Raw genomic sequence first — 72,089 nt, forward strand, 5'->3', positions numbered from 1 at the left:
GTGTATAGTAGATAGGTAAGAATATATTGATGTGACCTTTGGTAGGAATGAATGTTAGTGAGGATATAGAGATGCTAGGGTACACACGAAAATCATTAACTGACGTTGACTTCAAGGAAGACATAAAGTGGTTAGAATGGTAAGCTTGAATGTGTGGTTGTAGATATGTGAATGATTGTGGTAGTCTATTGATGACTTCTTGTTAAGTGTTTCAAATAAGTGTATTAAAATAATTATAGAACTAGGCTTGCATGTAGTGTTGATAGAATATGGGTGAATGTATGATGTATTGTGTGTTTCTTTATTAGGTCTCGAGATTTGTTGAATAAGGGTAGTAAGGAGTAGTACTCTAGATATGAGCATTTGCCATTGATTGAGTTCGCTTGTAATAATAGTAATCATCCTAGCATCCAAATGGCTCCCTTTGAAGCCTTGTATGGGAGAAGATGTAGGTCCCTAATGGGGTGGTTTGAAGTTGGTGAGATGGCGTTGATTGATACATATTTGGTAATTGATGCAATGGAGAAAGTAAGGCTCATAAGAGAAAGATTGAAAACAACTCAAAGTCGTCAAAAGTCCTATTCGGACACTAGGAGGAGAGAGCTTGAATTTGATGTAGATGACATGGTGTATTTAAAGATTTCACCTATAAAAGGGTTAATGCGGTTTGGTAAGAAAGGGAAGTTGATCCCTAGATATATAGGATTGTATAGGATATTGAAGCGCATTGGCAAAGTAGCATATGAGTTACACTTGCCATTTGAGTTGGCTTTGGTTCATCCGGTATTTCATGTGTTGATGTTGAGGAAGTTTGTGGGTGATTCAAATTCTATTATGCTAATAGAGAATATGAGTATTGAAGAGAGTTTGAATTATGAGGAGATCCCGATTGAGATTTTCGACTGGCAAGTGAAGAGGTTAAGAAAAAAAGACGTATCCTTCAAAGTGTTATTGAGGAATCAACAAGGAAAGAGTGCTACGTGGGAAGCGAGATCGGATATGATGAAGCGATATCCTTATCTCCTTTCTTTCACTCAAGCCTAAAGGTACTAAGTTGCTCATGATCAAATCGATTAAACTTTTATGTTTCAGTTCCATATGTCATTCATATGCATGCATAATTCATGAAAATGATTTCTCTCAAGGACTGTTTTATTTTAAGTACGAAGTTTACATATTCTATGCATTTTTCAACGTGTCCTCATATCCATGTTGGGTTTCTAAATCCTTTTTTCATGTCAATTATATATTAGTTGAATCTTATTCGAGGACGAGTGTTCCCAAGGGGGAGATATTGTAACACCCCTCAAAAATTCCCATAAAATACCTTAAGAATGCCTCAGAAATAGGCCACTAATGTAACACATTATCCTTAATCTTTTTGGAAAATCGGAATTTGAAATATCGATCAGGGGTCAAAACCTGCGAGAGAATGGTCTCGGTAGATTTTTAGGACCCGTAGATTGGAAGAAAGATTTTTGAAGAAACCACAAAATAGTGTGGTCCGCGACAGGACTACGTCGCGGACCTAGGACAGTTTATCGGCCAAGTAGACCGCGACAGGTCCGCATCGCAGACCTTGGAAGGTTTCTTGGCCGAATTTAATTTCTTTTTTAGGGGCGTTTTAGACTTTTTCAAAATTATTGGTTAATGAACCTAGATGTTTCTGGACCTAATTCAACTCTATAAATTAACCTAAACATCTAATTCTATTCATTCTTCTACAATTCATATATAAAATATTTCTCTCTCTACAAAAAGGCTCTCAAGGGTATCCATTGAAGACTTCAAGCAAATTCACTCAATTTCTCCATAACAATTCTCAAGTTCTTCCAAATTAATTGGTGTTCTCACTCAAGGTATGTGGTTATTGATTCATGGATCCTTTCATCCATGAAGTCCAATCAATTTCTCAAAGTTTTCTATCAAATTAAAGTATGGTGTTTTATGGATATTGTGATATCTATTCCAATTGCATGAATTTTGATTTAAAGTATGATCATGAGTCTATTTTGATATAAATTGATTGTTATTGAATTAAATTAAGGAACTTTTTCACAAATTCTTCTATTTTGATTTCTAAGGTTCATGATGTAAATTATGAGTATTTTGATTTATATTTCTAAAGGATATTATCTATATGAATTATGTATGGGCTAATATAAAGTTTATGATCATGCATATTTTCAAGTCAATTTCATGATTTTCAAGTAAATTGATCATGCATTCATGTCATACCCTAATTTCAAGTATAAGCTATGATCATGAATATTCAAGTTATATTCTATGAGAAGTTTTATTTAATGATTTCAAAGGTATTATTATGAATATAACTCAAATTGATTATGCATCCAAGTTTTTACCCTAATTTCCAAGTATGAATTATGTCTATGTATGTATGATTTGTAATGTGGAAGGACAATACCCGCATTTCATTTATGTTATAAAAATGAGCTACTATATGATTTTAAGCCTATGATCATGACTATGATATATGAGATTATGATTTTACGTTATGTATGTGTCACGACCCAGCCCCGTAGGCCGTGACTGCAGTCCAGCCTGGACCCCCGTATGCATATAAATCAGGTGTAGTCAAAACCGGTTTACAAATAATATAATCATGTATAGGAGAATCCCAATGGGTCATAGCATTTTATGTACCTGTAGCCTCTTCCATTTGTGTCATAACACGAAAGGGCACACAAGCCGACACGGCTGCCATAACACATACCTGTAATACATCATGCAGACCCAGCTAAACAAAACTTACACATACAACCCACATATATGTCTACAGACCTCTAAGAGTAGTGACGATATCATATGGCGGGACAAGGCCCCCACCATACCTTTGAATAAATAAATATTTACATCAGAGGTTTGCTACCAAAACTCAGCTCCGAATCAATGGAGCTTCTTTTAACTTGATGGGTGGAATCCTGAGCTAGTGGACTCCCAAAACCTTTGTCTGCACTTGCGGGCATGAAACGCAGCCCCCCGAAGAAAGGGGGGTCAGTACGATACATGTATTGAGTATATAAAGCATACAACATCATAATTCAGACAACACTGAAATTGGGATGCAGGATACAAGTATAACAGTTAATAAAGCACTATACCTGCGTCTTACAAAATAGAGTCATGTCTACCCTCATCAACCCTGTACCCGGCTCGCTAGGGGCTCGATGGTACAAAAACATCATCTATCATGATAGGCATTTGTATGCTTTTAGCGCTGTGGAACGTACAATCCAATCCATGTATAACGCAAGTACCTGCCGAAGAACGATGGCCCGATTCATATATCATGTTATAATAATGATAATGCTAAGGTACGATGGCCCGATCCGTATATCATAATGATGTCGAGGAACGACGGACCGATTCGTGTCTCATATAACAGTGCCGAGGTACGACGACCTGATCCATATACATGCATATCATATAACAACGCCGAGGAACAACGGCCCGATCCATATATAATGTAATATGCATATACATACATGTAGGAATCATCAGCATATCAAATATCCCTCATACATTATCATAAAGTATGCCCAAGAAACCCCAGGTGTGGGAGCTTACACATCCCATCACTATTCAGCCTATAGAAGGCTTGAGAGTTATAGTTCAACTACCTTCAGACCTTTGATGTTCAATCGTGACCACAAGTCATGAATTATACCCAGAACTTATGAATGGAGTCACCTCCAGATCCATGCCCTAGATTACCCATGATCCAGTCTCTTTGGAGGTAGGAAAAGACAAGCTTTACATGTACTACCTTTTTATCAATTAAGTAGGTAGTGGACAAAACTCTTAACTCATACTTAGATTTTTAGAATGGAACAGTTACTAATTTCACATACATAATTCTTACTTCTAAGACATGCCAAAAAGAAGAAAGGGTAGCTTCACATACCTCTTCTGAGTTACTCTTTATCCCGTTCGTCTCATCGTCCTCTGAACCTTACCCGAAATTGGCCAAAACTCGCCAAAGTTGTCAAAACGTGAATTCTGGGCAGCTTACTGTCTTGTATTGTCTCTTAGTTTCGAAGGGGTAATTGATGGAAACAGGATTTGTGTTATCAATGAAAGTTATAGACATGTGTCTCAAGGTCTCATACCATTTCGAATCAGCCCTACAGCAATTTTGTACAAAGAGATATGCCCAAAATACCAACAGCAGTCTGTGTAGGATTTCCAGAACGAAATCTGGGCAGCACCTCCCCCATACTTCATCACCCTTTTTCGAGCTGATAAAAGAAAAACTGGGTTTTAGAGGCTAAAAGAAAGTTATATCCCTATCAAATATCTTTCCAAAACATCTTGAATAACTCGAAACAAAGCTTTACACAAGGAGTTATGATAGTATTAGTAACAGCAGTCCCCTTTAAAAACGGGTTCTTCAATCCGTGGCTGCCTAGCTTTCTCTCTTTCTCTCACGTTTTCTCTCAACTTCGTTGGCTGATTTTTAGATAATGAACAAGTTAAGAGTCACATAATACATATATATACACCTCTTTAGAAGGTGTCACGTGGCAGCCCCCTAGGGTGACACGTGGCAGCCTGCTAGGGTGCCACCTCAACTTATTCGGCTAGTCACATGCTGCCATGTGGCAGTGTGGGTCCCATCTAGATGTGTCACCTACCTGCTTGTCACCTGCTTGCTTTGCTTTCATATGTTCGGAAACTAGTTTTTGCTCCCTTTCGTAGGTTTGTCATCTCACTTTATTCTATGTAATCCGTGCTACGTAGGCTTGGTATGTCCTCCAGTAGCTCAAGTACATAAGACTTTTACATTAATAACTTACGTAGGTAAATCGAGTCCTACAACTCGTTACTTGGGCTCCAATTCCTTCCGGATTCTTATGACTCCATCTCCAACCTTCTCTAATATGAGGTATCACATTCTCCCTCCCTTAGAGTCGTTTGATAGTGTCGTAGTATATCCGCGCATGATAACTTTTAAGAAACTTAGTAGCCTTCCCTGGAACTTAAAAAGCTTAAGAAGCATTCTAAGGTACCAAAGTACGGGGTGTAACAGTATGTATTCCGTGGACTTGAGGTGGGGGCTTGAAGCAAGGGGTCCTTATATAAAGTCTCTTGTCTCATAACTACATGCCACTGTAGGATTTCCTTTATATCCAAGCTAGTGGATCCAAATCTCGCTAGAAAACTAGAAATATCTATAAATAGACCATGTTCATGATTAGGAGTCTACCTTGGCAAAGTAGTCTCCTCCTTCTCGATATGGGGATCATCGGATTCCATTTTATAGCTCGCATTGTCTTATTATTTGTTATGGTTCTTATCCCACATATGTATGATCTTTTAAGTATGTTTTGATTTTGAATTTATGCTTTTAAATACTTTGGTCAATATGATTTTTTCTTGAATTTACGTATTCCATCTTATCATGTGTTTTACTGGACCTTTGCCTTCCATGATTTACGTTGCATGTCACGCCATCATACTTAGTATATTCCAATGTACTAATATATACTTTTTAGCTACATTATATCATAATGTAGGGGTTGAGGTTGAAGATCCTAATCATCCACGTAACTAGTAGGCGTTCCTATCCAAAGGTGTATGGTGAGTCCTCATTGACCGGAGACTAGTTTCAAGTTAGTGACTATTTCCTTTTCAAAAGACTTTTGTTTGCATTTTATGTTAAGGGTGCGCTAAGGACTTGTCTTATTCCCCGCCCATACTCATGTTTAGAGGCATCTAGTTGGACATATGTTTGAGTCTACATTGTCATAAGATATTTTCAGATTTCTATTCATGATTTAGACTCTCTAATGATATTTCCTCTTTTATATTTCACCTTATGTATGCTTATGATATGTACAAGAGGCTTGGTTGGAGTCCTTCGGGAATTTGATCGTCGTGCGACTAGGACCTAGGTCGGGTCGTGATATATTCATTCCTATTTCTTAGAGATTACCATAAATCTGACCTTCGCCATTCCATCAATGTTCCATTCTTGTATTCTTGTCTTATCAGCAGTGGCTATAGGGTGAAGACTATTTTATTCGAATTGGACATCAGGAAAAGAGGGTCTGAGATAATAGTTTCTTTTATTGGGATAGCGGCCTCCCATCACTGTTTCTCCTATCAAGGTTCTAAGTTTATTTCCTTTAGTGATGTTGATATTAGAGAGCTAGTCATTGATTCTTTCTAGAAGATCATTAGAGTGACTAAATTGATCATCTAGTTTGGGGAATTCTTCTTTAGAGAACTCAAGGATTTTGAAGATGGGGTTAGTCTTAATTAGGGGGCTAGATTTGGAAGTACTAGGTTTGTTTCCAATCTAGCTTATACCTTTATAACTTCTCTTAGCTTCTTCTATTTGTTGAGAAACTTCATGAAGAACCTGGTTGGTGTAGTTATTCTGCTTAATGATTTTGTTGACATCTATAGCAGTAATCAAAGATGTATCTTTCTCAAGTGGCTTTTAAAAAGGTTAAGCTTTCAGAATTTCTTTTCTATAAGGAATGCAAAGGCCTTCTATAGTGGGTGTGACACTTTCAACCACCTGTTCTCTGGTGTACCATTTATTATTAAGTACTTGAAGGGATGATTTGGTGACATCGCTTTGTCTAGAATATTCAAACCATTTCAAAAATTCATTTCAGTTTTGAATCTTTCCATATCTTTAAACCATTTATTTCCAAAAGTGGTTCTTTGCTCTAAAGAATAAGTGGCATTATACCAATCAACCTTTAATTGATTTTGTGGAAGTTTCCACCATCTATGTAACTTTCTTTTGTCAGGGATAAATTCCTCATCTGAAGTAAGAACTCTGATAAAATCTTTTCTATTATGCTCAAGTTTCATGTCACTGAGTGTGGGGCTTCCAGGGGTTGTAGCCTCGTAATAAACCTTGGGGATGTTTTTGGAAAAATCTAGTCCTTGAATTTTTCCATGCTCAAGGTTTTCAATAGAGTCATCATCCTCCCAGTAATTAAAAGAACAAGGTCTAGCTGAAGACATGCTTCTACTTAAAGAAGTTTGACTATAAGAGTTAGATCTTAAAAACTTAAGGTTAATAGACTCATCTAGAAATTAAATAACCCTATCGATATGAGATCGATTAGGATGTCCTATAACTCCAACGCGCGTGTGAGCCATCCTGTAAAAGAGTCGAACAAGAGAGATTTCCAGAAAACAATAAGACACAAACTGCACTAGAGCGATACAAAAGAGACACATTCCTAAAATCTTATAGCCTCTTGAGGATAAGTCACAGACAACTCCGTGATGATCTGCGGGATCTAATAGAGGTAGATCTGTACAAGTGAGAGTGGTGTACCAGGGCTCAGAGACCAACTTATCACAATTTGATTTCTCAGGTCATGATGGTGCCTACTGTTACACCCCATCTTGAGCTCGTAGTGTCTCTTAAACTTCTTAGAAGTTATCATGTGAGTCGAATAATCTACGACACTATAAAACAATTCTAAGGAAGGGAGAATGTGATACCCATAGTAGGGAAGGTTGGAAATAGGGTCATGAGAAGTCGGAAAAAGTTGGAGGCCATGTAATGAGTCTTAGGACTCGACTTACCTACGTAAGCTATTAACTTAGATGTTTTATATACTTGAGCTACATGTGTATATACTAAGCTTGCGTAGCCGGTATTACACTCGTTCTTCAGGTAAGATCAGATTATGAACCCACTAGAGAGAGAAGAGGATGACATATGGCAGAAAGAAGAGAGTATCACACGGAAGTCAGAGGAAGTGCCATGTGGCAGTGGCTGAAGCAAGGAGGTGACCCATCTGCCTACTTGGGGGGTGGACCCCACTGCCACACGACAGCCTAGGGTGGTTGCATAATTGAGGTAGCCCAATTAGGGCTTAACATATGTCACCCTTAGGGGCAGACACTTTTCACCTCCTAAGGCAACATATATATGTATTTTATATAACTCTTAGAGTCATTCTTTATCCAAAACAAGGAATAAAAAAAAGAAAAGAGAACTTAGAGACTAGAGAGAGAGACTTGCGGGTTTGAGGGGCTACTAAGGTATGGCCCGATTTCATTCCATGAATTAGTTATATAAGGTATCCTATGGTGATATAGAGTTTTTTGATAACATAAAATTTTATTTTGGGGCAGCAAGGAAGTGATACAAGCAGTCCGCTAAATTTCAACATGTTAAGAGAACTTCCGAGACAAGTTTTAGCAAGATATGGCTTGTTATCTTCTCCCACATTTTGGTAAGGATTTTGACATGTTATTAGGTGTTAATAATTTATATTTAAGATTTGTATCAGCACGAAGTGGACAACAAATAGCCACGACGTTTCAGGCATGCTAGAAGAACTTCCAAGGTGAATTTCGGCAAGCTTTGGCCAATTTCGGGTAAGGTAAGGGTTTTCCTTTCAATTTGGAGTTTATGGTGTAGATATGGAGTGTATTACACGCCTTATGTGTGTCTTGAAGTATAAAAATTTCACAAGGATGCTTGGTGTTAGAAAAAAACTAAACTAAGGCCGTCATAGTTAAATCGAAGACGAGTAGGGTTTTGTGGTTGTTGTGCTGTACTTGCAGGTGTTTTATTGTGTGTTTCAGGGCTGGAACATGGTCTAAATAAGGCATGGGTGCTTCTAGTTTCAGCCACATGACCCTCCATTCCGTACGGTTAAAGGTTTTATGAAATAGCGACTAAAAACCCTATTTTGGTATCGTAGTTTTAAGCGAGTTGTTGGAAGCTTGTATTGCGTAATGTTGCCATATTTTAATTGTATATGATCTTCTGATTGTTGTTGTTGGTTTTCTGCTAAGATTTTGGGGTTAAATTGAAAGTTTGGATAGGGAAAGTTATAGAGGAGATGCTGCCCGAATTCCATTAACTTCTAACTAATTAATAGACTAGTCGAGAAAGGAGAATAAGGAATTGGTTCCTATGGGTAGTTGGTGGCAGAATTGCAAGTTGGAAAGTCTAAGGTCACTAACGCTAGTATTACTTCCGTGTTAAATAGGTTAAAGAAGTAACGAAGTGAGCTTGGATGCGAGTAACTCATAACAGGTATCTAGAGCTATTCTTCTGTTCTTTTGGCATATCTTAGGTATAAGTTATGAATGATTTGTATATGAAATATGGGGATAATTCCACTCATGAAACTCCAAGTGTAATTCATAGACTTTATTCACTTTGTGATGTTAAGACTCCTGTAATAGTTGAATTATTGTCTGTTTCTTTTTCTTTTTGAAATGTCTTAAGTATAAATGAAATGGTATATAATATGAGGTGGAGGTAGTTCCAGTTATAAGATCCAAATACGACTCGTGACTTTTATTCACTACTTGATTTTAGAATTCTTAAAGTAGTTACACTACTATCCTCGAGTCTCCTATCTGATGAATAATAATTGAATGCATCAGCTTCTATTCCTAAGGTCTCTGTGATGACAAACGTCTCTAATTCTATAAGTTGATTAACCTTATCTCGATACATAACTACGATTCCTGAAACTCCAATTGATATGATCCTTAACGATATTTAGAAGGTGCTTAAGACGATTACTACTCTGGTCTTTAGGTGACAGTTCACTTGACTATTTCATTTAATCTCAAATGATGACTTAGTTGTATATGGTTTCTCACTACTCTACTCATGCACACTGTAACCCATCTTCCTCTAAGTCCAATAGGGGGGCCGAGAATGCGGTCGTACCTAGCTTTACTAATCATTCACCGAGTCCTGGGCCGGCTATATATATATGTATGGAGTATATAAGGATGAAATGCCATATATGATGAAGTGAAGCATACGATAACGCCGTATGGATCAGGCCATACGTTCCTCGGCATTGTTTTAAAATATGGATCGGGCCATATGTTCCTTGACATTATTTTAAATTATAGATTAGGTCGAATGTTCATTTTTATATTTTACTTTATGATAATGGCCCCGAGTCCCATAGTGGGTCGGGTGCAGTACGACATGTACACCACTCTTTTATCAAGACCCTCACTAAAGGGCCGAATATGATAGATAGGCATACATATGAAAACATAGTGATGTACTTTTAATATATGAAATGATATCGTATACAATGGTATAATGCCGTATACTGTAATAACGAGTCCCACAGCGGGCTAGGAGTGATATGTGAGGATGATATACATTCCCTCTTTTTATAAGATGCAGGTATAGTGAACTAATAACTGTCATACTTGTTTCCTGCACCCTTATTTCAGTTGTTATCTTAGTTGTGTTATGTTATGCTTTATATACTCAATGCATATATCGTAATGACCCTCCATTCTCTAGGGGGATACATTTCATGCCTGCAGGTACAGGTGTTTATTTTAGAGATCTGCCAGCTTCGGGTTTCCACAAAGCGATGTTGGAAGCACTCCACTGTTCCGGAGCCTAACTTTTGATACTGGTCATTTGATATATGTTTATTTATTCAGGGGTACGGCGGGGGCCCTGTCCTGCCATATGATACAATTAATACTCTTAGAGGTCTGTAGACATGTGTATGTAGGTTGTTTGTAAGTTTGGTTCAGTTTTGCTCATACGACGTATTGCAAATGTTTTTGTATTATGGAAGCCTTGTCGGCTTGCTTGTCCTTTCATGTTATAATACAGGTGAAGGAGGCTATAGTTATATGAAGAAGTTTTTGACCCATTCGGGTCTGTTTGTATCGTATAACATCATACATGGTTTAACTTGACTATAGTTGATAGATACGTATATGGGGGTCCAGGTCGGACCCCAGTCATGGCCTACAGGGTTGGGTCATGATAGAAGTGGTATCAGAGTAGTTTGTCCTTGGAATATCTATAGACTGTGTCTAGTAGAGTCTTATCTATCGATGTGTTGTGCACCACATCTATAGACAAGAGGATACATGTCATTTAGGATGTCACTTTCTTTCAGATCTAAGATCGTGCGATAGAGCTAAGTCATAAGGGGTGAAATTCCTCATACTAACCTATCCTTTCAGCAGAAGGGAAACATTAATAGAAAAAAGTAACTGACGATATTAGAAGTACAAAGCACGCGGTAAGCAAAGGCACGAAAGACATATGTCAGGTAAGGTGTTGAAATATGATTGACATATAAAGTTAAAAAGTGAAAGGAAAGGTAAACAGGAAAATGTAATAGGTGCAGTTCGAGTGGACATACGAGGTATGTCCATTTTTGTACTGTTGTTAATATTGGGTGCCCTGTGTGGCTGCGATATGAGATAATATGACTATATATATGTGTGCCCTGTGAGGCCCAGTTGGCATTTTCTGTGTGCAAGTGTTGAGATAGTAAGAAATACAGAGGAAACTCTGCCAAATTTTTCCTAGAAATAAGAAGATAATCTCGGAAACAGCCGTCCTACCTTGGTAGGAGTAAGGTCTGCATACACTCTACCCTCCCCAGACCCCACGTTGTGGGATTTTACTGGGTTGTTGTTGTTGTAAGAAGATAATGAGATATAGGGCTGTAGTAAGTCTTGGAAGGTCATGCCCACAACAATGATGAGATTCGGTTAAACCACGAGTATGGCTGACCTCGACAAATGAGTTAATTATATAATTGATAGCAATAGAAACTAAGAGGTCGATACTGGTATGGTAGAACAAAGTTGGAAAAGACTTATGATCCAAAGAAAATGATTTAGAGAAAACTGATAGATCTGGATAGAACGATATATTAAGGCACCGACTAAATTGATACACAATGATAAACTATGATGAGTTATAGTTAAAAGAAGTAACAATATGATTAAGTCAAGAGTACAAGGGAAAAAGAATTGTGATGGATATGAAGTGTTAATAAGACAGCTTGTGAGACATTAAGGATAAGACTAACTAAGAAAGGTAAGTAACCCATAATAAGAATTGGGAAGAAAGCCAAGCAGTGTTATACTATAGGACTGAATGCGAACACAATACCATATGAATATAACAAAGATCGTTGTGAGAATAAGTAAAACTTAGTAAGGGAGTAACTAAAAGGTATGATGTGGTCCATGTGATTGGAATATAAAGATAGGTATGAAATGGAAAAGTGAGCTATGAAACAAATAAGGAAGACTTATCAAGTTCTGTAAGGAAAGTTTCAAATAAAGGTTATATAACGACGGAAAGGATAGGTAGTGCAAAGAAATAAAGAGTAATATGGAATTCTTTATGCACAACCAAAAAAATGGACATGAGCTGGAGAAATAATAAGGAAGTTCTAACAGAGGCACCCAAGATAGACATAAGTAACTGAATACGAGGGCAGAATGAAAGGAGAATGTATAGTTCTAAATTTAAAGGGGTAGTACAACAACCTAGGGTCAAGGTAGACCTATTATTGAGGCAAGCTCGATATGCTGTTGGGAAAATGAGTATCGGGCGCACGACAAGGATGAAAGCTCATGAGGCATAAAAAAGTATTATGTATACGCGACTCGAGTACTAACAATTAGACTGGATCAGCACCTCACGATTATGTTAAGATGTCGTACATGGGAAAACAAAGGTATGGATGATATAAAGGAAGGCATAGATACGGCATAGTATACCAAATGTGTTGGAAAAAATCATACGCATTTGAAAATTTGAAATAAGGGCGTAGGGTAGAACACAAAAAAATAGTGACATGGGTACACCCTAAAGGGGGGAAGTGGCTTCAAGTGAGATCTCATACTGGCATGAGTTAACAAGACCTAAAAGCCAGTAATGAATGGATAGAAGCCATAATACCGGAGACAGTGTTGAAAATTATTAGAAAGGACCTTGAATAGTGTGACATTAAAGGATGGGTGCATGCAAATGGGATGAATACGACAAGAGAATCACAATGAGAAGTTAAAGATATTATAAGGGATAGATAAGCTACACTTGACTTTAGGATGGGATGTTGATAACAAAGTTACTAGCTACTGGCATTGTGATATCCAAGCAGCAAAAGAGAAAGGATAAGAAATCTCTCCTATATTGGAATATAAAAAAACTTAAAAGTAAGTGAAGGGAGCGAAACAAGTATGACAAAAGAGACTTTGAGTGCGTGTTAGTACAATCACACATATAGAGTAGAGTAGGCTAAGAGAAGGAAAGACTATGACTAAAATGGAATGCACTTCGTGCAAATTGCACAAGGATGTTGTGCAGCCTACGAACATTGGTATACTAAGAGTAAGATCAAGTGATTACTTGATAAAAAGAAGTCGGTAATAGCAATGCAATTGCCATATTTAGAATCTATTAAAGAAAATGGTAAGATGGTTCATGGCAAAACTATTAAGATATAATCAATATTAAGGATAAAAGCCATAGTGGAGCCCTGACCTTGACTGAAGGAGGTAAGACACTAGTATAACGATGCTAAGGCATTTTCTGGTCTGCTCTAAGCACCTACACAGGTTTGTGTAAAGATTATGATTAGATGTGTGATAAAAGAACCAGAAAGAAGATCTGAGTAAAAGAGTAGTATAATATGCCTAAAGTGTTGCAAGCTGGATTAAGAGGAATTGTACAATAACTTAAACAAAATTGAGCATCAGAGGCTTGATAGCCTATTACAGGGGATGGAAATCCCGACTCGGAAATGAAAGGCAATTAATATAAGTTATAGTATAGGTTGCCCTTGCATTCTATGGAAGTATGAGTTCATATGAGTTATGGTAGATAGGCTGACAGAGTCAACCCATTTTCTTCCAGTTAGGAAAGCATATTCAGCTGAGAGTTATGCGAGATGACATAGCAAGGAAGAAATAAGATTTTACGGAGTTCTCATATCTATTATCTTAGATAGGGAAGTTCAATTTACAACTAACCGTTGGAGATCATTCCGGAAGAGATTGAGAACACAGGTGAATCTTAGTACGACATTTCGCCTTTTAATTAATGGATAGGCCCAGAGGGGATCCACCAAGTTATTGATGAAGTAAAGTTTATTGAGGAAAAACTATTAACAGCCCAAGGTCAACAAAAGTCATGCGCAGATAGTCGAGGTCGACCTTTTGAGTTGGAGTGGATGAATGAGTATTTTTGAAAGCGTTACCAAGGAAAGGTTTAGTAAAATTTGGCAAGAAGGGGATACATTAGTCCTTATTGGGTCATTCATAAAATAGACAAAGTTGCCTATGAGTTGGACCAACCATCCAATTGGAAGCAATACATTTAATTTTTATGGATCAATGCTCCACAAATATATAAGCAACCCTCTGAGAATATTCTCTGTGGATGAGGTCCACATAACAGAGAAGTTACCCTACGAGGAGCGACCTATCTCCATCTTGGGTCAATAAATTAGAAGGTTGCAAACTAAGGACGTGGCTCCCATCAAAGTGTGTGATGAGACAAAGATAGAGAAGAAATATCTGTATGGGTTCCCTACGTCTACAGGTAATCTAAACTCCTAAATCAATGGTGTTGATGAGTAGGAGGCCTATGGATGACAACTGGTATAGAGAGTTCCCAAAGTCCTGGTAAGACCTCATAAGATTAATTAACATTCGAGGATGAATGTTTTAAAGGGGGGAAGGATGTTACACCCTACACTCTTGAGCTCAGAGTGTCACTTAAGCTTCTTAGAAGTAATCATGTGATCCATATAATCTACGACACTATCAAACTCTAAGGAAGGGAGAATATGATACCCTATAGTAGGGAAGATGGGATATAGGGTCATGAGAAGTCGAAAAGAGTTGGAGGACAAGTAATGAGTCGTAGGACTCAACTTACCTACGTATGCTATTAACTTAGAAGTTTTACATACTTGAGCTACTTGAGTATATACTAAGCTTGCGTAGCCGGGATTACATGGGTTCTTAAGGTAAGACGAGATTACAATCCCATGAGGGAGAGAAAATGATGACATGTTGCAGCAAGAAGAGAGTGCCACATGGAAGCAGGAGGAAGTGCCACGTGGTAGCAGCTGAATCAAGGAGGTGACCCACCTGCCTGCTTGAGGGTGGACCCCACTACCACGTGGCAGCCTAGGGATGGTTGCATGATTGAGGTGGTCCAATGAGGGCTTGACACATGTCACCCCTTAAGGGATGACATGTGTCACCTCTTAAGGAAACATATATATGTATGTAATATGACTCTTAAAGTCATTCTTTATCCAAAACAAGGAACAATAAAAGAAAATAGAACTTAGAGACTAGAGATAGACTTGCAAGTTTGAGGGTCTACCAAGGTAAGTCCCAATTTCATTACATGAATTAGTTATTTAAGGTATCCTATGGTGATATAGCGGTGTTTGATAACATAAAATTTTATTTTGGGGCAGCAAGAAAGTGATACAAGCAGTCCGCTAAATTTCAGCATGTTAAGAGAACTTCTGAGACAAGTTTTTGCAAGGTATGGCTTGGTTCTCTTCTCCCACATTTTGGTAAGGATTTGGAAATTTTATGAGGGTGTTAATAATGTAAATTTAAGGTTTTTATCAGCACCAAGCAGACAACAAATAGCCACGATATTTCAGCCGCACTAGAAGAACTTCTGAGGCAAATTTTGGCAAGCTTTGGCCAATTTCGGATAAGTTAAGGGTTTTCCTTTAAATTTGGAGTTTATGGTATGGATATGGAGTTTATTACACGTTTTATATGTGGATGGATGTATAAAAATTGCACAAGGATGCTTGGCGTTAGAAAAAAACTAAACTAAGGTCCTCATAGTTAAATCGAAGTCGAGTAGGGTTTTGTGGTTGTTGTGCTGTACTTGCAGGTGCTTTTATTGTGTGTTTCAGGGCTGGAACATGGTCTAAATAAGGCGTGGTTGCTTCTAGTTTCAGCCACATGACCCTTCATTCCGCACGGTTAAAGGTTTTATGAAATAGCGACTAAAAACCCTATTTTGGTATCGTAGTTTTAAGCGAGTTGTTGGAAGCTTGTATTGCGTAATGTTGCCATATTTTAATTTTATATGAGCTGCTGATTGTTGTTGTTGGTTTTCTGCTAAAAGTTTGGGGTTAAATTGAAAGTTTGGATAGGGAAAGTTATAGAGGAGATGCTGCCCGAATTCCATTAACTTCTAACTAATTAATAGACTAGTCGAGAAAGGAGAATAAGGAATTGGTTCCTATGGGTAGTTGGTGGCAGAATTGCAAGTTGGAAAGTCAAAGGTCACTAACCCTAGTATTACTTCCGTGTTAAATAGGTTAAAGAAGTAACGAAGTGAGTTTGGATGCGAGTAACTCATAACAGGTATGTAGAGCTATTCTTCTGTTCTTTTGGTATGTCTTAGGTATAAGTTAGGAATGATTTGTATATGAAATGTGGGGATCATTCCATTCATGAAACTCCAAGTGTAATTCATAGACTTTATTCACTTTGTGATGTTAAGACTCTTGTAATAGTTGAATTCTTGCCTGTTAAGGCTCTTAGATCATGAACAGTAGTATATGTAAAACCTGTTTCTTCTTCTTTTTGGAATGTCTTAAGTATAAATTAAATGGTATATGATATGAGGTGGAGGTATTTCCAGTTATAAGATCCAAATATGACTCGTGACTTTTATTCACTACTTGATGTTAGAATTCTTAAAGTAGTTACACTACTACCGTCGAGTCTCTTATTTGATGAATAATAATTGAATGCATCAGCTCCTATTCCTAAGGTCTCTGTGATGACAAATGTCTCTAATTCTGTAAACTGATTAAACGTGTCTCGATACATGTCTACAATTCCTGAAACTCTAGTTGATATGATCCTTAACGATATTTTGAAGGTGCTTAAGACGATTACTACTCTTAAGGTGTTGGTTCACTTGACTCTTTCATTGAGTCTCAAATGATGACTTAGTTGCATATGGTTTCTCACTATTCTACTCATGCACACTGTAACCCATCTTCCTTCGAGTCCCATAAGGGGGCCGATAACGTAGTCGTACCTAGCTTTATTATTCGTTCACCGAGTCCCAGGCTGGCTATATATATATATATGAAGTATACGAGGATGAAATGTTGTATATGATAAAGTAATGCATACGATGATGTTATATGTGATGATGCTCATCACCGTATCATGATAATATTGTCATGACCTATCCCCATAGGCCGTGACTGAGGTTCAACTGGGACTCCCGTGTATATAACTATCAACTATAACAACAAATATACGAATCATACATGGGGACCCTAATGGGTCATACATTTTTACATACACGTAGCTGCTTTTATTTGTCTCCTGAGGAGTTACATTACTCAAATTATGAAAGAGCCTGCAAGCCGACAAGGTTTCTATAGCATAATAACGTTACAACACGCCGTATAGGCACAACTGGAACAGCTTACAAATGACCAACTTACATATGTCTACAGACCTCTAAGAATAGAAACTATATCATATGGTGGGACAGGCCCCCACTGTACCCCTGAATAAGCCAATATATACATCAAATACTGAGTACCAAAAACTTGGCTCCGATACAATAGAGCATCTTCCAAACTGGCTGAGCGGAATCCTAAGTTGGCGGACTCCCAAACCTGTGTCTAGACCTGTGGGCATGAAACACAGCCCCCCCAAAGAAAGAGGGGTCAGTAGATATACGTACTGAGTATGTAAAGTACAAAACATCATAAAGAAATTACAGTTGCCATAGGGATGCAGGGGACAAGTATAACTTTTAACAGAGTACTATACGTGCATCTTACAAAATAAGGTCATATATACCATTATCACATACCGTATTCGGCCCGCTTGGGGACTCAATATTACAAATCCATCATTTTATCATCGTCGGCATATGCATACTATTAGCATTGTAGAACATACAACCCAATCTATATATATAACAAGTTAGTGCCGAGAAACATTCGGCCCGATCCATATATATAACAGGTTAGTGCCGAGGAACGTATGGCCCGATCCATATACATATAATATGTTAGTGCAGAGGAATGTATGGCCTGATCCCTGTACATATAATACGTTAGTGTCGAGGAACGTACGACCCGATTCCTATATATACAATAATGCATATACGTGCATGTAAAACTTGACAACATATAAAACATCTCTCAACATATTATAATAAAGTATGCCAAGAGCCTCTAGGTATAGAGGCTTACACATCTAATCATTATCCAGTATGAAAAAGGCTCGAGGGTCGTATCTCAACTACTTTAAGACCCTTACAACTCAAAAGTGAGTACAAGTCATGAGTTATGCCCGGAACCTATAAATGGAATCACCTCTAACTCATATCATATATCGGTTCACTTATATTAAACTGTTTTAAGAGAAGGAAGGGATAGGTTTCACGTGTACTACTTTTCGTCATGTAGAAGACTTATAAGTCCATAACTCCCCTATCGCAGGAGTTCTAACATCGCGAAGTGAATAAGAGTCTTAACTCATACTCAAAGCTTTAAGAATGGAATAACTCCCAATCTCACATACATAACACTTACATTTGAGACATGCCAAAAGAAAGGAAGAGATAAACTCTACATACACTATTTTTCAGCATATAGAAGACTTGAAAACAATACTCAACTATTGCAGGAGTTCTAACATCAACCAATGGATAAGAATTATGAACTGTACTTGGAGCTTTATGAATGTAATTATCCCCATATTTCATATACAAACCATTCATAAATTATATCTAAGACATGCCAAAAGAAAAAAGAATAACTTTACATACCTGTAGTAGCTCGATTGTAGTCCAGCTTGTTTTGTTTATCCTTCAAACTATTTAACATTAGAGTAATACCAAGATTACTAACTTTCAAATTTCCATCTTCCAAATCTATACTCAAGTATCTATAAGCACCATTTCCTTACTCACCTTCCTCGACTAGTCTATTGGCTAGCTCCGAAGTTAATGGAAATTGGGCAGCATCGCCCCTATTACTTGCCCTATCCGAACTTCCAATTTTAACCTCTAACCTTAGAATCCATATCAAAAACAACAAGAAGCATCCATACACCATCAAATCACTACCATATCATGCAACACAAGTTCCACAAAACTCACCCAAAACTATGACGCCAAAGTAGGGTTTTAGCTCTTTATTTTGCAAAATCTTAACCATACAAAATAGAGTATTACGAGGCTTCAACCAGCAGTATATATACTCATATTTAACCATGTTGCATCCCTGAAACATATATAAACCACCTCCAAATGCAACACCATGCTAACGACAACACTAGCCAAACTTTAACTTGCTAGAATAGTGTCAAAAAAGTCCCTACATGGCCTGCAATATCCTTCAGTCGTAATGTGCAAATTTTCACATTTCCAACTCATATTTATACACCCATAAGATTTCTAAACACTTTTCCAAATGTGGGAGAAGATAATTGAGCCATACCTTAACAAACGACTTCCCCAAACTTACTGGGTTGGGTCGTGACACCTACTATGACCCAAAATGCTGAAGAACAAAGTGTACACAGCATGTAACACATATATATTGACCTCCTTAAGAGGTGACCCGTGGCATCCACCTCATCCATGCAGCAACTCATATGCTACCACATGGCAGCGTGGGGCTCACCTTGAGTAGGTGTGTCACCTACTTACCCTAAGTAGGTGCATCACCTACTTTTCACCTACTTGCTTCTTTTCATAAGTTCGGAATCTAGTTTTTACTCCTTTTCGTAGATTTCTAATCTCGTCTCACTTTAAGAATCTATATAATCTTTGCTACTTAAACTCGACGTATAATCAAGTAGCTTAATTTTGTAAAACATCCAAGTTGGTAGCTTACGCGAGTAAGTCAGGTTCCACAACTATTTACTTAGCCTCCAACTCCTTTCACATCCTTATAAATATATTTCCAATAATTTGGGATGGCCTCATCCTTCCTTCCTTTGGATTGTTTAGTCACATTGTAGCCAGTAGGGGTCACATGACCACTTTCAAGAAGCTTAAGAACACGTCTCAAGGTACCAAAGTGTGGGGTATAACAAATATGATGGGAAATTATGGATCGGGCCATACGTTCCTGGGCATTGTTTTAAAATATGGATCAGGCCGTATGTTCCTCGGCATTGTTTTAATATATAGATTGGGTCGTACGTTCCTCGGCATTATTTCAAATTATGGATTGGGCCGAACGTTCCTCGGAATATTTTACTTTATGATAATGGCCCCGAGTCCCATAGTGGGTCAGGTGCGGTATGACATGTACACCACTTTATCACCGAGACCCTCACTAAAGGGCCGGATATGATAGATAGGCATACATATAAAAACATAGTAATGTACTTGTAATGTATAAAATGATGTCGTATATGATGGTATGATACCGTATACGATGATATGGTAACAACGAGTCCCACTGTTACACCCCACGCTTTTAAAACTCGGAATGTCTCATAAGTTCCTTAGACATTATCATGTGAGCCGGATATGCTACGACACTATCAAACGACTCTAAGGAAGGTAGAATGTGATACCCCATAGTAGAGAAGGTTGGAAATGGAGTCATAAGAATCCGAAAAGAATTGGAGGCCAAGTAATGAGTCGAAGGACTCGATTTACCTACGTAATCTACTAATTTGGAATTTTTACATACTTAAGCTATTGGAGTACGTACCAAGCTTGCGTAGCACGGATTACATAGACTCTTAAAATAAGACGAGATTACAAACCTACGAGAGAGAGCAAAAACTAGTTTCCAAACTTACGAAAGTAAAGCAAGCAGGTGACAAGCAAGCACCTCAAACAAGCAGGTGACAAGCAAGCAGGTGACTCACCTACTTGTGGTGGAACCCACTGCCATATGGCAGCATGTGATTGGCCACTGGGATTGAGATGGCACCCTAGGAGGCTGCCACGTGGCACCCTAGGGGGCTGCCATGTGGCATTTTATAAAGAGGGGTATATATGTGTGTTAAGTGACTCTGTCACATTTTTCATCAAAATCTCCAGCCAAAATAAAGAGAAAAAAACGTGAAGAACACATGGAACAAGGCAGCCATAATTTTGAGTAATTAAAGGTAAGTTCTTCAATTTTTCTCCGTGAATTAATTATCTACGGTGTTTCTCAACCACATGGAGATGTATATATGTGTCTTACGATGTCTATGGAATTAATTCTTCAGCTTGGAACTTGAGAGAAAATTGAAAGAACAAAGAGAGAAAACGTTAAAAACTAGTTAATAAATCCATTTTTGGAGGGGACAGTTGTTAGTAATATTGGTATAACCTCTTGTGTATAGCTTCGTTTCGGGTGATTCAATATGTTTTGGAAAGTTATTTCATATTTCTATAACTTTCATGATACTTTCAAATCCAGTTTTGCTTTTTGCTTCTCGAAAATGGGTGATGAAGTGTAGAGGAGGTACTGCCCAGATTTTGGGTTTGGAAATCTTACACGGATTGCTGTTGGTGTTTTGGGCATATCATTTTGTAAAATATTTATGTAGGGGTGATTCGAAATTGTATGCGACCCTAAGACATATTTCTAGAACTTTTATGAAGGACGTAAATCCTATTTCCCTCCATTACCCCTTAGAAACGAAGCGACAAGGTAAAATAGTAAGCTGTCCAGAATTCACGTTTTGTTAGTTTTGAGTGAGTTGTTGCTGCAGGGGTGTAATGTATTGTTGCAGGGCCTAAATGCATTTTAAAAGGGATGTGGATGCTGCTGGTTGCATCCACACGACTCCTCATTGCGTATAATGAAAGCCGTTACAAAATAAAGGCTAGACGCCCTATTTGTGATATCGTATTTTTGAATAAGTCGTTTGGAGTTTATGTTGTATATTGTTGGTGTGGATTACTTAAACATATGCTGCAGGTTGTTGTTGTTGGTTGGCTGTAGGTCTTATGTACCTAATTGGAAATTTGGATAGGGCATATTATAGGGGAGGTGCTGCAATTATTGTTAACGCCTTAATAAACTAAAGAATTAGTCGAGGAAACGACTAAGGAAATAGATTCCATTAATACTAAGGTTTAACCTAAGATGCTGGAAAGCTAAGAGTAGTTGATATTCATATTACTTTCATGTTGAATAGGTTCAAAGGATGGTGAGGCAAACAGGATAAGAAATAATTTAGACAAGGTATGTGAAGCTTCTCTTGGTATGTTTTTGGTATAGGTATGTAAAGCCTATCTTTTCTCTTTTGGCATGTCTTAGATGTAAGAAGGATATTATATGAGCTTTGGGGGTAATTCCATTCCCAGGTTCTGAATATGACTTCAGGACCCTCACTCACTTTTGAATGTTAAACTTTAAAGTAGTAAGCTGCTATCTTTGAGTCTTCTATATGACTGTATAACAATTGATTTGACTAAACTCTTGTTTGTAAAAAAAGAAAGACTCTGAGTTAATCAATGCTCGGACTGCTATAAGATATTTCACATTGGCATACGTCTAAGATTTCTAAAAACTCCTTTTTACATAGTCCTTAGTGACAGTTAGAGAGTATACGTCAGATACCTTCTTCCTTGCTCCCCTGGTGATGGTTCACTTGATGACCTCATTGAGTCTCAGATAATGATTTAAACTGTGTTTTGTTTCTCACTACTCTACTCTTGTATACTGTAACACTTCTTTCACCGAGTTTTGGGCTGGGTCCGTTATCATGCACAACTCACTTCATTATCTACCGAGCCCTTCACTAGAGGGTTGGGTACGTATGTATATATATGTGATGATAATGTGTTGTAATAAGGTGACGATGGCATGTGGCCTGATAGTGATACTACAAATATGATTTACCAGATCCCTGAAAAGGCCGGCTATATTGTATAATTTGAGCATGCATGCTTTTATGAATCACAGAGTACAGGTACAGGTTTCAAATTTTGATAGTTTATCCCCTGTTTCTCTACTTCAGATATGCTTCTAGTTGTATTATGATATGTTTTACATACTCAGTACATATTTCGTACTGGCCCCTTTTCTTCGGGGGCTGCATTTGATATCCGCAGGTACAGGTTTGGGTTTTGGGAGTCCGTTAGCTTAAGATTCTGCTTAGCTCAGCTGGAAGAGGCTCCATTGTATCGGAGCCTAGTTTTGGCACTAGCCACTGATGTATATCATCGTTTTATTTATTCAAAGGTACGATGGGGGCCCTGTCCCACCATATATTTTCATTATTATTTTTAGAGGTCTGCAGACATGTATATGTGGGTTTTGTATGTCAGTTTGATTCAGCTGGGTTTACATGATATATGATATATGTTATTACATTATGGCAGCCTTGTCGTCTTGTGTTCCCTTTCATGTTGTGACACAAATGAAAAAGTGCTACAGGTTTATGAAAATGTTGTCGCCTAGTGGGGCTTTATTACATGATATTACCTTATTTGCAGTTCAATGTGACAACATCTGATAGATATGTGTACGGGGGGGTCCAGGTCGAACCCTAGTCGCGGCCTACGGAGTTGGGTCGTGACACCCACAGCGGGCCGAGAGTGATATGTGAGGATGATATACATGCCCTCTTTTCATAAGATGTAGGTAAAGTGAACTATTAACTGTCATACTTGTTTCCTGCACCCCTATTTCAGTTGTTAACTCAGTTGTGTTATGTTATGCTTTATATACTCAGTACATATATCGTACTGACCCCCCATTCTTCGGGGGGGCTGCATTTCATGCCCGCTGGTACAGATGTTTATTTTGGAGATCTGCCATCTTTGGGTTTCCACTCAACGATGTTGGAAGCGCTCCACTGTTCCGGAGCCTAACTTTTGACACTGGTCATTTGATATATGTTTGTTTATTCAGGGGTACAACGGGGGACTTATCCCGCCATATGATACAGTTAATACTTTTAGAGGACTGTAGACATGTGTATGTGGTTTGTTCGTAAGTTTGGTTCAGTTGTGCTCATACGACGTATTGCAAATGTTTTTGTGTTATGGAAGCCTTGTCGGCCTTCGTGCTTTTTTATGTTATAATACAAGTGAAAGAGACTACAGGTATATGAAAAAGTTTTTGACCGACTACGGTTTCTATGTATAGTATCACATCACATACGATTCAACTTGACTATAGCTTATAGATACATATATGGGGGTATAAGTTGGACTCCATTTGCGGCCTACGGGGTTGGGTCGTGACACCTACTATGACCTAAAATGCTGAAGAACAAAGTGTACACAGCATGTAACACATATATATTGACCTCCTTAGGAGGTGACCCATGGCATCCACCTCATCCATGCAGCTACTCATATGCTACCACATGGCAGCGTGGGGCTCACCTTGAGTAGGTGTGTCACCTACTTACCCTAAGTAGGTGCATCACCTACTTTTCACCTACTTGCTTCTTTTCATAAGTTCGGAATCTAGTTTTTACTCCTTTTCGTAGATTTCTAATCTCGTCTCACTTTAAGAATTTATATAATCTTTGCTACTTAAACTCGACGTATAATCAAGTAGCTTAATTTTGTAAAACATCCAAGTTGGTAGCTTACGCGAGTAAGTCAGGTTCCACAACTATTTACTTAGCCTCCAACTCCTTTCACATCCTTATAAATATATTTCCAATAATTTGGGATGGCCTCATCCTTCCTTCCTTTGGATTGTTTAGTCACATTGTAGCCAGTAGGGGTCACATGACCACTTTCAAGAAGCTTAAGAACACGTCTCAAGGTACCAAAGTGTGGGGTATAACAAATATGATGGGAAATTATGGATCGGGCCATACGTTCCTGGGCATTGTTTTAAAATATGGATCAGGCCGTATGTTCCTCGGCATTGTTTTAATATATAGATTGGGTCGTACGTTCCTCGGCATTATTTCAAATTATGGATTGGGCCGAACGTTCCTCGGAATATTTTACTTTATGATAATGGCCCCGAGTCCCATAGTGGGTCAGGTGCGGTATGACATGTACACCACTTTATCACCGAGACCCTCACTAAAGGGCCGGATATGATAGATAGGCATACATATAAAAACATAGTAATGTACTTGTAATGTATAAAATGATGTCGTATATGATGGTATGATACCGTATACGATGATATGGTAACAACGAGTCCCACTGTTACACCCCACGCTTTTAAAACTCGGAATGTCTCATAAGTTCCTTAGACATTATCATGTGAGCCGGATATGCTACGACACTATCAAACGACTCTAAGGAAGGTAGAATGTGATACCCCATAGTAGAGAAGGTTGGAAATGGAGTCATAAGAATCCGAAAAGAATTGGAGGCCAAGTAATGAGTCGAAGGACTCGATTTACCTACGTAATCTACTAATTTGGAATTTTTACATACTTAAGCTATTGGAGTACGTACCAAGCTTGCGTAGCACGGATTACATAGACTCTTAAAATAAGACGAGATTACAAACCTACGAGAGAGAACAAAAACTAGTTTCCAAACTTACGAAAGTAAAGCAAGCAGGTGACAAGCAAGCACCTCAAACAAGCGGGTGACAAGCAAGCAGGTGACTCACCTACTTGGGGTGGAACCCACTGCCATATGACAGCATGTGATTGGCCACTGGGATTGAGATGGCACCCTAGGAGGCTGCCACGTGGCACCCTAGGGGGCTGCCATGTGGCATTTTATAAAGAGGGGTATATATGTGTGTTAAGTGACTCTGTCACATTTTTCATCAAAATCTACAGCCAAAATAAAGAGAAAAAAACGTGAAGAACACAAGGAACAAGGCAGCCATAATTTTGAGTAATTAAAGGTAAGTTCTTCAATTTTTCTCCGTGAATTAATTATCTATGGTGTTTCTCAACCACATGGAGATGTATATATGTGTCTTACGATGTCTATGGAATTAATTCTTCAGCTTGGAACTTGAGAGAAAATTGAAAGAACAAAGAGAGAAAACGTTAAAAACTAGTTAACAAATCCATTTTTGGAGGGGACAGTTGTTAGTAATATTGGTATAACCTCTTGTGTATAGCTTCGTTTCGGGTGATTCAATATGTTTTGGAAAGTTATTTCATATTTCTATAACTTTCATGATACTTTCAAATCCAGTTTTGCTATTTGCTTCTCGAAAATGGGTGATGAAGTGTAGAGGAGGTACTGCCCAGATTTTGGGTTTGGAAATCTTACACGGATTGCTGTTGGTGTTTTGGGCATATCATTTTGTAAAAAATTTATGTAGGGGTGATTCGAAATTGTATGCGACCCTAAGACATATTTCTAGAACTTTTATGAAGGACGTAAATCCTATTTCCCTCCATTACCCCTTAGAAACGAAGCGACAAGGTAAAATAGTAAGCTGTCCAGAATTCACGTTTTGTTAGTTTTGAGTGAGTTGTTGCTGCAGGGGTGTAATGTATTGTTGCAGGGCCTAAATGCATTTTAAAAGGGATGTGGATGCTGCTGGTTGCATCCACACGACTCCTCATTGCGTATAATGAAAGCCGTTACAAAATAAAGGCTAGACGCCCTATTTGTGATATCGTATTTTTGAATAAGTCGTTTGGAGTTTATGTTGTATATTGTTGGTATGGATTACTTAAACATATGCTGCAGGTTGTTGTTGTTGGTTGGCTGTAGGTCTTATGGACCTAATTGGAAATTTGGATAGGGCTTATTATAGGGGAGGTGCTGCAATTATTGTTAACGCCTTAATAAACTAAAGAATTAGTCGAGGAAATGACTAAGGAAATAGATTCCATTAATACTAAGGTGTAACCTAAGATGCTGGAAAGCTAAGAGTAGTTGATATTCATATTACTTTCATGTTGAATAGGTTCAAAGGATGGTGAGGCAAACAGGATAAGAAATAATTTAGACAAGGTATGTGAAGCTTCTCTTGGTATGTTTTTGGTATAGGTATGTAAAGCCTATCTTTTCTCTTTTGGCATGTCTTAGATGTAAGAAGGATATTATATGAGCTTTGGGGGTAATTCCATTCCCAGGTTCTGAATATGACTTCAGGACCCTCACTCACTTTTGAATGTTAAACTTTAAAGTAGTAAGCTGCTATCTTTGAGTCTTCTATATGACTGTATAACAATTGATTTGACTAAACTCTTGTTTGTAAAAAAAGAAAGACTCTGAGTTAATCAATGCTCGGACTGCTATAAGATATTTCACATTGGCATACGTCTAAGATTTCTAAAAACTCCTTTTTACATAGTCCTTAGTGACAGTTAGAGAGTATACGTCAGATACCTTCTTCCTTGCTCCCCTGGTGATGGTTCACTTGATGACCTCATTGAGTCTCAGATAATGATTTAAACTGTGTTTTGTTTCTCACTACTCTACTCTTGTATACTGTAACACTTCTTTCACCGAGTTTTGGGCTGGGTCCGTTATCATGCACAACTCACTTCATTATCTACCGAGCCCTTCACTAGAGGGTTGGGTACGTATGTATATATATGTGATGATAATGTGTTGTAATAAGGTGACGATGGCATGTGGCCTGATAGTGATACTACAAATATGATTTACCAGATCCCTGAAAAGGCCGGCTATATTGTATAATTTGAGCATGCATGCTTTTATGAATCACAGAGTACAGGTACAGGTTTCAAATTTTGATAGTTTATCCCCTGTTTCTCTACTTCAGATATGCTTCTAGTTGTATTATGATATGTTTTACATACTCAGTACATATTTCGTACTGGCCCCTTTTCTTCGGGGGCTGCATTTGATATCCGCAGGTACAGGTTTGGGTTTTGGGAGTCCGTTAGCTTAAGATTCTGCTTAGCTCAGCTGGAAGAGGCTCCATTGTATCGGAGCCTAGTTTTGGCACTAGCCACTGATGTATATCATCGTTTTATTTATTCAAAGGTACGATGGGGGCCCTGTCCCACCATATATTTTCATTATTATTTTTAGAGGTCTGCAGACATGTATATGTGGGTTTTGTATGTCAGTTTGATTCAGCTGGGTTTACATGATATATGATATATGTTATTACATTATGGCAGCCTTGTCGTCTTGTGTTCCCTTTCATGTTGTGACACAAATGAAAAAGTGCTACAGGTTTATGAAAATGTTGTCGCCTAGTGGGGCTTTATTACATGATATTACCTTATTTGCAGTTCAATGTGACAACATCTGATAGATATGTGTACGGGGGGGTCCAGGTCGAACCCTAGTCGCGGCCTACGGAGTTGGGTCGTGACACCCACAGCGGGCCGAGAGTGATATGTGAGGATGATATACATGCCCTCTTTTCATAAGATGTAGGTAAAGTGAACTATTAACTGTCATACTTGTTTCCTGCACCCCTATTTCAGTTGTTAACTCAGTTGTGTTATGTTATGCTTTATATACTCAGTACATATATCGTACTGACCCCCCATTCTTCGGGGGGGCTGCATTTCATGCCCGCTGGTACAGATGTTTATTTTGGAGATCTGCCATCTTTGGGTTTCCACTCAACGATGTTGGAAGCGCTCCACTGTTCCGGAGCCTAACTTTTGACACTGGTCATTTGATATATGTTTGTTTATTCAGGGGTACAACGGGGGACTTATCCCGCCATATGATACAGTTAATACTCTTAGAGGACTGTAGACATGTGTATGTGGTTTGTTCGTAAGTTTGGTTCAGTTGTGCTCATACGACGTATTGCAAATGTTTTTGTGTTATGGAAGCCTTGTCGGCCTTCGTGCTTTTTTATGTTATAATACAAGTGAAAGAGACTACAGGTATATGAAAAAGTTTTTGACCGACTACGGTTTCTATGTATAGTATCACATCACATACGATTCAACTTGACTATAGCTTATAGATACATATATGGGGGTATAAGTTGGACTCCATTTGCGGCCTACGGGGTTGGGTCGTGACACCTACTATGACCTAAAATGCTGAAGAACAAAGTGTACACAGCATGTAACACATATATATTGACCTCCTTAGGAGGTGACCCATGGCATCCACCTCATCCATGCAGCTACTCATATGCTACCACATGGCAGCGTGGGGCTCACCTTGAGTAGGTGTGTCACCTACTTACCCTAAGTAGGTGCATCACCTACTTTTCACCTACTTGCTTCTTTTCATAAGTTCGGAATCTAGTTTTTACTCCTTTTCGTAGATTTCTAATCTCGTCTCACTTTAAGAATCTATATAATCTTTGCTACTTAAACTCGACGTATAATCAAGTAGCTTAATTTTGTAAAACATCCAAGTTGGTAGCTTACGCGAGTAAGTCAGGTTCCACAACTATTTACTTAGCCTCCAACTCCTTTCACATCCTTATAAATATATTTCCAATAATTTGGAATGGCCTCATCCTTCCTTCCTTTGGATTGTTTAGTCACATTGTAGCCAGTAGGGGTCACATGACCACTTTCAAGAAGCTTAAGAACACGTCTCAAGGTACCAAAGTGTGGGGTATAACAAATATGATGGGAAATTATGGATCGGGCCATACGTTCCTGGGCATTGTTTTAAAATATGGATCAGGCCGTATGTTCCTCGGCATTGTTTTAATATATAGATTGGGTCGTACGTTCCTCGGCATTATTTCAAATTATGGATTGGGCCGAACGTTCCTCGGAATATTTTACTTTATGATAATGGCCCCGAGTCCCATAGTGGGTCAGGTGCGGTATGACATGTACACCACTTTATCACCGAGACCCTCACTAAAGGGCCGGATATGATAGATAGGCATACATATAAAAACATAGTAATGTACTTGTAATGTATAAAATGATGTCGTATATGATGGTATGATACCGTATACGATGATATGGTAACAACGAGTCCCACTGTTACACCCCACGCTTTTAAAACTCGGAATGTCTCATAAGTTCCTTAGACATTATCATGTGAGCCGGATATGCTACGACACTATCAAACGACTCTAAGGAAGGTAGAATGTGATACCCCATAGTAGAGAAGGTTGGAAATGGAGTCATAAGAATCCGAAAAGAATTGGAGGCCAAGTAATGAGTCGAAGGACTCGATTTACCTACGTAATCTACTAATTTGGAATTTTTACATACTTAAGCTATTGGAGTACGTACCCAGCTTGCGTAGCACGGATTACATAGACTCTTAAAATAAGACGAGATTACAAACCTACGAGAGAGAGCAAAAACTAGTTTCCAAACTTACGAAAGTAAAGCAAGCAGGTGACAAGCAAGCACCTCAAACAAGCAGGTGACAAGCAAGCAGGTGACTCACCTACTTGGGGTGGAACCCACTGCCATATGGCAGCATGTGATTGGCCACTGGGATTGAGATGGCACCCTAAGAGGCTGCCATGTGGCACCCTAGGGGGCTGCCATGTGGCATTTTCTAAAGAGGGGTATATATGTGTGTTAAGTGACTCTGTCACATTTTTCATCAAAATCTACAGCCAAAATAAAGAGAAAAAAACGTGAAGAACACAAGGAACAAGGCAGCCATAATTTTGAGTAATTAAAGGTAAGTTCTTCAATTTTTCTCCGTGAATTAATTATCTACAGTGTTTCTCAACCACATGGAGATGTATATATGTGTCTTACGATGTCTATGGAATTAATTCTTCAGCTTGGAACTTGAGAGAAAATTGAAAGAACAAAGAGAGAAAACGTTAAAAACTAGTTAACAAATCCATTTTTGGAGGGGACATTTGTTAGTAATATTGGTATAACCTCTTGTGTATAGCTTCGTTTCGGGTGATTCAATATGTTTTGGAAAGTTATTTCATATTTCTATAACTTTCATGATACTTTTGTCACGACCCAACCCCGTAGGCCGCGACTGGGGTCCGACCTGGACCCCCCGTACACATATCTATTAGCTGAGGTCACATTGAATTGTAAACAAGACAATATCATGTAATAGAGCCCCACTGGGCGATAACATTTTCATAAACTGTAGCCCTTTTCGTTTGTATCACAACATGACAGGGCACGCAAGCCGACAAGGCTGCCATAACATAATAACATATATCATATATCATGTAGACCCAGCTGAATCAAACTGACATACACAACCCACATATACATGTCTGCAGACCTCTAAACATATAAATGACAACATATGGCGGGACAGGGCCCCCGCCGTACCCCTGAATGGATAAAACAATTTCTATACATCCGTGGACAGTATCAAAAACTAGGCCCCGATACAATGGAGCCTCTTCCTGCTGAGCTGCATGGAATCCTAAGCTGACGGACTCCCAAAATCTGTATCTGTACCTGCGGGTATGAACGCAGCCCCCCGAGAAAGGGGGTCAGTACGATATATGTACTGAGTATGCAAAACATAATATAATACAACTGGAAACATATCTGAGATAGAGAATCAGGGGATAAGATATCAATTCAGAAACCTGTACCTGTATTTTATGAATTACAAAAACATGCATGTTCGAGTCATATCATATAGCCGGCCCTTTCGGGGGTCCGGTGAATCATCTCTGTAAAATCATCACGGCCCCAGTGCCATCACCACCTTATTACAACACATCATCATATATTTATACACGTATCCTGGCCCTCTATTGAGGGACTCAGTGAGTAATGCAGTGAACTGTGCACGAGAACATATCCTGGCCCGGGACTCAGGGAAAGAAGTGTTACAATATACACGAGTAGAGTAGTGAGTAACTATATGCAATTTAAATCATTATCAGAGACTCGACAAAATAAGAAAGTTAAGCTTTTGTTTGAGGACCCGAGTAACGGTGTAGTAATCTCGAGTGTCCTATAAATGCCATTATGGGTTGTCTCAATTATAATCTCAGGGCTCCTAGACATGTACTAAAGTAAATCCAAATCGCTTATGGAACCAGAAACATTTGTTAACATATAGTCAGTAAGACTTGGAGCCTGTACATTTGTTACCTTTTTAACATATAAAAGTTTCCAGGGAAATAGTTTGATTATTATAAAAGTTCGATATTCAGACGTAAATAAGAGATGCTAAGAATGGAGTTACCCCGGAACTCATATCATGTTTAACCTACAACCAAGACATGCCAGAAGAAGAAAGAGAATAAACTATATATGGTCTGTACTTTCCTTTATGGGATCTGCATACACATATTTCATACCCGGCCCATCATGGGGCTCGGTGAATCATTATGGCATCATAATCTCACTTTCGTACCAAATACGTATCAAAGGAAATGAGAGATAGCTTTCCACATACTAGTGTTTAACACATAGAAGCCTTACTAGGCAATACTCAATTCTTGCAGAAATTCCAATACTAAGCAGTGGATATGGGTTATGAGGCATACTTGGAGTTTTGGGAATGGAATTATCCCCACATTCCACACACACTTTATTTAAGGCTAAAACTTGCCAAAAGGAAAGAAAGATAGTTGTATGAACTTATACCAAAACATGCCAAGAGAAAGCTTTACATACCTTTTGGGAGTTACCCTTTATCCTGCTCGTCTCGTCGTCTTTCGAACCTATTCAATATGAAAGTAATACGAATATCAACTACTCTTAACTTTCCAGCATCTTGGATTACGCTTTAATGTTAATGGAATCTATTTCCTTAGTCGTTTCCTCGACTAGTCCTTTAGTTTGTTAAGGCGTTAACGAAAATTGGGCAGCACCTCCCCTATAATGTGCCCCATCCAAATTTCCAATTAGGTCCCTAATACCTACAGCCAACCAACAACAACAACCTGCAGCAATTCATACCAACAATATACAACATACACTCCAAACGACTTATTCGAAAATACGATATCAAAATAGGGCGTCTAGCCTTTATTTTTGTGACGCCTTTAATTATACGTAACGAGGGGTCATGGGGTCTCAACCATCAGCACCCTAACCCACATTAGGACATATTTAGGCCCTGCAACAACAAGTCACACCCCTGCAGAGCAACTCACAAGAACAACACTTTGTTTCGATAACAATTCAACTATAACGACTACAAATTAGTTTATTCCGAACGCCAAGTATTTCTAAGCCATTTTAATATTTCCAGCCACAAATAGGTCGTGTAACATGCTCCATCATAACACATAAAGCTCAAATTTAAATAAGAAACCTTACCTTACGTTAAACTTGTCAAACTCGCCAAAACTATCCAAAATGTGAAATCTGGACAGCTTACTGCTTTACCTTGTCGCTTCGTTTCGAAGGGGTAATGGAGGGAAACAGGATTTACGTCCTTCATGAAAGTTATAGACATGTGTCTTAGGTTCGCAAACAATTTCGAATCATCCCTACATCAATTTTGTACAAAAAGATATGACCAAAATACTTACAGCTGTCCGTGTAGAATTTCCAAAACCAAATCTGGGCAGTACCTCCTCTACACTTCATCACCCTTTTTCGAGCTTCTACAAGTAAAACTGGATTTTATAGTCTGAACGAAAGTTATCTTCCTCTGAAATACCTTTCCAAAACATATTAAATCATTCGAAACGAAACTGTACACAAGAAGTTATACCAATATTACTAATCACTGTCCCTTCTAAAAACGGGTTGGTTAATTAATTCTTAACATTTTCTCCTTCGACTTTCTCTTATTTCTTTCCAAGTGTAAACTGAAACCATGGTTCCTTAGTCATCCTAAGACACATGTATACACCCCCACATGGTTGAAAAACATTGTAGATAATTAATTCACGGAGCAAAATTGAAGAACTCACCTTTAATTCTTCAAAAACGTTGCTGCCTTGTTCCTTTTGGTTCTTCACGTTTTTGTTTTCTATGTTGGCTGCTGTTTTTGGATAATGAACAGCTTAAGAATCATATATACATATATATATGAGGTGACACGTGTCATCCCCTAAGGGTGACACGTGTCAGCCCCTTATTGGGCCACCTCAACATGCGGCCAATGGGGTGCTGCCACGTGGCAGTGGGGTCCACCTCCCCCCAAGCAGGTGGGTCACCTACTTGACCCCAAGCAGGTGGGTCACCTGCCTTCTTAGGTGAAGCCACGTGTCACCCTCCCATTGGCTGCCCCGCGAAATTTTTTTTCTCTTCCTCGTGGGTTCGTAATCTCGTTCGTAATATCATCTCACTTTAAGAGCCTATGAAACCCTTGCTACGTAAGCTTGGTATGTAATCAAGTAACTCACGTATATAAGATTTCTAAATTAGTAGTTTACATAGATAAGTCGAGTCCTACAACTCGTTACTTGGCCTCCTATTTCTTCCGGATTCTTATGATTCCCCTTCCAACCTTCTCTACCACGGGGTATCACATCCTCCCTTCGTTGGAGTCATTTGATAGTGTCGTAGCATATCCGGTTCATATGGTAATGTCCAAGGAACTTATGAGACATTCTGAGTTTAAAAAGGGTGGTAGGTCTTTCCTCACCGGATTCCATCTCCTGGACCTCACCTATGGCATATACCCTAGGTGTCTCATCAGTATCTTTGTGAAGCATTCTTATCTGATGGACTGGGCGTATAGTTTCCAAATGAGGTGGTAAGCTGAACTTACCACCCACGTTGCCCACCTTATGAGTAACTTGATACTGTCTAACATATTTTGGGTCAATTTCTTTTTCTAGGTGACCCTATGATGAACATCCAATCATCAACTTGAACTCTGTATGTCGATGTCGATTATCTGTATGTCATTCCTGCCGACTCTGGGCTTTTAGTCAATAGTTTGCTTAATCATGTCGAGGCTATTGGAATACTAGGGTAGTAATTATTATTATAGGCAACTTGATAAGTGATGGATAATCATTCCGGCTACCTTCAAAGTTAATCTCCCGGCTTGTGATATATCTTCTAGCGTCTAATAGTGCGCTCAGTCTATTTAGTAGCTCGAGGGAGAAATGTGGTACTAAGACCTGTCTGTGCTCCTAACCTCTTCTTGGACTGATCTCAAGGCGTTAATTATAATTGAAGTCCCTTTATCTGGATATTAGAGGAGGAAACCTCACGGAACCTTACCATTCTCCATGTTCAATAACTCCTTCTAATTTCAGCAGCATAGGTGCTCTTATTTGGAAGCAAATGGGCTGATTCGTTAGCCTTCTCTCAATAATTCATATAGCACCCTACTCTTGAAGAGTATAGAATAGGTGCGTGATGACGTTGATAATTCAGGAATCCCTAGCTTCGTATAGTTTTTCTCAACTTTCTTGAGAACTTTAACTGGCACTTTATTCTTTTGGGTCCTTCTTCTCCCTTATTCTATATTCGATGTCGGGGAAGATCTTTGGTCACTCGTGGCCATGTCTTACTTCATCCATAGTACTAGATCCATCTTGATAGTTTGACTTAACCCATCTCTGCATCTCTCAATAGTTAATCACAACTTGAGCTTCTTTGCCTGGTATAATAGCTATGGGGACTCCGTAAGGTTCTACCACTATTTTATTCTATAATTTTACACCTTCTCGGCAGAGTAGGTAACCTTTAATTGAAGAGGCAGGGACTAATATAGTTAATCCACAAGTAACATTCCCTCCAGATTCATCTGGCGCTAGAGTTCGAAGTGAGTCTTGTAGTCCCGGTCATATTGTGAAATTTTCAACCTTGGGCACTGTTTCATATCATTCGTAAATTATATCAGCTGGTACCCTTACCTTTTGGGTTATACTTTTTTTTTTGCCCTCAGAGTTAGCTACTCAGTGGTGTCGAAATTCCCTCGCCCACTGGCCCATATAGCCATTCTGTGGTTTCCCTCTCATTAACTAGCTCTATGTTGACGAGTTGTGGCATTCGAGTGCGTTGTCAATTAGCAATTAGCTAATCCTTCTTGTTTTCTTAAGCCCTTGTTACAATTTCCTTAACGTATCTTATAATACTCTGGGTACATAATCTCATATCGTTTCTCCATTACTAGTTCAGATTCTTCCATCTCGCACGATCACACCAGCACTAACGCATTAAGTTCCATCAGAATTTTGAAGTTAAGCGTGCTGGGGCGAGAGAAATATTGAGATGGGTGACCTCCATGGGAAGTCTTCATGTCGCGTTTCATTATAACCTTTTCCACGAGGTGCGGGCACTCAACTTAGCTCCAGATTTACCTCAGCGTTGTCTCGCGAGTCTTTATGTTTTGCCCTGTCCTTTCGTCTGTTATCTTGCATCTAGTATCGGCGTAGACCTTTAGCTCCACGATCCTTTATTCACTTTATGTTCTCCTTATTTTCTACCACAAGAGGCTTTCTATTCCTTTTTCTTTGGTGATTTATCTATCGCAACATCATTTGTGACTAACTCTATAACCAACATTTTGGCTTTTGGTCTAGCATACTGTCATTATCCTTTGTAGTGTCTCTTGAATTATTTGATATCCTTTCATTGGTACATTCTTATGTTTTTATACGCAACCGCCTTCTAGTGTTATGTTGTTCAGGGTCTCGTCACAAACTTCTTAACACTACCTTATGTAGCATTCCGGCTTCCATCCAATTATTGGTAACTTCCGGACCTTTCCAACTTGGTTTAGTAAGATATATTATCGAAGTTTAGACGTCTATTTCACATTTATTACCATATCGATTGCCTTCACCTTACTTTTGCCATTTTCTCATTAACTTCCCCCCTTTAGAGGGTACTCGTACTTTCATTTGTTTGTACTTGTAGTCATTCAATTTCAATTAGGCAGTACTAGTATTCCGACGATAACTATTCCAAGTTTTCTTGAAGCAGTGGCATTGTCCCAACCTATATCCTTTGTTTCTTGGGACGAATAAAAGTTGCATCGTTTGTTCCTTAAGTTTTCCATCCTCGTCCCTTAAGGGTTCCACTATTTTTGGGGCGACGTTGTGTGCACGCGTCATTTTTTTTATATCTTAAGCCCCATGCTCTTACTGCGTTCTCAATGCAGTCCTTTAACTTAGGAAACGCGTACTATGTGTGTCTTACTAGTGGTTCCACTTTATCCCTGCATACTCGTATCACACTGTTCAGTTCATACTTACATATCCCCCTTTTTAACTCGTATATATATTTGGTTCCTGACATCTCTTTGAGGTGCTTCTATTAGAAGTTCTTTCCCCAATTAGTCGGTGGCAAATTATAAACCATTATCGTACATCATTTTCCAACCATTGTTGGAAGAAATCAGAACTTCTTAAACATCATAGTACTTTTTCTAATACTTGACCTACCTGGTCTCCTTCTGAGTTTATCCTCAAGCTATAAACAACTCATCTGATTTACAATTAGGAATTGGAGGTTTGGTATTTATTTTTTTCCAAAAAGAGTGATACTCGTTCGCGTGACATCTTATCCTTCATCCTGAGCCTCTTTTTTTTTTTACAACACAATTACGGTTGGAGATACTACGGTCTGAACTGTACTGCTCATACAGACTTTTGTTTCTTCAAAATAATTTCCTCGAGTAAGAAAAGTATCCCTTATTGACGACATGAAGAGTACCTCTTATAGTTTTAATTAAACATAATAAGGGTACTTGATATCAATCTCCAGGACATCCTAAAAATCTATGTTTCATTCCCTTTTCCTTGTTCTGGGAAAATTTCGACAAAGTTTCCTCTACATTTCTTACTTATGCCAAAACCTGCACGCAGAAAATACCAACAATGCCTCACAGGGCCAACATATATATATATACATATCATATCAAAGCCGCACAGGGCTTTCAATGTCATCTCATATCACAGCCACACAGGGCTTTCAACGTCAACAATAATATAAAAATACTGGACTTACCTCATATGTCCAACTTCAGACTGTATCCGTTGCCCTTCCTGTCTGTTTTCCTTTCAGATTTCACCTTTATATTTCAATACCTTACCCGACGGACATCTTCCGTGGCTTTACTTTACTTACCTGCGTGCTTCGTAACTTTCCATGTCGTCAATTACTTCCTTCTGTTGGTGTCGTCCTTCTATTAAGATCCAATGTTAGTATAAGGAATTTTCTTATGACTCGGATCTAAAGCACGATCTTAGATGTAGAAGAAAAGTAACATCCTAAATGTCCTATAGCTTCCTGTTTATAGATGTGGCGCGCAACACATCGATAACCAAGACTCTATTAGACACGGTCTGCAGACACTCCAAGGACGAACTGCTCTGATACCACTTTTGTCACGACCCAACCCCGTAGGCCGCGACTGGGGTCCGACCTGGACCCCCCGTACACATATCTATTAGCTGAGGTCACATTGAATTGTAAACAAGACAATATCATGTAATAGAGCCCCACTGGGCGATAACATTTTCATAAACTGTAGCCCTTTTCGTTTGTATCACAACATGACAGGGCACGCAAGCCGACAAGGCTGCCATAACATAATAACATATATCATATATCATGTAGACCCAGCTGAATCAAACTGACATACACAACCCACATATACATGTCTGCAGACCTCTAAACATATAAATGACAACATATGGCGGGACAGGGCCCCCGCCGTACCCCTGAATGGATAAAACAATTTCTATACATCCGTGGACAGTATCAAAAACTAGGCCCCGATACAATGGAGCCTCTTCCTGCTGAGCTGCATGGAATCCTAAGCTGACGGACTCCCAAAATCTGTATCTGTACCTGCGGGCATGAACGCAGCCCCCCGAGAAAGGGGGCCAGTACGATATATGTACTGAGTATGCAAAACATAATATAATACAACTGGAAACATATCTGAGATAGAGAATCAGGGGATAAGATATCAATTCAGAAACCTGTACCTGTATTTTATGAATTACAAAAACATGCATGTTCGAGTCATATCATATAGCCGGCCCTTTCGGGGGTCCGGTGAATCATCTCTGTAAAATCATCACGGCCCCAGTGCCATCACCACCTTATTACAACACATCATCATATATTTATACACGTATCCTGGCCCTCTATTGAGGGACTCAGTGAGTAATGCAGTGAACTGTGCACGAGAACATATCCTGGCCCGGGACTCAGGGAAAGAAGTGTTACAATATACACGAGTAGAGTAGTGAGTAACTATATGCAATTTAAATCATTATCAGAGACTCGACAAAATAAGAAAGTTAAGCTTTTGTTTGAGGACCCGAGTAACGGTGTAGTAATCTCGAGTGTCCTATAAATGCCATTATGGGCTGTCTCAATTATAATCTCAGGGCTCCTAGACATGTACTAAAGTAAATCCAAATCGCTTATGGAACCAGAAACATTTGTTAACATATAGTCAGTAAGACTTGGAGCCTGTACATTTGTTACCTTTTTAACATATAAAAGTTTCCAGGGAAATAGTTTGATTATTATAAAAGTTCGATATTCAGACGTAAATAAGAGATGCTAAGAATGGAGTTACCCCGGAACTCATATCATGTTTAACCTACAACCAAGACATGCCAGAAGAAGAAAGAGAATAAACTATATATGGTCTGTACTTTCCTTTATGGGATCTGCATACACATATTTCATACCCGGCCCATCATGGGGCTCGGTGAATCATTATGGCATCATAATCTCACTTTCGTACCAAATACGTATCAAAGGAAATGAGAGATAGCTTTCCACATACTAGTGTTTAACACATAGAAGCCTTACTAGGCAATACTCAATTCTTGCAGAAATTCCAATACTAAGCAGTGGATATGGGTTATGAGGCATACTTGGAGTTTTGGGAATGGAATTATCCCCACATTCCACACACACTTTATTTAAGGCTAAAACTTGCCAAAAGGAAAGAAAGATAGTTGTATGAACTTATACCAAAACATGCCAAGAGAAAGCTTTACATACCTTTTGGGAGTTACCCTTTATCCTGCTCGTCTCGTCGTCTTTCGAACCTATTCAATATGAAAGTAATACGAATATCAACTACTCTTAACTTTCCAGCATCTTGGATTACGCTTTAATGTTAATGGAATCTATTTCCTTAGTCGTTTCCTCGACTAGTCCTTTAGTTTGTTAAGGCGTTAACGAAAATTAGGCAGCACCTCCCCTATAATGTGCCCCATCCAAATTTCCAATTAGGTCCCTAATACCTACAGCCAACCAACAACAACAACCTGCAGCAATTCATACCAACAATATACAACATACACTCCAAACGACTTATTCGAAAATACGATATCAAAATAGGGCGTCTAGCCTTTATTTTTATGACGCCTTTAATTATACGTAACGAGGGGTCATGGGGTCTCAACCATCAGCACCCTAACCCACATTAGGACATATTTAGGCCCTGCAACAACAAGTCACACCCCTGCAGAGCAACTCACAAGAACAACACTTTGTTTCGATAACAATTCAACTATAACGACTACAAATTAGTTTATTCCGAACGCCAAGTATTTCTAAGCCATTTTAATATTTCCAGCCACAAATAGGTCGTGTAACATGCTCCATCATAACACATAAAGCTCAAATTTAAATAAGAAACCTTACCTTACGTTAAACTTGTCAAACTCGCCAAAACTATCCAAAATGTGAAATCTGGACAGCTTACTGCTTTACCTTGTCGCTTCGTTTCGAAGGGGTAATGGAGGGAAACAGGATTTACGTCCTTCATGAAAGTTATAGACATGTGTCTTAGGTTCGCAAACAATTTCGAATCATCCCTACATCAATTTTGTACAAAAAGATATGACCAAAATACTTACAGCTGTCCGTGTAGAATTTCCAAAACCAAATCTGGGCAGTACCTCCTCTACACTTCATCACCCTTTTTCGAGCTTCTACAAGTAAAACTGGATTTTATAGTCTGAACGAAAGTTATCTTCCTCTGAAATACCTTTCCAAAACATATTAAATCATTCGAAACGAAACTGTACACAAGAAGTTATACCAATATTACTAATCACTGTCCCTTCTAAAAACGGGTTGGTTAATTAATTCTTAACATTTTCTCCTTCGACTTTCTCTTATTTCTTTCCAAGTGTAAACTGAAACCATGGTTCCTTAGTCATCCTAAGACACATGTATACACCCCCACATGGTTGAAAAACATTGTAGATAATTAATTCACGGAGCAAAATTGAAGAACTCACCTTTAATTCTTCAAAAACGTTGCTGCCTTGTTCCTTTTGGTTCTTCACGTTTTTGTTTTCTATGTTGGCTGTTGTTTTTGGATAATGAACAGCTTAAGAATCATATATACTTATATATATGAGGTGACACGTGTCATCCCCTAAGGGTGACACGTGTCAGCCCCTTATTGGGCCACCTCAACATGCGGCCAATGGGGTGCTGCCACGTGGCAGTGGGGTCCACCTCCCCCCAAGCAGGTGGGTCACCTACTTGACCCCAAGCAGGTGGGTCACCTGCCTTCTTAGGTGAAGCCACGTGTCACCCTCCCATTGGCTGCCCCGCGAAATTTTTTTTCTCTTCCTCGTGGGTTCGTAATCTCGTTCGTAATATCATCTCACTTTAAGAGCCTATGAAACCCTTGCTACGTAAGCTTGGTATGTAATCAAGTAACTCACGTATATAAGATTTCTAAATTAGTAGTTTACATAGATAAGTCGAGTCCTACAACTCGTTACTTGGCCTCCTATTTCTTCCGGATTCTTATGATTCCCCTTCCAACCTTCTCTACCACGGGGTATCACATCCTCCCTTCGTTGGAGTCATTTGATAGTGTCGTAGCATATCCGGTTCATATGGTAATGTCCAAGGAACTTATGAGACATTCTGAGTTTAAAAAGGGTGGGGTGTAACAACTTTCAAATCCAGTTTTGCTATTTGCTTCTCGAAAATGGGTGATGAAGTGTAGAGGAGGTACTGCCCAGATTTTGGGTTTGGAAATCTTACACGGATTGCTGTTGGTGTTTTGGGCATATCATTTTGTAAAAAATTTATGTAGGGGTGATTCGAAATTGTATGCGACCCTAAGACATATTTCTAGAACTTTTATGAAGGACGTAAATCCTATTTCCCTCCATTACCCCTTAGAAACGAAGCGACAAGGTAAAATAGTAAGCTGTCCAGAATTCACGTTTTGTTAGTTTTGAGTGAGTTGTTGCTGCAGGGGTGTAATGTATTGTTGCAGGGCCTAAATGCATTTTAAAAGGGATGTGGATGCTGCTGGTTGCATCCACACGACTCCTCATTGCGTATAATGAAAGCCGTTACAAAATAAAGGCTAGACGCCCTATTTGTGATATCGTATTTTTGAATAAGTCGTTTGGAGTTTATGTTGTATATTGTTGGTATGGATTACTTAAACATATGCTGCAGGTTGTTGTTGTTGGTTGGCTTATGGACCTAATTGGAAATTTGGATAGGGCATATTATAGGGGAGGTGCTGCAATTATTGTTAACGCCTTAATAAAATAAAGAATTAGTCGAGGAAATGACTAAGGAAATAGATTCCATTAATACTAAGGTGTAACCTAAGATGCTGGAAAGCTAAGAGTAGTTGATATTCATATTACTTTCATGTTGAATAGGTTCAAAGGATGGTGAGGCAAACAGGATAAGAAATAATTTAGACAAGGTATGTGAAGCTTCTCTTGGTATGTTTTTGGTATAGGTATGTAAAGCCTATCTTTTCTCTTTTGGCATGTCTTAGATGTAAGAAGGATATTATATGAGCTTTGGAGGTAATTCCATTCCCAGGTTCTGAATATGACTTCAGGACCCTCACTCACTTTTGAATGTTAAACTTTAAAGTAGTAAGCTGCTATCTTCGAGTCTTCTATATGACTGTATAACAATTGATTTGACTAAACTCTTGTTTGTAAAAAAAGAAAGACTCTGAGTTAATCAATGCTCGGACTGCTATAAGATATTTCACATTGGCATACGTCTAAGATTTCTAAAAACTCCTTTTTACATAGTCCTTAGTGACAGTTAGAGAGTATACGTCAGATACCTTCTTCCTTGCTCCCCTGGTGATGGTTCACTTGATGACCTCATTGAGTCTCAGATAATGATTTAAACTGTGTTTTGTTTCTCACTACTCTACTCTTGTATACTGTAACACTTCTTTCACCGAGTCTTGGGCTGGGTCCGTTATCATGCACAACTCACTGCATTATCTACCGAGCCCTTCACTAGAGGGTTGGGTACGTATGTATATATATATGATGATAATGTGTTGTAATAAGGTGACGATGGCATGTGGCCTGATAGTGATACTACAAATATGATTTACCAGATCCCTGAAAAGGCCGGCTATATTGTATAATTTGAGCATGCATGCTTTTATGAATCACAGAGTACAGGTACAGGTTTCAAATTTTGATAGTTTATCCCCTGTTTCTCTACTTCAGATATGCTTCTAGTTGTATTATGATATGTTTTACATACTCAGTACATATTTCGTACTGGCCCCTTTTCTTCGGGGGCTGCATTTGATATCCGCAGGTACAGGTTTGGGTTTTGGGAGTCCGTTAGCTTAAGATTCTGCTTAGCTCAGTTGGAAGAGGCTCCATTGTATCGGAGCCTAGTTTTGGCACTAGCCACTGATGTATATCATCGTTTTATTTATTCAAAGGTACGACGAGGGCCCTGTCCCACCATATATTTTCATTATTATTTTTAGAGGTCTGCAGACATGTATATGTGGGTTTTGTATGTCAGTTTGATTCAGCTGGGTTTACATGATATATGATATATGTTATTACATTATGGCAGCCTTGTCGTCTTGTGTTCCCTTTCATGTTGTGACACAAATGAAAAAGTGCTACAGGTTTATGAAAATGTTGTCGCCTAGTGGGGCTTTATTACATGATATTACCTTATTTGCAGTTCAATGTGACAACATCTGATAGATATGTGTACGGGGGGGTCCAGGTCGAACCCTAGTCGCGGCCTACGGAGTTGGGTCGTGACACCCACAGCGGGCCGAGAGTGATATGTGAGGATGATATACATGCCCTCTTTTCATAAGATGTAGGTAAAGTGAACTATTAACTGTCATACTTGTTTCCTGCACCCCTATTTCAGTTGTTAACTCAGTTGTGTTATGTTATGCTTTATATACTCAGTACATATATCGTACTGATCCCCCATTCTTCGGGGGGGCTGCATTTCATGCCCGCTGGTACAGATGTTTATTTTGGAGATCTGCCATCTTTGGGTTTCCACTCAACGATGTTGGAAGCGCTCCACTGTTCCGGAGCCTAACTTTTGACACTGGTCATTTGATATATGTTTGTTTATTCAGGGGTACAACGGGGGACTTATCCCGCCATATGATACAGTTAATACTCTTAGAGGACTGTAGACATGTGTATGTGGTTTGTTCGTAAGTTTGGTTCAGTTGTGCTCATACGACGTATTGCAAATGTTTTTGTGTTATGGAAGCCTTGTCGGCCTTCGTGCTTTTTTATGTTATAATACAAGTGAAAGAGACTACAGGTATATGAAAAAGTTTTTGACCGACTACGGTTTCTATGTATAGTATCACATCACATACGATTCAACTTGACTATAGCTTATAGATACATATATGGGGGTATAAGTTGGACTCCATTTGCGGCCTACGGGGTTGGGTCGTGACACCTACTATGACCCACTAATAGGCAAGGTGACCTATATCCCAGAACTCCAAGTAATGGGATATCAGGGTAGAAGAATGTCGATCTAACCTAAAATAGTAAAGTAATAATAGGAGCATATAATGAATGGGCGGAAGCAACCACATATATGTACAAACAAAATGATCCCTCCTATAACTTGGAAGTTACATGTACACAACTGCTAATAAAAGAGTACAAGTCCAAAAAATGGATGATAGAAACAGAGCTATCTCAAAAGCAAAAGACATGCAAAATATTTGTATAGAGGGAGATGGGTAAAACAACAAAGTTGTGTACTCACCCTCACCTACGATCACGATCGCAGTTGGCTCGAATTAATTAAGGTAGTTGGTACTAGAACCAGTATCATGAAAACAGATACAGAGTATAGTATGAGTACCAAAAAAATAGGTACTCGGTAGACATCATAGGCTGATTAGCAAGATAAGCAAAAGTGAATTGAAATGCGAGTAAAAGAGCACAACCAAAGACAGGACAAGAAGTAAATGTGGGTATGTACATGAGCATACTAGAAAACAAAGAGAAAGAATCTAGCTAACTCTGCTGGGCTCCTATAAACTTGAAGGGTACGCTCATGCACAAATAAAAAGTAACCACCTGCACGAACTCCCAAAAGCCCGATAGATGCAAGAATAACTAAAACAAAAGGAGATGAACTAAAAGGATTTCAATAATATCATCATTTTCCATACTTGAGACGAACCATTTCAAAACTATAACACCTCAATACACAACCAAGAGTAGATGAAGACATAAATCAAAAATTCATCAAGAAATCCGGAATTTAACCTTGTACAAGCTGGACCATAGACTGCAACTGGGTAACTGTAGTTAATGGGTCGACATGAGTATGCTAGACTATGGACTTTAACTGGGTAATTGTAGCCAAAGGTGAAGCGCGGGTAAGCTAGACAGCGGACTGCGGACGTTAACCGGGTAGCTATATTTAAGGAGTAGAACAAAAGTAAGCTAGATCACAGACTTTAATTAGGTATCTACAGCTAAGGGATCGGAGTGAATTAGAATTATTGACCAATCATATGTCATGGGGAGTACCCCCAAATCAAGTGTCATCAATGCACCGCTCCAGCCCCGAATCATTGAAGAAATGGCTAAAAATCAAGAATCGATAAAAGAATAGGGCATTATAGAGGTAAGCTCATAAGCTGGGTTACGAGCTAGCTAAGGCTTAGACTATCAGACTCAAGTCTGCTATATCAGTCTAGAGGGACATAACAGTCCTAAACGATGATGGACAAGGTCTAAGGCCCAATGGAACCGAAATCGCGCATGTCTTAGGCAACCCTAGTCTAATCCTAGACTATGGCAAAACATGCATCCAAATGTGTTACCACAAGCATAACATTCATTATAGGATAGGAACACCAATAACTATCGGAGTCATGCTTACAAAGCCCAATAATTACCCAAAAAAGGCCTAGGATATGGATTCTAGGTATTTAGTATGCTCAACACGCAACCCCACCAAACTAATACAAATCAATGTACAATTGCCTAAACTTGCTCAGTCTTACGAGGAAAACATGATAGCCTACCGATAAGTCAACCAGCACTCTCTAACTCATGAGTTTAAAGTTTTACCCTTTTGAGAGGCCTCCAAATGCCAATAAACAATAGAATCACAACATAAATACGGTCGTTATGACTCATATTATCGAATACGAAGACTAACCAAATTTAGGGTCTAAAATTGGAAATGTTGGACCCGCATCTGGTATTCTAGACTTGTCCCCAAGAATAGGTTCTAAACATCTCCCAAAGCTTACAAATCAATTTGGTAACCAGTACGGGGTTGGGAATCTAGGAAAAATGATCATGCAATGAAATTTCACAAAATTTAAAATAAAAGATGTAAATGGCAGCTTCTTGATCAGCGAATTCTAAAAAAATGAAACCCTGTCAATTCAAAAAATTTAACCATAACATTTTTTTCAAAAAACTCCACAATTTAGCCTCAAAAATTACTAAAAAATGGAGTCCATATGATCAAGATACAACCTCCACAAATTCAACAAAATATCATTCCGAAAATAACTAAATCAGTAGCTAATTTTGACTTCTTATCTTACATTAAGCTTTCCATCGTGTTTCCAAGCTCACCACTAGATTCCCCAAGAAATTATCTTGAATGTGGACCTTTGACTCACCTAATTTTACCTTAAAATGAAGGAGAAATCTTTATTTGAAGTTTTGCAATGGAGCTAAAATCATCCTTGGTATTTATTAAAAGACCAGTACATTAGCCTTCACAAAATAGGATATAGTTCCCTTCGCGAATGCGGCCAGAGGCACGTGATCACGGAGGCCAAAGTATTACACCTATGAAAAAGCAGCCCTAGCTCCGTGATCACAGAGAACAAATTCATAAACCTCCGCAAATAAAGTTGAGGGCTCGCGATCGCTGAGAGTAATTTTGGCTGCACCAAATATCAGCTAAAAGCTAAGTTTTCACCAAGTTCAAATACTCTGATGGGGTTCTTCAATGGTATCGGTATCGTGTTGATAATGCTACTAGCCTCCTTTGGCCATTCCAGAGCTGCTGAAACCGTCTGAATTATGTTCTGAGGTTGTTTTCCTAAATTTATGACCGAAGTCAACCTTTTAAGGTATAAATGCTCCAAAATAAGGAAATGGACCTAAAACCAAAATGAACGACTAGGAGACCAAACACTCTATTCCAACAAGTCATACATTACTTGGGGACGCTACAGGAATGCTCTAAAAGACGGAATGCATGCTTGTACTCAAAAATAACCTAGAGGGTAATTACAACTACCCTAGCCTACAAGGGCTCCTATGGTGGCACGTAGTTAATAAAATAGGAGGTTTCTATTAGGATTCCCTTACCGGACCCCACCTTAAGCCCCATTCAGTATTGAGTAAAATCCCACAGAATAGTATATATTAGTAACATAAACATACATATATTTGAGATATCAAATAATCATTCAGTAGAATAGTTCCTTAAACCTTTGGTGATTCAAATATGTAAGACCTGTCCTTATCAAACAGAGAATCCATTAGCATAGGTGAGAAAATTTTCCACCACCGTCCATTTTTTCATTGAAATGCCTCCCATAATCATAGTTATTATCTTTCATAAACATTCAGTTGGAGCCCATAACCTTCAAGTCATGCTTTAGGGAAAATAGAGTAAACCTAGGTATGTTAAAGTTACTTCAACTTTCAAACATGTATATAAATGAAATTATGTATAAACACTATAAAATTCAATAATTAAAATTATGCTTTACATAACCCACCATGATGTTCGAGAACCTTTATGAAGCTAAGTAGAGAAAATACTTGCAAACAATCAATCCATGCATTTGAAGTCAATTTGTATAAAGGTCGATCAATAATCATTAGTTTGATCATGATTCATGTTATTAAGTAGAAATTAGAATGACCATAAGGAAATATTACTTCAAATCAAAATATTTAGTTGAAAGGGTTTTAGACTCCATGGGTAGAAGAAGACATGGATAAAGACCCAAATACCTCAGAGTAAAGATTGAAGAAGAATTGAAGAAGTTTTGAGAAACTTGAAGTAATACTGATGCTTGGTCTTTAATGAGGATCCTTGAAACCCTTTAGTTGAGAGGAATCTTGTAGGAGATGATTTTGGAAATAGGGGGATGGATTTTTTTTTTTGGATAGGCAAAAGAGTTGAACATAACCACAAAATATGTCCAAGTTCGACTATATACGTTCAGGGAATTGTCCAAGATGCCCTCTATTAAAACTGAAAATTATCAAAACAATATGGCCTGTTAATAAGAGCAGGCGCGACACGGAGGTGATCCCCCATAGTTTATCTTTTTGTGAAATTCCATTTTCACCAGATTTGAGCTCGACTTTAGTTTAGGCAAATTTGCACTATTAGGGAACTGAGGTGCAATGTGCCTAAGTCGCGGACCTCACTGTTTTGGGGTAATTCTTGAAACATTTATCTTGTGAAATATGAGTCCAAAAAATTGTACAAAGCCATTTACCCCTATTTTACCTTTTTATAACACATTCTATCTTTCAAAACACCCGGGACCTTACAAGGTCTTTCAGAATGCTATTTGTTGTGTCACAACTAGTGTCTAGCTTGTGTCATGAAATTTTACCCCCACTTATCTTTTATTTTAAATGGTTTTGCATTCATTTATATTAAATTCTGAATATTATCATTGACATTATTTCTTCATGTACTTATAATCATTAGATTATTGTTCATGCTTATTTCACAACATGAATACTGGTTATCTAAGGATTGTTCAAAACCTTGCATATCTGTTTTCACACATTGATTTCTAAATTACAAAAATATTTAAGTATTTTGAGATACCGAGTAAAGAAACATTTTGAGGGGACACTAATTGGTTCCAAGGACATTATTTTCTTGGTAAATACATGATTAATTTCAAAGAAAGCATTATCAGTTTGATAAAACAGTTTTAGTCAGTTAAAGTAAATTTTTGTATCAGTATACAAAAGTTCTTTTGTGTATTAACTCAACCCAGATATTATATGAGTATTATTGCATATTTTGGGAGTAGTACTGAGCCCTAATTTGGATACCAAATTAGGTAACTCAAACCCCATAACCTGCGCATACATAGGATTGTGCCTTTGGTTTTGGTGACTCCTCACCCTAGCCCCTGATAAGGGCTTTTTAGATGGATCCATAAGTTTATTTTTGTTGTCCTATACTGAGGCAAGGTATAGGATAGCTTTGGGAGATGGGATAGACATTGTATTATAACTAGACTCATAGTGATGATTCTCTGTTAGACAAACTCTCTAAGAAAAAGTAAAGTTATTATTTTAGCAATTCTATTGTATTATCTCATATTTAAATCTTTACTTGATTTCATTACACCTGCATGTTTTACATTCAGTCAAGTTATCTCACAGTTTCCTTTTAGTACTTTCTACAATATCTTTATTTCTTCATTCAGCTTTATTACATACCATACATTACATATACTGATGTCTTTTTATTTTGCATCATTTTATGATGTAGATATAGGTGCTCAAGATAATAAACATGGGCTCCATTGAGATCATACTTCATCATCTTTTGGTGATATGCCCTAAATTTTGGAGGACTCCATTTCATTTATGTGTTTTTTGGTATTAGTAGTCAGTAAGTATCTTTTTGAGGTAGTCATGGGTCATGTCCCGACACCTATATTAAAAGAGTAGAGGCTTCGTAGATAAAGTAGTGTGTCAGTTCAATCTTATCAATTTGATGTTTTAAATATTATATTTTATAGATATTTTGATATAGTTCATATGGTTTATTTAAAGTTTAAAATGCCCATTTATTAAGCTTCCCCATATGTGTTAAGTTGCTCGCTCACTTGTTAGCCAAGACAATTGTTTTCTTAAGGACATGAATAATTTTTGAGTACTTACCACGCCTAGGGTGTAGACTCAGGATGTGGAAAACTTGATATTAGAGAACAATGATCAGGGGACTGTCATGACCCAACCCCGTAGATCGCGATTGGGGTCTGACCTAGACTCCCGTATATATATCTATCAACTGTGGTCAAGTCGAACAATAGACATTCAATGCATATAAATCAAGTGTAGTTAATCCGGACAACAAACAACACAATGCCATGCATCAGAGCCCTATTGGGGGATAATATTTTTATAAACCTATAGCCTCTTCCATTTGTATCACCTCATGAAAGGGCATGCAAGCCGACAAGGCTGCTAAAGCATAATAACATATATCATACATCATGTAGACTCAGTTGAATCAAACTGACATACTCAACCCACATATACATATATGTAGAGCTCTAAAATATTAACGACAATATATGGTGGGATAAGGCCCCCGCCTTACCCCTAAATAAACAAAACAATTTTATACATCAGTAGTCAGTACCAAAAAATTAGGCTCCGATACAATGGAGCCTCTTCTAGCTGAGCTGAGCGAAATCCTAAGATGATGGACTCCCAAAACCTGTATTTGTACCTGCGGGCAAGAAATACAGTCCCTTAAAGAAAGAGGTTCAGTACGACATATGTACTAAGTATGTAAAACATAACATAGCACAACTGGAAGCATATCTAAAATAGAGAAGCAAGGGATAAAATATCAAATCAGCAACATGTAGGTACTCTATGAATTACAAAAGCATACATGTTCAAATTATACCATATAGTTGGCCCTATCAGGGATCCAATGAATACATCAGTAAAACCATCATAGGCCCCGTGCCATCACCACCTTATTACAATACATCATCATATATATACATACGTAACCCGGCCTTCTAGTGAGGGGCGATGGACAATGCAGTGAATTGCATGAATCTGATAATTGGCATGAGACTCGGAGAAGAAGTTTTACAGTACACACGAGAAGAGTAGTGAGTAACTATATAAAATTTAAATCTTTATTAGAGACTCGACAGAATAAGAAAGTTAAGCTTTCGCCTGAGGACTCGAGTCGTAGTATAGTCATCTCGAGTGTCCTCTAAATGCCATTATAGGCTACCTAAATTGTAATCTCGGGGACCCTAGACATGTGTTAACATAGGGCCAAATCATTTATGGAATCAAAACACTTGGTGTCATATAGTCCGTAAGACTTGGAGCCTGTACATTCATTATCTCCTTAATACACAGAAATTTCCAGGGAATTAGTTCAACTATTACAAGAGTTCGATATTCAAAAGTAAATAGGAGATGTTTAAGAATGGAGTTACCCTGGAGCTCATATCATATTTCACTTACAACTAAGACATGCCAGAAAACAAAGAGAGTAAGCTCTACATAGTCTGTACCTCCCTTCATATGGTCATCCTGTACATATTTCATATCCGGCCCATCCTGGGGCTCAGTGAACAACTATGGCATCATAGTCTGATTTTCATACCAAGAACATATCAAGATAAGAGAGATATAGCTTTCCACACACTACTTTTTGACACGTAGAAGTCTTAACATGCAATACTCAATTCTTACAGAAGTTCCAATACTAAGCAGTGGATAGGGGTAATGAGGTGTACTTGGAGTTTTGGGAATGGAATTATCCCCTCATTTCATATGCCATTTACATAAGGATAAGACATGCCAAAAGGGAAGAAAGATAGCCTTACATACTTATTCCAAAAACATGCCAAGAGAAAGCTTCACATACCTCGTACGGGTTACTTTTTGCAACGTTCGCCTCGTCGTCCTTTGAACCTAGTCAACATGGAAGTAATATAAATATCAACCACTCTTGACTTTCCATCACCTTAAGTTACACCCTAGTATTCATGGAACCTATTTCCTAGTTCGTCTCCTCGACTAGTTCTTTAATTAGTTAGGGCGTTAATGAAAATTGGGCATCACCTCCCCTGTAATGTGCCCTATTCGAATTTCCAATTTCACTCCTAATACCTACAGACAACCAACAAGAACAAACTTATTACACCCCACACTCTTGAGCTCGGAATGTCTCTTAAGCTTCTTAGAAGTTACTATGTGAGCCGGATAGTCTACAACGTTATTAAATTACTCCAAGGAAGGGAGAATGTGACACCCCATAGTAGGAAAGCTTGGAAATAGGGTTATGAGGAGTCGGAAGAAGTTGAAGGCCAAGTAAGGAGTCGTAGGACTCGACTTACCTACATAAGTTACTAACTTAGAAGTCATACACATTTAAGCTACTTGAGTACACGTCGAGTTTAAGTAGCAAGGAATGCATAGGCTCTTGAAGTAAGATGAGATTATGGGCTTACAAAAAAGAAATAAGGAAATAATACGCCTACTCGAAGCAAGTACGTGATGTACCTACTTGGAAAAGAAGGTGATGCACCTACTTAGGGTCAAGTAGGTGATGTAGCAGCTTAGGGTGGACCCTACTACCACATGACAGCATATGATTAGACGAATAGGTTGAGGTGGCACCCTAGGAGGCTGCCACGTGTCACTCTAAGGGAGATGCCACGTGGAACCTTCTAAAGAGGTGTATATATGTGTATTTGGATGACTACTAAGTCATTCTTATTCTATTTGGAGCTAAAACTCCAGCAAACAAAAGAAGAGGAAGAACGTGAGGAACAAAGAACAAGGCAGCCATGTTTTTTTAAGAATTAAAGGTAAGTTCTTAAATTGTTCTCCGTGAATTAATTATCTACGGTATTCCTCAATCACATGGAGATGTATATATGTATCTTACGATTTCTACAGAATTAATTCTTCAGCTTAGAACTTGAGAGAAAGTTGAAAGAACAAAGAGAGAAAACGTAAAGAGCTAGTTAACAAACCCGTTTTTGAATGGGACTGTTGTTAGTAATATTAGTATAACTTCTTGTGTACAACTTCATTTTGAGTGATTCAATATGTTTTGGAAAGGTATTTCATAGGTATATAACTTTTATTTATCCTTTAAAATACAATTGTGCTTTTATCTACTCGAAAAAGGATGATGAAGTATAGAGGACATACTGCCCAGATTTTGGTTTTGAATATCTTACACGGACTGCTGTTGGTATTTTGGGCATATCTCTTTGTACAGAATTGATGTAGGGGTGATTCTGAATTGTATGCGACCCTAAGAAACATGTATATAACTTTCCTGGAGGACATAAATCCTGTTTCCCTCAATTACCCCTTCGAAATGAAGCGACGATGTAAGACAGTAAGCCGTCCAGAATTCACATTTTGATAGTTTTGAGTGAGTTGTTTCGGGTTGTATTGTGTAATGTTGGTGTGAATTGCTTGTATATATGTTGCAGGTTGGTTTTGTTTATTGGCTGTAGTTATTAGGGGTGTGATTGGAAATTTGGATAGGGCACATTATAGGGGAGATGTTGCCCAATTTTTGTTAACGCCTTAACTAATTAAAGAACTAGTCGAGGAAACAAACAAGGAAATAGATTCCATGAATACTAAGGTGCAACTGAAGGTGCTGGAAAGTCAAGAGTGGTTGATATTCTTATTACTTCTAGTTTGAATAGGTTCAAAGGACGACGAGGCGAATGTCACAAAGAGTTACTCGTACAAGGAATGTAAAGCTTTCTCTTGGCATGTTTTGGTATAAGTACGTACAACTATCTTTCTTTCCTTTTGGCATGTCTTAGCCTTAAGTGAATTGTATGTGGAATGTAGGGATAATTCCATTCCCAGAACTCCAGGTATGCCTCATAATCCCTAACTACAGTTAGGTGTTGACACCCCTACAAGAATTGAGCATTGCCTGTTAAGGCTTCTACGTGCTAAAGAGTAGTGTATGGGAAACTATCTTTCCTTTCTCTTGATATGTACTTGGTATGAAAATGAGATTATGATGCCATAGTTGTTCACCGAGCCCCAGGATGGGCCGGGTACGAGATATGTATATAATGACCATGTTACACCCCACACTCTTGAGCTTGTATTGTCTCTTAAGTTCTTTAGACATTATCATGTGGGACGGATAAGCTACGACACTATCAAACGACTCCAAGGAAAGGAGAATGTGATACCCTATAGTAGAAAAGGTTGGAAATAGAGTCATAAGAATCCAGAAGGAATTGAAGGCCAAGTAAGGAGTCGTAGGACTCAATTTACCTACGTAAGCTACTAATTTAGAAGTCTTATACACTTAAGTTGCTTAACGACATACCAAGATTACGTAGAATGGATTACATAGGTGTTACACCCCGCAATCTTGAGCTCGGAACGTCTTCTTAAGTTCCTTAGACACTATCATGTGAGCCGGATAAGCTACAACACTATCAAACAACTCTAAGGAAAGAAGATTGTGATACCTCGCGAGAAGGGAGGTCGGAGATAGAGTCATAAGAATCCGGAAAGCGTTGGAGGCTAAGAAATGAGTCGTAGGACTCAATTTGCCTACGTAAGGCACTAAGTTAAGAGTCCTATACACTTAAGTTGTTTAAGGATATACCAAGCTTACGTAGTGCGGATTACATGAGCTCTTAAAGTAAGACAAGATTACGAACCCGCGAGGAAGGGAAAAAGACGATGCGTGGCAGCCAATGGAGGAGCGACACGTGGCAGCACCTCAAGCAAGCAGGTGATGCACCTACTTAGGGTCAAGTAGGTGATGCAGCTGCTTGGGGGAGGTGGGCCCCACTGCCACGTGGCAGCCCCACCCTTCTTGCATGGACACGGTGGCCCAATAGGGGCTGGACACGTGTCCCTCTTAGGGGCTGACACGTGTCACCCCTTGGGACCACCTATATAAGTTGATATATATTCTAATTACTTCAGTTCATTAGCATATTTCCAGCAGCAACAAAGCAGCAACAAGAGAAACGTGAAGAACAAGTGAGGGCAGCCACGGGTTTGAGCAAAACAAAAGGTAAGTCCCGTTTTCGTTCCGTAAATTAATTAATTAGCGTATAATACAATGATATGGAGGTATTAGAAGTATAAAATTATGGCTTGGTGCAGCCAAAACGAACAGCAACCAGTCCACACAGTTTCAGCACGTAAATAAAATTCCGAGGCGCGATTTCGGCAAGTTTTAGTCAATTTCGGGAAAGGTAAGTGCTTCCCCTCTAATTTGAAGTTTATGACGTTAAATTATGCTATATTACACACCTTAGGACCTGCTGGAAGTTGGGGAAAATGTTTCAAAAGTTCGGCGTTCGAAATAAACGAATTTAGAATCGCTATAGTTAAGTTGTTGTCGAAATAAGGTGTTGTACGCGTAGGGGCTGCTGCTGGTTGTGTTGTGGCGTGTTGCAGGGTCTAAAATTTATCTAAATGAGGTGTGGTAGCTGCTGGTTGCAGCCACAGGCTTTGCAATTAAAGAATTCGCGAAAGAAAGATTAAAAACTCTAGTTTTGGTATCTTAGTTTCGAGTGAATTGTTGGGGGTTTATATTGTATGATTTTGGTCGTAATATGTATATATATGGTCTGCTGGTTGCATTGTTGGTTGGCTGCAGGTTCTAAGGACATGGTTGGGAATTCGGATAGGGCACATTATAGGGGAGGTGCTGCCCAATTTTCGTTAACGTCTTAACAAACTAAAGAACTAATCGAGGAAACGACTAAGGGAATAGATTCCATTACCACTAAGGTGTAACCTAAGATGCTGGAAAATTAAGAAGAGTTGATATGCATATTACTCTCCTGTTTAATAGGTTCAAAGGATGACGAGGCGAACAGGATAAAGAATAAGTCAGACGAGGTATGTGAAGTTTTCTTTTGGCGTGTTTTTGGAATTAGTATGTAGAACTATCTTTCTTTTCTTTTGGCATGTCTTAGATGTAAGTTATAAATGATATGTATATGATATGTGGGATTCAATCCATTCATAAAGCCCTGAATATAAGTCGAAACTCTTATTTACTTCTTGATGTTAGAACTCCTACAATAGCTGAGTTGTTGCCCTTAAGTCTTTTATGTGATAAAAACTAGTACATGGAAAACCTATTTCTCCTTCCCTGTGGAATGGCTTAATTTTAAGTTAAATGGTATATGATATAGGTTTAGAGGTAATTCCATTTATGAGCTCTGATTGCAACTCGTGACTTGTAGCTACTCCTGAATATTAAGAGTCTGAAAGTAGTCAAACAATTATTCTCAAGACTGCTATACAGTGAATAGTAAGTGGAGATACAAGCTCCTTTCCTTGAAATCTCTGGAATGATCAATGTCACTAATTACATAACTGTGTCTCTGATTGCATAACTGTGTCTTTGATTGCATAAACCATGTTTCTGATTGCATAAGCTATATGACATTATCTGGATGCATGTCTCTGATTCTTGAGGCCCCAACTGATGTAAGCCCTAATGACATCTAAAGGGATACCTCGGATAATTACTCCCCAGTCTTCAGGTGACGGTTCACTTGACTGTTTCATCGAGTCTTAGTTGCATATGGTTTCTCACTACTCTACTCGTATATACTGTAACCCATCCTTCCTCGAGTCCCACGATGGGCCGGGATATGTTATCGTGCACAGTGTTACTGATTCTTTCACCGCGTCCCGGGCCGGATGTGTATAGTTCCACGTACGAGGAGACGATGCCGTACGTGAGGTGTGATATATGTTATATGTTATGACGATACGATTATTCACCGAGTCCCGGGCCGGCTGTAATATGATTGTATATATGGTGAAATAAGGAAGGAACACCGAGTCCCTCCTTAGAGGGCCGGGTACATATGTATATTATGATGGTACGCTATAGACGTACACCACTCCATTCACCGAGTCCCTCACTAAAGGGCCGGATACTTTATGTAGGCATGCATATGAGATTAAAGCAATACATTGTGACCCTAAGCCCCGCAGTGAACCGGGTTTGATACAATGATATACATGATGAGATGATACCGTATACGATGGTATGATACCGTATACGATGATATGATGAAATAAAATGCATTATGATATGATGATATGTGATTATGAAAAATTGATTATAACACCGAGTTTACTAGAGGGTCGGGCACAGCATATGATGATGTGTATGATTTACGTGTCCTAAGGTGCAGGTACAGTAATTTATTTAGTTATTATACTTGTCCCCTGCATCCCTATTTCAGTTATGATCTCAGTTACGATGTGTTATGCTTTACATACTCAGTACATATATCGTACTGACCCCCTTTTCTCGGGGGGCTGCGTTTCATGCCCGCAGGTACAGATGTTTATTCTGGAGATCCATCAGCATAGGAGTTCCTCTCAGCTGAGTCGGAAGTGCTTCACTGTTCTGGAGCCTAAATTTTGATGCTGGTCACTTAATGTATATATTTGTACATTCAGGGGTACGGCGGAGGTCTTGTCCCGCCATATGTTATTGTTACTATTCTTAGAGGTCTGTAGACATGTGTATATGTGGGTTGTTTATGAGATAGTTTCGATGTTGCCTATTCGATATATTGTGAATGTTTTTGTTATAGCAGCCTTGTCGGCTCGCGTGCCCTTTCATTATATGAAACAAATGAAAGAGGCTATATGTACATGAAAAAGTTTTAACTCGTTGGGTTTTTTTTTTATAGTAATATCTCCTTGTTCATAGTTCAGTATGACTATAACAGATAGGTAGGTATACGGGGGTCCAGGTCGGACCCCAGTCGCGGCCTACGGGGTTGGGTCGTGACAATAGGCTCCTAAAATAAGATGAGATTATGAACCCACGAGGAAGGGGAAAAGATGGCACGTGGCAGCCCCTTCTTCATTGCATGGATAGTTGAACTGCTACCCTCGAGTCCCTATATGATGAATACTAATTGAATGTATGAGTTCCCATGCCTAAGAAATCTATAATGACAAGTGTCTCTCATTGCATAAGTCGTTTGGTATTACCTTCATAAAAGCCTAGGACTCTTGAGACTCCGTCGATGTGGCCCCTAATGGAAGTTAGAGGATACGTGAGACGATGATAGTTTTGATCCTCAAATGATAATCCATGATATTTTTTATACCGAATCTCAGAGGATGAATTAATTGCATATGGTTCCTCATTACTTTACTCATGCAGGCTGTTAATACGTCACTCACCATGTCCCATGAGGGCCGGGCAGGACACACTCACCGCATCCTATGAAGGGCCGGGCAGGATAAACTCACCGCGTCCCATGAAGGGCCGGGTATGATAAACTCATCACGTCCCATGAAGGGTCGGGCATGATAAGCTCACCGCGTCTCATGAAGGGCCGGGCATGATAAATTCACCGCGTCCCATGAAGGGCTGGGCAAGATAAATTCACTATGTCCCATGAAGGGTCGGGCATGATAAATTCACCGCGTCCTATGAAGGGCTGGGCATGATAAATTCACCGCATCCCATGAAGGGTCGGGCATGATATATGATGCAATGATCATTCACTGCATCCTATGAAGGTCCGGGCATGATTATGATGAAACGATTATGATACCGAGTTCACTAGACGGCCGGGTATAGGGTATGATAAGGTATCTGACTGCATGTCCTAACCTGCAGGTACAGTAATCTGTTAACTGTTATACATGTCTTTTGTATCCCCATTTAAATTGTTGTTTCAGTTATGATATGTTATACTTTATATACTCAGTACATATGTCATACTAACCCTCCATTTTCTGGGGGGCTGCATTTCATGCCCGTAGGTACAGATGTTCATTTTGGAGATTGGTCAGCTTAGGAGTTCCTCTTAGCTATGTCGGAAGTGCTTCACTGTCCTGGAGCCTAATTTTTGATACTGATCATTTAATATACATATTTATTTAATCAGGGGTACAACGGGGGCCTTAACCCACCATATGATGCAGTTATTACTCTTAGAGGTCGGTAGACATATGTATGTGGGTTATTTGTAAGTTTGTTTCAGTTGTGCTCATATGACGTATTGCAAATATTTTCTTGGTATGGCAGCCTCGTCGGCTAGCATGCCCTTTCCTGTTATGATACAGGTGAATAAGGATATAGGTTCCTGAAAAAAAGGTTTTGACCCACTGGGTTTGTATATAGTATCACATCACACACGGTTCAACTTAAGGGTAGCTAATAGATACGCATAAGGGGGTCCAAGTCGGACCCCAATCACGGCCTACGGGGTTGGGTCGTGACAGACCATCTAAAGGAAAATACAGACTATATAGAGTTTACTCTCTTTCTTTTTTGGCATGTCTTAGTGGTAAGTTAAATATGATGTGAGCTCCGGAGTAACTCCATTCTTAACATCTCATATTTACTTTTGAATATCGAACTCTGATAGTAGTTGAACTATTTCCTTGGAAACTTCTATATGTTAAAGAGGTACCAAATGTACAGGCTCCAAGTCTTAAAGACTATACGATACTAAGTGTTTTTGATTCCATAAATGATTTGGCCCTATGTAAATACATGTCTAGGGTCCCCGAGATTACTTTTGAGGCACCCCATAATGGCATTTAGAGGACACTCGAGATGACTACACCATTACTCGGGTCCTCAAACAAAAGCTTAACTTTCTCATTTTGTCGAGTCTCTGATAATGATTTAAATTGAATATAGTTACTCACTACTCTACTCGTGTATACTGTAACCCATCTTTCACCGAGTCCCAGGCCGGGTACATTATCGTGCACAATTCACTACATTGTCCATCGAGACTCTCACTAGAAGGTCGGGTACGTATGTATATATATGATGATGTGTGGTAATAAAGAGGTGATGAAACTGGGGCCATGATGGTTTTATAGATATGATTCACCAGACCCCTGAAAGGGCTAGCTATATGGTATGATATGAGCATGCATGCTTTTGTTGTTCACAGAGTTCAGGTACAGATTTTTGATTTGATGCCCACAGGTACAGGTACAGGTTTTAGGAGTCCGTCAGCTTAGGATTCCATTCAGCTCAGTTGGAAGAGGATCCATTGTATCTAAGCCTAGTTTTTGATACTGAATACTAATGTATAAAATTGTTTTGTCTATTCAGGGGTACGACGGGGGCCCTGTCCCGCCATATGTTATCGTTAATATTTTTAGAGGTCTGCAGACATGTATATGTGGGTTGTGTATGTCAGTTTGGTTCAGCTGGGTCTATATGATATATTGTACGTGTTGTTATCTTATGGTAGTCGTGTTGGCTTGCATGCCCTTTCATGTTGTGATACAAATTAAAGAGGCTACCAATATATGAAATGTTATGACCCATGGGGGTTCTCATGCACGTATCATGTTATTGTAGTTCGATTTGACTACACTTGATTTATATGCATTACATGTTTATAATTCGATATGACCACAACTGATAGATATGTATACCGGGGTCTAGGTCGGACCCCAGTCGTGGCCTACGGGGTTGGATCATGAAAAACCTGTAGCATATGTTTAATCAATTCACATCAACAATATACAACATAAACTTCAAACGACTCGCTCGAAACTACGATACTAAAATAAGGTTTCTAGTTTCTCTTTTGAAAAACCTTTAACCGTATGAAGTGGGGGATCATTTTGCTGCAACCAGAAACTCCCCCACCTCCTTTAGAACACTCTTAGGCCCTGAAACACACCACCACATGACCAGCAGCATCCCCCACACGCATAACGCCTCATTTCGGCTATAATTTAACTATAACAATTCCAATTTAGTTTATTTCAGACGTCGAGCATTTCCAGGATTTTTATTAAACATACATCAGACTAAAAGATGTGTAATACACCCTATAACAAAACCATAAACTTCAAATTAGAAGGGAAGACCTTACCTTACCCAAAATTGGTCAAAATTTACAAAAATTATGCCTCGGAACTTCTCTAGCGCGCTTTAAACGTCGTGGCTGCTTGCTGTCCATTTTGGGCTGAACCAAGCCATGATTTTATACTACTAATACCATCATATCATTGTGATATATGCTAGATAATTAATTTATGGAGTAAAATTGGGACTTACCTTATTTTTTCCTCCAAGCCATCACTATTTTCTCTCAACTTTAGGGTTTGTTTTCTTTTATTTGCTGCTGAAGTTTTGGAGTATAAACTGAAGATAAGTCATCATATACATATATATTGGTTGTCCTAGGAGGCGACATGTGTCAGCCGCTAAGGGGGGCACATGTCCAGCCCCTATTAGGCCACTGTATCTATGCAAGCAAGGAGAGGCTGCCAAGTGGTAGTGGGGCCCACCTCCCCCAAGAAGGTGGGTCACCTAATTGAACCCAAGCCAGTGGGTCACCTGCATGCTTGAGGTGCTGCCACGTGTCACTCCTCAATTGGCTGCCACGTGTCATCTTTTCGCCTTCCTCGTGGGTTTGTAATCTCATCTTATTTTAAGAGTCTGTGTAATCTATTCTATGTAATCTTGGTACGTACCCCAATAGCTTAATTATGTAAGACTTCTAAGTTAATAGCTTACATAGGTAAATCGAGTCCTACGATTCATTACTTGGCCTCCAACTCCTTCCGACTTCTCTTGACCCTATTTCCAACCCTCCCTACTATGGGGTATCATATTCTCCCTTTTTAGAGTTGTTTGATAGTGTCGTATCTTAGGCGGCTCACATGATAACTTCTAATTAACTTACGGAACATTCCGAGCTCAAGAGTGTGAGGTGTAATATCCTTCCCCCTTTAGAACATTCGTCCCTGAATGTTAAATAAAACTTTCCAGAAGACTTTATACAGATTGTAGGGAGGTTCCTTTCCATTGCGATACACACATTTTCATCCAAGTAATTAATATACAAGTTTTAGGAGTTGAGGTTACTTGTAGACATCGGGAATAGGTGCGAATACTTTTCTTTCATGTTCTCTTCAGCTTCCCAGGTCATCCTCTTTCTGGTTCTTGTTTTGCCACAATGCTTTGACGGAAGTCACATCCTTATTTGCAACCTTCTAATTTGCCGTTCTAAGATGGTTATAGGTTGTTCCTCACAGGATTTCATTTCATGTGCATTATCTATGGGACACACTCTGTGTTGATCACCAGTACATTGTGAAGTATCCGTATCAGACGTATTGGGCGTATAGTTTCGTATTCAGGTGGTAAGTTCAACTTACAGGCAACTTTTCCCATCTTACAAGTAACTTGATAAGGTTCGATGTATTTGGGGCTAAGTTTCCTTTTCTCGCCGAATCTTATTATTCCCTTCCTAGGTGACTCCGTCACGAACACTTAACCATTAATTTGAACTTTGAATGTCGATGTTGATTATCTGTATATCACTTCTGCCGACTCTAGGCTGCTAACCAATAGCTTGCCCAATCATGTCGGGGTTTTTTAGTCTTTACCCCAATAGGAGGACTTGCACACTCTGCCATACATTGTCTTGTATGGGGCCATCTTGATACTGGAATGGTAGCCATTTTTATAGGCAACTCAATAAGTGGTGGACGATCATCCTAGTTACTCTTAAAGCCAACCATATAAGCTCGCAATATATGTTCTAGCATTTGATAGTATGCTCAGTCTGTTCAGCCGCTCGAGGGAAAAATGGGGTACAAAGACCTATTTGTGCTCCTGATCTCTTCTTGGACTGATCTTCAGACGTTAATTATAATTGAAGTCTCTCTATCTGAGATAATAACTAGGGAAACCTCTTGGAGTCTTACTACCTTGTTGACCTATAACTTCACCTAGTTTCAGCTGCATAGGTGGTCTTGATTGAAAACAAATAGGTTGATTCATTAACCTACTCAAAATAACCCGTATAGTAACCTACTCTCGCAGAGTATAAAGTAGGTTCGTAATGATATTGATAATTTGGGAATCCTTAGCCTCGTATAGTCCTTCTCGACTCCTTTCAAAACTTTAACTGGCACCCTACCCTTTTGGGTTTTTTTTTCTCTGGCCCCTTAGAGTGGGCTTCCAAGTGGTGTCGAAATTCCCTCACCCACTGGCCCTTATATTCATTCCATGGTTTTCCTACCATTAAATAGTACTATGTTGAAGAACTGTGGCATTCAAGTGCACCGTTAGTTAGTAATTAGCTAATCCTTCTTGTCTTGCTTAAGTCCTTTTACAATACTCTCAACGTAACTTATAGTACTCCAGGTACATAATCTCATGTCGTTTCTCCACCGCTAGATTAGATTCTTCCATCTCGCGCGATCATACCAGTATTAATGCTCTACATTCCACCAAAATTTAGAAGTTAAGCGTGCTTAGGCGAGAATAATACTAGGGTGGGTGACCTCCCTGGGAAGTATTCGTGTTGCACTTCATTATAATACTTGCAATAACGTGCGGGGCACTTAACTAGGCCCAAGATTTACCTTAGCGTAGTCTTGCTAGTCTTCATGTTTTGCCTTGCCCTTTCATTTGTTATCTTGCAATCGGTATAGGGGTAGATCTTTGATCCAACTGTGGTCATGTTTTACTTTGTCCGTAGCACTAATTCTATTCCTATAGTTTGTCTTAACCTATCTCTATATCTCTCGGTAGGGTATCCAAAATATCATACTGGTATTGTCATTATTGAGCCCCTATATCTTTTATCCTATACTTACTCACTTAACCCGATGCTTATATATCTATATTCGTAGGTTGCACGACCATTCTGACGCACCCTGTAGGAGGTAGATGTAGTCCTTCTGTCTCCTAGTTCATTCTAATGTACACATCTTGCTCATATTGAAACTTGCTTGTCCTATCTTGCTATACTTCTATCTTTTTCCTTATTCACTCTTTGCTCTTCTTATCCCCTATCATAGGAGGTTTCATGTTCCCTTTTTCCTTGGTTATTTATCTACCGCTACATCATTTGCGACCAACTCTATGGCCAACATCTTGGCTTTTGACCTAGCATGATGTCATTATCCTTCGTAGTGTCTCTTGAGTTATTCGATATCATTTTATTGCTATACCCTTTTCTTTTCATACACATTCACCTTCTAGCGTTATGTCATTCAAGGTCTTGTTGAAAACTTCTTAACACTATCTTGCATAGCATTCTGACTTCTATTGAATTATTGACGACTTCCAGATCTTCCTAACTTGGTTCAACAAGGGATCTCATTGAAGTTTAAGCATCCATTTTGAATATGTTGCCATATCAATTGCCTCTATCTTACCCTTGCAGTTTTCTCACTTGCTTCCCCCGTTTAGAGAGTACTTATACCTTTATCCGCTTATACCTTGCTCTATGTCTCTATGTCCAATCTCCTTCCCCAATCTACTTGGTACTGTATCATGTCCCCATCTTTCTGCATATTTTTTTCCCACCTGATTATCTATGTACGGAACTGTAACGCCCCGCACTTTTAAACCAAGAATGTCTCTTAAGTTTCTTAGACATTATTATGTAAGTCGGATAAGCTACGACACTATCAAATGACTGTAAGAAAAGAAGAATACGATACCCCATGAGAGGGAAGGTTGGAAATAAAGTTGTGAGAATTCGGAATTAGTTGGAGGCGAAGAAATGAATCATAGGACTTGATTTACCTACGTAAGCTACTAATTTAGAACTCTTATACGCTTGAGTTACTTAAAGACATACCAAGCTTACATAGCAAGGATTACACGGGTTCTTAAAATAAGATGAGATTACAAACCCACATTGAAGAGGAGAAGATGACACGTGGCAGCAAGAGGAGGTGTAGGAAATTGCCACGTGGCAGCATGTGACCCACCTTCTTGGGGTCAAGTAGGTGACCCACCTACTTGGGGGTGGGACCCACCAAGGACATATGGCAGCCCCTCATTGGTTGTATGGTTGAGGTGGCCCAATAAGAGGCTGACACGTGTCACCTCCTATATATATGTATATTGTGACTCTTAACCTGTTTTTTATCCAAAAATCAGCCAAGAACATAGAGAGAAAAACGTGAAGGAGAAAAAGAGAAAGGCAGCCATGTTTTGGAGAAATTAAGGTAAGTTTCCAATTTTTCCTCCCTGAATTAATTATCAACAGTGTTCCTCAACCACGTGGGGGTGTATATATGTAACCTTATGATGTATATGGAACTATATCTTCAGCTTTATACCTAAAACTAATAAGAGAAAGCTAAAGGAAAACGTTAGAGGCAAGAAAAGGAGGGCTACGAGTTTGGTATGCAAAAGGTGAGCCCCCCGACTTTCGTTCCGTGAATTAATTATTTAAGGTGTACCACGGTTATATAATGGTATTTAAGAACATAAAATTATTATTTTGGGCAGTAAAGAAGTGACACAAACAGCCCGCTCAATTTCAGCAAGTTTGAAGAAGTTCTGAGTTGCAACTTAGCAGTTTTGGCCAATTTCGGGTAAGGTAAGGTTTCTCCTTTCAATTTTGAATTTATGATGTTTTTATAGAGTGTATTATACTCCTTTTGTGTGCTAGAAACGTAAAAATGGTATAGGAATACTTGACGTTGGAGACAATCCAAATTGTAGTCGCTATAGTTAAATTGTCGTCGAAGTGAAGTGTTGTGCTTGTGGTGTACTGTTGAAGGTGTGTGGGGATGTGTTGCAGGCCTAAATGTATTATAAAAGTAGTTTGTGTGCTGGTTTTTGAAGCCACATGACCCCTTATTTCGTATAATTAAAGGTGTTACAAAATAAAGGCTAGACACCCTATTTTGATATCGTAATTTTGAGCGAGTCGCTTGGAGTTTATATTGTATATTGTTGGTGTGAATTTCTTAAACATATGCTAAATGTTGTTGTTGTTGGTTGGATGTAGTGTTTAGGTATCTAATTAGAAATTTGGATAGGGCAAGTTATAGGGGAGGTGCTGCCCAATTTTCGTTAACGCCTTAACTAGTTAAAGACCTAGTCGAGGAGATGAACAAGGAAATAGGTTCCATGAATACTAAGGTGCAATTTAAAGTTCTGGAAAGTCAAGAGTGGTTGATATTCGTATTACTTTCGTGTTTAATAGGTTCAAAGGACAACGAGGTGAATGGGACAGAGTAAACCATACGAGGTATGTGAAGCTTCCCCTTGGCATGTTTTGGAGTATGTAAAGTTATTTTTCATTCCTTTTGGGCATGTATTAGCCTCAAGTAAATTGTATGTGAAATGAGGGGATAATTCCATTCCCAGAACTCCAAGTACGCCTCATAATCCCTGTCCACTGCTTAGTATTGGAACTCCGACAAGAATTGAGTATTGCCTATTAAGGCTTCTACATCTTAGAAATTAGTGTGTGGAAAACTATATCCTCCTTCTTTTGATAGGTACTTGGTATGAAAATGAGATCATGATGCCATAGTTGTTCACCGAGCCCCAGGATGGGCCGGGTACGAAATATACACGATGACCATATGGAGGGAAGTATACACTATATAGAGCTTATTCTCTTTGTTTTCTGGCATGTCATAGTTTTCAGTGAAATATGATATGAGCTCCGGGATAACTCCATTCTTAGCATCTCTTATTTACTTCTGAATATCGAACTCCTATAATAGTTGAACTATTTCCCTCGAAACTTTTATATGTTAAAGAGGTACCAAACGTACATGCCCCAAGTCTTAAAGACTATACGATACTAAGTATTTTTGATTCTATAAACGATTTGGCCCTATGTTAATACATGTCTAGGATCCCCGAGATTACAATTGAGATAACCCATAATAGCATTTACAGGACAATTCACTGCATTGTCCACCGCCCCTTACTAGAGAGCCGGGTACGTACGTATGTGTATGATGATGTGTTGTAATAAGGTAGTGATGGCCATGATGGTTTTACAGGTATGATTCACCGGACCCCTGAAAGGGCCAGCTATATTGTATGATATGAGCATGCATGCTTTTGTAATTCACAATGTACAGGTATAGGTTTTTGATTTGGTAATTTGTTCCCCGCTTCTCTATTTCGGATATACCTCCAGTTGTATTATGTTATGTTTTACATACTCAGTATATATGTCGTATTGACCCCCTTTCTTTGGGGGGCTACGTTTCATGCCCGCAGGTATAGGTACAGGTTTTGGGAGTTCGTCATCTTAGGATTCCGCTCAGCTCAGCTGGAAGATGCTCCATTATATCGGAGCTTAGTTTTTGATACTGACCATTGATATATAAAATTGTTTTGTCTATTCAGGGGCAGGTCTGCAGACATGTATATGTGGGTTGTGTATGTCAGTTTGATTTAGCTGGGTTTACATGATATATGATATATGTTACTATGTTATGTCAGCCTTGTCGGTTTGCATGTTCTTTCATGAGGTGATACAAATGAAAGAGGCTACAAGTTTATAAAAATGTTATCGCCCAATAGGACTCTAATGTATGGCGTTGTGTTGTTTGTAGTCCGGTTTGACTACACTTGTTTTATATGTATCACGTGTCTATAATCTGACTTGACCATAGCTGATAAATATATATACGGGGGACCAGGTTGGACCCCGGTCGCAGCCTACGGGGTTGGGTCGTGATCGGAACCTTGGCTAAATTGAAAGGCGACAGGAGCCTTCCCACACATAGTGCAACACGTCATCTATTTATTTGTACTTGAGTAATGGTACCCATGGAACAACTTGTCCGAGGCTACATTCTACTTATCTTTATAAAAAGTTAATATACACTTGTAGCCGTTCCAAATTTTCTTTTTACTAGGCAACATATGTATTCCGGCATTCATTGTCCAAGGTTCTCTTGGAGTAGTGGCTTTCCCAACCTATATCCTTTGTTTCTTGGGATGAATGGAAGTTGCATCATCTATTCCTTAAGTTTGTAATCTTTGTCTCTTAAGAGTTCTGTTATTTTCGAGGCGACGTTGTGTATGCACATTACTCCTTTATACCTTATAGCCCTTACCCTTATTGTGTACCCAACACATGCTTTTAATTTAGTCAACGTATACCAGGTACTCCTTACTAGTGGTCCTACTTTATCCCTGTATAATTGTATCACACCGTTCAATTTATACTTACATATCCCCTTTTTAGTTCGTACTCATATTCAGTTCCTGACATCTCTTTGAGGTGCTTCTGTTCGAAGCTCTTTCCCCAATTAGTCGGTGGAGGACTATAAACTGTTATCATAAACCATTTTCCAACCATTGTTGGAAGAAACTAGAATCTCTTAAACATGACAATACTTTTTTTAATACTTGACCTACTTAGTCTCTTTCTGAGTTTATCCTCGGGTTATAAACAACTTATCTAATTTACAATTAGGAGTTGGGGGCTTGGTAATTTCAAAATGATTGAAGCACAATTACTGGATATCTTACCCTTCAACCTAAGCTTCTCTTTTTTTCTACAGCACAATTATGGCTGGAGATACTATGGTCTGAACTATATTGCTCAAATAGACTTTTGTTTCTCGGAAATAAACTTCCCCAAGTATAAAGGGTATCCCTTATTGACGACATAAAGAGTACCTCTTATAGCTTTAATTTGGCATAATATGGGTACTCGGTATCAATTTCCAAGTCATGTTATAAAGCTATGTTTTATTCCATTTTTTTTGTTTAGGGAAAATTTCGGCAGAGTTTCCTCTACACTTCTTTCTATCCCACAACCTGCACGCAGAAAATACCAACAATATCTCACAGGGTCAACACACACACACACACACACACATATATATATATATAAAAAAGGGCAGCCCGGTGCACTTAAGCTCCCGCTATGCGCAGGGTCCGGGGAAGAGCCCGACCATAAGGGGTCTATTGTACGCAGCCTTACCTTGCATTTCTGCCAGAGGCTGTTTCCAAGGCTTGAACCCGTGACCTCCTGGTCACATGGCAGCAACTTTACCAGTTACTCCAAGGCTCCCCTTCATATATATATATATATATTCGTATTATATCACAGCCACATAGGGCTTTCAATATCATCTCATATAGTAGCCACACAGGGCTTTCAACGTCAACAATAATAGAAAAATACTGGACTTACCTCGTATGTCCAATTTTAAACTGCATCTGTTGCATTTTCCCATCTACTTTTCCCTTCAGTTTTCGACTTTATATTTCAATCACATGTAAATACCTTACCCAACAGATAGCATTCGTGCCTTTACTTTAATTACCTGCGTGCTTCGTAACTTTCCATATCATCAATTACTTCTTTCTATTGTTGTCATCCTTTTGTTAAGATTCAAGGTTAGTATAAGAAATTTTCCTATGACTCGGATCTAAAGCACGATCTCATATGTGAAAGAAAAGTAATATCCGAAATGTCTTGTAGCTTCCTATTTATGGATGTGGCGTGCAACATATCGATAATCAAGACTCTAATAGACACGGTCTGCAGACAATCCAAGGACGAACTGGTCTGATACCATTTTTGTCACGACCCAACCCATATGTTGAGACTGGGGTCTGACCTTGACCCCCGTATATATATCTATCAATTGTGGTCAAGTCAAACTATAGACATGCAATGCATATAAATCAAGTGTAGTTAAACTGGACTACAAACAACACAATGCCATGCATCAGAGCCCTATTGGGCGATAACATTTTTATAAACTTGTAGCCTCTTCCATTTGTATCACCTCATGAAAGGGCACGCAAGCCGATAAGGCTGCCAGAGCATAATAATATATATCATAGATCACGAGATTACGAATCCACGAGGGGGAAAGAAGGTGACATATGGTAGCATAAAAGAGTGCCACATGGCAGCAGCTGAAAATGCTATGTGGCAGCAGCTAGAGCAAGGGGGTGGACCCTACATTCCACATGGCAGCTCATGGTTGGAGGAGGTGGTGCGTTATCCCTATGAGGGCTTGACACTTGTCACCACTAAAGGATTGACATGTGTCACCCCTCTAAGGTGGCATATATATATATATATATATCTTTTATGACTTTTCAATTCATTCTTATCCCATAAGTTTCATCTTCATTCAAGAAAATTCTAGAAAAGAAAAGACAAGAGAAACTCTAAACTAGAGAGAGGGAGCTACGAATTTGGGAGACAAAAAGGTAAGTACTCCGATTTTATTCCATGAATTAATTATCTAGGATATACCAATATGATATGAATGTGTTATTAATGTAAATTTATGATTGGGGGAAGCATCAAAAGGAAAACAAGCAGCCATAAAGTTTTAGTCGCGCTAAAGGAACTTCTGAGGAGAGTTTTGGTGAGTTTTGGGAAAGGTACGGTTTTCCCTTTCAAACTAGAGTGTATGATGATGTTATAAGGTATATTACATGTCTTAAATGAGGTTGGAAATGGAAAAATTGTATAAGGATGCTTGACGTTAGAAACAAGCTAAATTGAAGTCATTATAGTTAAATCGAAGTCGAGTAGTGTGTTGTGATTAAGGTGTTGTGGTTTCAGCTGGGTTGGTTATGTCTTGAAGGGATGTAAAGTGTTCTAAAAAGGTTGTGGGTTCTTCTGGTTTCAGCCACACGACCCTCTATTTTGTATGGTTAAAGGTTTTACAAAATAAAGATTAAAAACTCTATTTTGGTATCATAGTTTTGGGTGAGTTGTGTAGAATTTTTACTTCATCATATTGGAGTGATTTAATTGAATATAGCTTCTAGTTTTTTTGTGTAATATGGTTTTTAAGATTATAATTGGGATAGGGTAAGTTATAGGGGAGATGCTGCCCGATTTCCGCCAACTTCAGAACTAGTAGTAAATTAGTGGAGGAAAATGGATAAGGAAATGATTCCTATGGATACTTGGTTGTGGATTTGGGAGTTGGACAATGGAAGGTTATTAATCTTAGTATTGCTTCCATTTTAAATAGGTTCAAAAGACGATGAGGTGAACGTGGTGAAGGATAACCCATAAGAGGTATGTGAAGCTACCTTCTTTCTCTTAGCATGTTTTTGGCCTAAGTATGTAAAGCTACCCTTCTTCTCTCATGATATGTCTTTGAAATCAGTTACGATGTTATGATGAAATGTTTGTGGTACCGAGTCCCTTGATATTCCAAGTAGGATATATGTTACTATCTAAGGATCGAGTCGTACGTTCCACGACACATATATATATAACGACTATATGAGGGGAAGTAGAGAGTATGTAAAGCTTGGCATGTCTTAGTCATAAGTGGTTGGTATATGTACTGTGGGGATAATTACATTCATAGAACCCCAAGTATGGTTCGTAAATCTTATTCACTTCTTGATGTTAAAACTCCTGCGATAGTTAAATTATTGTCTTTTAAGTCTTCTACATGATGAAAGGCAGTATACCTGAAGCCTATCCCTTCCTTCTTTTGAAATGGATTAATGTAAGTGAAGCGGTATACGATATGAGTTAGAGGTAATTCCATTTATAGGTTCTGGGTGTAACTCATGGCTGATACTCACTTATGAATGTTAAAGGTCCTAAAGCAGTTGAACTACTACCCTCGAGTCTTCCATCTATTGGGTAGTAACTAGATACGCAAGCTCGTATTCCTAAGGGCTTTAGGGCGATGAATGTCTATGATTGCATAAGTTGTGTAGCATTATCTTGATGCACATCTATGATGCCTGAGGCTCCACTTAATATGATCCCTAATGACCCTCAGAGGGTACTCAAGACAATTACTACCCGGATCTTCAAGTGACGGTTCACTTGGCTATTTCATGAAGTCTCAAATAATGATTTAGCTTACATATGATTACTCACTGCTCTGCTCGTGCATATGGTCAATATATCTTCCACCAAGTCCCTCACAAGAGGTCCAGGTACAACCGAGTCCCATAAAGGGTCGGGTACAATATAAGATGATATAAGTATTCACCGAGTCTCATAAAGGGTCGGGTATGACCGAGTCCCTTAAAGGGCCGGGTATAACCAAGCCCATAAAGGGTCGGGTATGACCGAGTCCCATAAAGGGCTGGGTATGATCGAGTCCTATAAAGGGCCGGGTATGATATATGTATACGATAATAAGATGACATAATTATTGACCAAGTCCCATAAAGGTTCGGGTATGGTATATATACGCATATGATGACATAATGATACATTTGTACCACCGAGTCCCACAACGGGCCGGGTACGGAATATGACACTGAGATACATAACTTTATTTTACAAGATGCAGGTACAATGATTTATTAATTGTTATATTTATTCCCTGCATCCCTATGTCAACTATGCGCTCTTTGTGTTATTTTATGCTTTACATACTTAGTACACATGTCGTATTGACCCCCTCTTTTTGGAGGTGCTGCATTTCATGCCCGCAGGTACAGATACACACTTTGGGGATCCGTCAGCATAGAAGTCCCACTCTGCAATTCAGAGACACTCCATTATGCTGGAGCCTAGATGTTTTTACTAACCCTTGATATATATATTTATTTGTTCACGGGTACAGCGGGGGCCCTATCCCACCTTATGTTACTTTTCTTACTCTTAGAGGTCTTTGGATAAGTATGTGGGTTATATATGTACGTGTGTACAGTTGTGCCTATATGTCTTATATTTTGGGTCATTCACTTTATTGTGGCAGCCTTGTCGGCTCGCGCGTGTGTTCATTATGGAATGACCCTATATGTTATGATAGCGTCGTCGACTTATACGTTGTATTGCCTTATGCTGTTTGTTGGTACATTATAACTCAAACAGGAGGCAGGTTTAC

Source organism: Solanum dulcamara, chromosome 8 (assembly GCF_947179165.1).
Source record: "Solanum dulcamara chromosome 8, daSolDulc1.2, whole genome shotgun sequence".
NCBI lineage: Eukaryota > Viridiplantae > Streptophyta > Magnoliopsida > Solanales > Solanaceae > Solanum > Solanum dulcamara.